This window comes from Natrix helvetica, assembly GCF_964273705.1.
Source record: "Natrix helvetica genome assembly, chromosome: 1".
Taxonomy (NCBI): domain Eukaryota; kingdom Metazoa; phylum Chordata; class Lepidosauria; order Squamata; family Natricidae; genus Natrix; species Natrix helvetica.
In genome coordinates, this window is record NC_138548.1 from 45,391,629 (window position 1) to 45,444,585 (window position 52,957).

At 38.6% G+C, this 52,957-nt stretch overlaps 2 protein-coding genes across 4 annotated transcripts; one reads left to right on the forward strand and one right to left on the reverse strand.

Moving 5' to 3' along the window:
- The first annotated feature begins 1,121 nt into the window (after positions 1–1,121).
- Positions 1,122–39,053, forward strand: ASB2 (ankyrin repeat and SOCS box containing 2). 3 transcript variants are annotated; one of them, XR_014174190.1, is made up of 13 exons: positions 1,128–1,211; positions 9,966–9,991; positions 10,450–10,675; positions 15,542–15,802; positions 22,520–22,612; positions 24,215–24,381; positions 25,433–25,588; positions 26,025–26,270; positions 27,756–27,927; positions 30,165–30,726; positions 35,190–35,343; positions 35,968–36,835; positions 37,009–39,053. XR_014174190.1 is itself a non-coding variant. In XM_081939456.1 (12 exons), exons 4-12 carry the CDS (start codon positions 15,585–15,587, stop codon positions 36,102–36,104), a joined length of 1,905 nt encoding a protein of 634 aa, XP_081795582.1. In that variant the 5' UTR covers positions 1,128–1,211; positions 9,966–9,991; positions 10,450–10,675; positions 15,542–15,584; the 3' UTR covers positions 36,105–39,053. The 3 variants fall into 3 exon arrangements, 2 of the variants coding, with proteins under 2 accessions (XP_081795583.1, XP_081795582.1); XM_081939456.1 differs by having other exon boundaries at positions 35,968–39,053; XM_081939457.1 differs by lacking the exon at positions 9,966–9,991 and having other exon boundaries at positions 1,122–1,211; positions 35,968–39,053.
- Positions 39,054–42,187: 3,134 nt separating this feature from the next.
- Positions 42,188–44,074, reverse strand: FAM181A (family with sequence similarity 181 member A). Its single transcript, XM_081939464.1, has one exon. The coding sequence runs from the start codon at positions 43,742–43,744 to the stop codon at positions 42,812–42,814; it is 933 nt and encodes a 310-aa protein (XP_081795590.1). The 5' UTR covers positions 43,745–44,074; the 3' UTR covers positions 42,188–42,811.
- Positions 44,075–52,957: the final 8,883 nt, after the last annotated feature.

Below are 52,957 nucleotides of genomic sequence, written 5' to 3' on the forward strand. Positions count from 1 at the left end.
CTAGACAAGCTTTCCAAATATTTCTTAAAATTCAGCAATAAAGCTTTAATTAAAAATTTCCTCTTAACCACATCTGAAAACAAATGATATTTATTAAGCAAAGAACAGCTAGACGACCATGTTTATTCACTAAGGGACTGTACATTTGTATACACTCCCCTTTATTTTAGTTTAAAATCCAGTTCTATTTATAACTCTATGTTCCACTTTAACTTTACTTCCATTCTGAAGCTGTGTGCCTGACCTTCTCTTGATATTTACACAGTGAATCTAAGATTGTAATAACAGTCAGTTCTTCTAAGGTTTGACTTATCAGCCTAAGACAGCAGACAGCTAAAATGGTATTGAGAGTCTCAGATAACTATACTGTTTCTGTATGCCAGTTTTCCCATATTGGTGCTTTTGAAGTTTATTCAAACATAAGACCCAATAGGCTGTGTGACATCAGATAGATATAGAAGGAGAAAGAAGGGGGGAGGGGGGAGGAAGGCCTGTTCACATCCTGCAAATGGGAGGGGGGGGGAGGTTTCAGCTACAGTAACCACAATACAGAACAATAAAACTCCATACATGGAAGCATGATATAATATCACAACTGTTATGTCTTTGCTATGAGACTGTCGTAGAACGTGTATATATCATTCAGAGTGACTGGCTGTCTGGTTAAGACAGATTAGGACCAATTCTAAGCCTATTTAATCACACTTTTTCTTAAACCCTAATTATGTACATTAATTCTTCATCAGGTCCTTAAATCTATGTATTTTCCATACAGATAGAACTAAGCTATTTCCAAAACCCAAAGCACAACTCTCTGAATGGTGGGATTCAATTTTTTTTACTACCGGTTCTGTGTGTGTGGCTTAGTGGGCGTAGCATGGCTTGGTGGGCGTGGCAGGAGAAGGATACTGTAAAATCTCCATTTAGGGGAAGGTTACTACAAAATCCCCATTCCCTCCCGATCAGCTAGGACTCAGGAGGCAGAGAATAGATGGGGGAGGGGCCAGTCAAAAGTGATATTTACTGGTTCTCCGAACTACTCAAAATTTCCACTACCAGTTCTCCAGAACTGGTCAGAACCTGCTGAATACCACCTCTGTCTCTGAGTCTTATGGAATGGTAGCTCTCCTGCTGTTGCAAACCACAGTCAAGATATGTTTTTCCAATGGTCCTTTGGATATAACTGCCGAAGAATTACTGTAGAAATTACAGTAAGTAATTTGGGGGCCATATAGGTTTGCTTGTAAGTGTGTGTGTGTGTTGACCAAGATGCTTTGTGTATGCTTTTGTTCATTGTAAGTTATTTAAACTTGTAGAATGAGATCACATATTTAAATATATATCAGATCTTAATGAATGTAATTGCTCAACTTATTCAGAGCAGGCTTCCATATTAGTGCAGAGTTGAAAAGAAGGTTAATTTTAGTTTTAGAAACCAACCGGGGCTTTCTCACGCCAGAAACAAAAACCTTTCCTGAAAACTGCACTTCTCACTTAATGTTAGATATTAGCATATATCGTAGGAAGTCTCCTCTCTGGTCCGCTGGCACAGCGGAAAACAGGTATCGTTCTGATTGGTCGAGGGGCGTACCCGATCCCTATAAAAGGGGAACCCTCCGACCACAGAGCAAGCTGGATCACTACTACTACTAATAAAGAGCTGTTAAGTCACTCCGTGTCCGCAGTCTGTTCTCTCGTTGCCCAGATCTAACATTGGCGACGAAGGTGGGATCGAGAGACAGATAGGACGAAGAAGCTACCTCCAGAATCTCCGGATTTGATCCAGCCTAGGAATTCGGCAGAAATTCCGGCAGCCATCTCAGGTCACCACAGCGCGGCAAATTCAAACGAGAGAAGATGGTGATGCACACTCCCCCCGCTCCATTCGGCCCAGCGAACGACAAATGGGAAGCCTTCATGATTCGTTTCGAGTGTTTTCTCGAAGCGAATGAATACACGGGGATCACCGACGCTCGGAAGAAAAACATCTTCCTCGGCTACTGCGGAAAAGAAGTCTTCAACACGGCCAGAGACCTCACCGCGCCTACTCCAATACAGGCAGTATCATGGACGGCGTTGCAACAGGCTCTACAGACTCATTACGCGCCAAAACCTTCCCGCCATGTTTGCCGCCAAGCATTCAACACGAGGAACCAGAAGGCGGGAGAATCTATCAACCAGTACGTTGCAGCTCTACGAAAAGCAGCCACACACTGTGCATTCAGAGACCTGGATGAGCAGATTATGGATCGACTCGTTAGCGGGCTGAGAGACATTTCCCTACAAAAACGGCTGTTAGCCAAAACCAATTTAAGCCTACAGATTGTACTTGATGAGGCAAGAGCTTCAGAAGCAGCAGACAGATCAGCGGAGACAATTCAACGCGGGGTCAACACAGGCCAGCCAGCGCCTAGACACGCCAGAGTCCACTACGAGGACACCCTTCCAGATTTCGAGGATCCCGAGCTCGAGGAAAGTCACCTGATGCAGAGCAGTCACGTGAGACCTGGGGGGAGACCCAGATCCCATTTGCCGCCCTGCGCAAGCTGCGGAGGGAATCACCCCCGGTCTACCTGTCGGTTCAGGAACGTTGTTTGTTCGCACTGCGACAAACTTGGGCACATCGCACGAGTGTGCCGGAGCAAAGTCCCTGCCTCACGGCAGCCACCCATGTACCGCCAACAGAAGCCCAACCCAGGGGCTTGGTGAAATCAAAAAGGGCGCCCAGAGAGAAATCCACAAGTGTTTACCCAGAGAGAAAATCCCCAAAGAGCTGAGCAAGCGTATTCCCAGAGAGATTACTTGCAAAGAGCTGAGAGAGCGTTCTACCAAGACGCTCAACGAGAGTATCTTCAGGATACAAATGCGGAGATAGAGTGGACCCAGAGAGAGGAGTTGCGAACGTATCTCACCACGATAAGTCAGGTCCGCCCCAAGCGGCCAAAAAGGCTGAAAGTCACAGTCCTCTTGGAGGGCTCACCTTGTGAGCTAGAAGTTGACACAGGATCGACCCTGACGATCATTTCATGGGCATCCATGAAACAGGCTATCCCTAGCCTCAAAAAGAGCCAACTACGCGTTCCAGATGTCCTGCTACGAGACTACCAGGGGAACCAAGTCCCCATCGTGGGCCAAGGCACATTCCAGATCCGTTTCAAGGACATCGTAGCCCAGCTGCCCGTGACCATCGCCAGCGCGCCATTACAGAACCTTCTGGGACTAGACTGGTTTGAAGCCTTGGGGTTAGAAGTCACCGGAATAAACGCAGTGGAGAACAGCAGCGCTGAGCAGATCTTTAAGGAGTTCGAGGATGTATTCAGCCCCGGTCTTGGTAAGTATGTGGGTAAACCAATATCATTTAATTTAGACCCCAAAGTGGCGCCAATCCGACTTAAACCGAGACGAGTGCCCTTTGCACTCCGCCCAAAAATAGATAAGGAAATAGATAAGCTAGTGGAGCAAGGAATCCTTGAGCCCGTGGATCACGCACTCTGGGAAACTCCCATTGTGACCCCAGTTAAGCCAGACGGGTCAGTCCGCATCTGTGCGGACTATAAATGCACAATTAATGTCACGCTACAACAAAGCGCATATCCGGTGCCAGTAGTTCAGCACTTATTGCACTCGTTGGGGCCAGGAAAGATATTTGCAAAGTTAGACATGGCACAAGCTTACCAGCAATTGCCCGTGGACAGCGCCACAGCGGAGGCCCAAACTATAGTGACGCATAGAGGGGCATTCAAATGCAACCGGCTGCAATTCGGTGTGAGCATTGCTCCAGGTTTGTTCCAGAGCGTCATGGAACGGCTTTTGCAAGGGATACCGGGAGTCGTCCCCTATTTCGACGACATCTTGGTGTCCGCTGCAAACGAGGAGCAATTAAATAAAAGAGTCAGAACTGTTTTGGCCAGAATCAGAGAGAAGGGTCTCCGCCTTAAAAAAGAAAAATGCCAAATTAACGTGCCTAGCGTAGAATTCCTGGGATATAGAATCGATGGTCAGGGAATACACCCCACTTCAAAGAAAATTAAGGCGATCCAGGACGCCCCCACACCACGTAACCAGACCGAGCTGCAGGCCTTCCTCGGACTACTTAACTTCTACAGCGTTTTTCTGAGACAGAAGGCGACCGTTGCTGAGCCCCTACATCGACTACTCCAGCGAAACGCACCATGGAGATGGGGACGATCCGAAGCAGTAGCTTTTGCTGGGGTAAAGCACCTGCTCACCACTGACTCGCTGTTAGTCCAATACAGCCAGACACTACCGCTAGTATTGACCTGCGACGCATCACCTTTTGGAGTCGGCGCAGTCCTTAGCCACAGGATGCCAGACGGAAAAGAAGCACCCATCGCTTTCTACTCTAGAACTCTTTCATCGGCCGAGAGGAACTACAGCCAGATGGACAGGGAAGCGTTAGCTGTGGTAGCTGGAGTAAAACGTTTCCATGAATACCTCTACGGCCGCGATTTTGAACTAATTACCGATCACAAACCGCTGTTGGGACTTTTGGCAGGAAACCGCCCCACCCCGGTCTCCCTCTCTCCACGCATGACCAGGTGGACTGTTTTCCTGGCTGCGTACTCCTACAAGTTAATTCATCGACCGGGCTCCACTCTAGGACACGCAGACGCACTCAGCCGTTGCCCACTACCGGACCTTTTGCCAGACCCCACTCCCGAAGTACCGGTGTTGCTCATTGACTGTTTGGACTCTGGACCGGTTTCTACCTGCGACGTTGCAAGGTTCTCCTCTAAAGACAATTTAATAAAGCAAGTTCAAACTTGGGTTTGGAGGGGGTGGCCGAAGGGAAACGTGGGCCCAGAATTCAAAGTGTTTTGGTCAAAACGGGACGAACTCTCAGTGTTACAAGGTTGCTTATTGTGGGGGGATCGAGTTATTATTCCTTATGCTTTACGTAAAAATGTGTTAGATGCATTACATGTTGGGCATCCGGGGATTGTTAGGATGAAGGCTTTAGCGAGAAGTTACGTTTGGTGGCCAAACATGGACAAAGAGATAGAGGAGTGGGTGGCCACTTGCGATCCATGCCAGGAATCGAGACCAGCACCCCCGGAAGCGCCCGCCACGGAATGGGAAAAGCCGAAAGCGCCCTGGTCGAGAATACACATCGATTTCGCAGGGCCAGTTCAAGGTCAGACTTTCCTTATAGTTGTGGATGCATATTCCAAATGGCTAGAAGTAGTCCTAATGACTTCAACCACGGCAGAGGCAGTCATTAAGGTCCTACGGCGACTTTTCGCCACTCATGGCTTGCCCAACCTCCTGGTCTCCGATAACGGGCCCCAATTCACGGCCATGCATTTCGAAACGTTTTTAGCAGGTCAGGGAATTTGGCATGCCCTCGTCGCGCCATTCCATCCGGCATCAAACGGACAGGCAGAGAGAATGGTGTGATCCACAAAAGAGGCCCTCGCTAGGATGGGTCCAGGTGATTGGCAAACGCGCATAGACCATTACCTCCTCATTCAGCACATTACCCCCAGTGCAACGACGGGAAGGAGCCCCGCTGAAATGCTCATGGGCCGCCGTCTACGGTCTCACCTGGACCGTCTTCACCCCAACTACTCTGCCACAGCACCCCCAGACTCCACAAGCAAAATTCGGAGTTTCAGCATAGGGGATTCGGTATACGCCCACAACTATGCAGGGGGAACATTGTGGATGCCGGCAACGGTCATTGGCATCATGGGTCCACGATCGTATCTGTTAGAACTGGAAGATGGGCGAAATTGGAAGAGGCACATCGATCAACTTCGGGGTCGCCTGGCGCATTCAGACCTACGGGCCGAGGACGAGAGCTACCTACCAATGCAAAGTCAGCCACTCGAGAGGCCCAACACAGAGAACTACGACACCTGCGAGCCCAGGACAGAGCAAGAGGTTGAGCACGAAACAGAACAACCCCCAAGCAACGTAAGCGAGCAGACCCCCGAACGCCCAAGCAACGAAAGTCTGGAAACACCAGAACTCGAAGCAAAGAAAGCAACGGATCCTGCAACTACTCCTGACCAACCCGAACTGCGACGCTCCACTCGAGTAAGGCAAACTCCAACATACCTTAAGGACTACATAACCAACCGCAATGTTCCGTCTAAGAGGGGAGGGGTGTTAGATATTAGCATATATCGTAGGAAGTCTCCTCTCTGGTCCGCTGCCACAGCGGGAAATAGGTATCGTTCTGATTGGTCGAGGGGCGTACCCGATCCCTATAAAAGGGGAACCCTCCGACCACAGAGCAAGCTGGATCACTACTACTACTAATAAAGAGCTGTTAAGTCACTCCGTGTCCGCAGTCTGTTCTCTCGTTGCCCAGATCTAACACTTAATTTTGCTGCTTTCAGTTCCCCTCTGTCTTCTGGGTTTTTTATTTTATTTTTTATTTTGCAAGCCTGTCTTCCTCTTGGCCATTCCTTTCCCTTGGCAGTTCTTTGTTTGATGATGTTATCACAGTTCTATTTAGAGCAGGGGTGGGCAGCTATGGCCTCTGAGCATGACTGGCTCAGGAATTCTGGGAGTTGAAATCCACAGGTCATAAAGGGGCCCTAGTTGCCCATCCCCGATTTAGAGAAACAATAAGTGCCACATTCTCCAAAAACAAAGGTTTAGAATTTAGTTCTGCAACTGACATATAATGAACTTTTACAAATACTGTGCAATTAAATATTAAATTATGAACATTAAATGGACATGCTGGAGGAATTTCTCCTGCAGGATCCACAATGCTAATGAAGATTAATCATTTTTATTTGGCGTTCTTAATCTGCTTAGGTAAAACTCTTGAGTTGCTTTCTGGAATCTATTCAATTCCACCAGGCAAAAGGCAAAGTTATTTCTACACAAGCTTTTGAATATGACTGTTTATCAGATATTATGGTTGTGCTGAACATGGGCGTTGGCTAAAGTAATTATACGGAGAAATTATTCTAGGTGTTAAGGAATGGTTGTTGGATATGCATGATTTATCTGTTTTTGAAATAGACAGTATAAAAGATAAAAGAATCCAATAATACGTGTTCATATGGCAGACATTTTGGGATATCTTATAATAATATCGTACTGTATTATAATTGAATTCATTAGTAAGTCAGTGACTGTTGAATATACAATAGGTTTTTCTTCTTTTTTTCTTAGTTTGTATTTTTCAATTTGTATTTTTTTTCTTTAAGATTGAAGATTGTCTTTAATCTTAACAAACTCACTAAATAAATAAATAAATAAATTCAAAATCTATTTCTACAAAATATAAATTGGAATATTTTAATATATGTGTATGTGTGTGTATTATATATGTACAAAATAACCAAACACCTCCCCCCCCCACATATATATGAAATAATGCTAAACTTCATGTTCTGAAATAAACATGCGGTCCTATAATTACTTACATGAGAGTGAGTGTCAAACATAATGAGACATTGTAAATAGATATAAATAGATTAACGTTGTGTGGTTTTCAATATAAGTCCTTGCACATTTACCTTAAATGTAAATTTGTCAACTGTTTGATGAATTTTAACTGATTAATAATGAAGTTTATAATTGATTTACTAATTCCTTATTTTTGCTTATTGTTGAAGTCCCAATGATTTTCAATGATTGAAAAAATTACTTCATTATTTAAAAAAACAAATGTTACCCAACTTCTGGAAAAAAAAGTCATATTTCATATTTTCCTTCTCATTACTTTGGTTTCTTGACTTGCATCTAGTCAAGTTATAAACTCAAGCACCAGAGACCAAGGAATGAAATATTTGAGATCAAGGGGGAAATCACCCCCACTCTGGAGTTATAAAATGGACAATATTTAAACTGTTTGGTCAAAGAAATAAATGGAACTCCATCTTCATGCTTGGTCTAGAAGTGTGTATAGGTACAAGCACGTACACTACCCTCACGGTGAGAAGGGACTCACCTCCTCAGTAGAATATGGTCACTGACCATTCATGAGCAGAAAAGCGTTTGTGTTTCTGCATCCCTAATTCTCATCCGTTTGAACTTTTGACTTGTTTCTGAATTCTGAATGCCACTTCCTGCTTTGCCTTTTGTTTTCAACTTCTGCTTTGCTTTTGGTTCACCTCAGATGGTTGTCTGTTGTGCAGCCTTAAGGTGCAGGAACTGAGGCCAGATTTTTCTATTGCTCAGTGGTCTGGTACAATTTTAAGAATGTCCTTTATCATTTTTGGAAGGTCTTGCCTTAGCACAAATAAATATTTCCCATAGTCTGAAGTTTCACCACTGATGGTCAGCTGGATTTGATATATCTAAGGAAAATAATGCCTCTGAGTTCCTTTATACAACCAATGATGTCTGTGCAGCCAGCAGAGTTCAAAGAATAGCACAAACAGATGCATTCCTTGATAGACGCATGCCTTGAATTGAGAAATGATGGCCTACATTTTGTTCTAGTAACAGTATGAAATATAACATCTAAGACATTGCATTGCACAAGGCTTTCAGAAAACAAACAGGAAGGGATATTAATTCAACGTCTATTTTTCATCATTAATGTACTCCAAATGTTATCGAATTCTGTTAACAAAAAAAGAATAACTTTGCAGAACTTTTTAGCAAACTGAATTTCAAGAAAATAGGAATAAACATAGATGATTAAGACAGAGAAGCTGCCTAATTAAAGGAAAGTCACACTGTTTGATTAAGCTTACTCTGAAAAATTAGTGACAAAATCTTGTGGCACAAGGAAAAGAACATATTACATATAACATTTCTCCCAGGCCTCTCATTTCATCATGATACTTGCCATCTTTTTTCTTTACTTTCTATTAATTTTATTGTATTTTTGGTTGCATGTTCTGAGACTTCCACAACAGTAGTATTAGTAATTTGGAATATAGTGGTGTCAGGTTTGTTACATCAAAACAGTATGATTATCCCCTTAAAGATTTATTTAATTTACTTATTAAAGTAAAGCCCTAGTTTCATTACAATAATCCTATAGAGCAGAGGTGTCAAACTTGCATCGCCACGGCGGAATCATGTGATGTATTGCGACTTTTTCTCCCCTTTGCTAAACTGGGCATGAGCATGGCCAGTGCATGACGCATCTTGCCCGCAAGCTGCAAGTTTGACACCCCTGCTATAGAGGATTGTTACAATTGAGTTCCTGGGAATTGCATAAAAGATAACAATCTTCACCTACACTCTCTTTCTATTTTCATTTTAAGTCTGATTTTTAAAGGTTGGTTTAAACATCAAACTAAGCTGTATTTTGTTTATTTTTGACTTGGGACATTGTGAATTTGTATTTATATTAGTTTGTCAAACATGTACAAGATAGCAGGTATAAATGTAAACACGGATATAAACAAAAGAAATGAATACAAATAGATGGGGACAGTAGGACAGGGATGTTAGGTATGTTGGTGCGCTTATGCACGCCCCCTTTACGGACCACTTAGGAATGGGGTAAGGTCCACAGTAGACAGTTTGAGGTTGAAGCTGTGAGCGTTAAAGGACCACTCTGTTGCTGAAGTCACATTTTCTGCAATCGAGTTTGGAGCGGTTTACCTTGAGTTTGTATCGATTGTTTGCCCATGTATTATTGAGGTTGAAGCTGAAGAAGTCGTTGACAGGTAAGACGTTCTAGCAGACAAATTTATGTACTGTGCTTAGATCATACTGCAAATTATATCATATCTTATATCTTATAGTATATCTTGGATCTGATATTATATATTAGATATAGTATATTGTATTGTATCTTAGATCATACCACAAATTATAGACCATGGTTGTGCCTTAGCCATGTATTAACTAATTGTAGATAACTAATATATCTTGCTTAGTCCAACATGCAAACTAAATCTTCAACCCTATCTAATTTTTATATCCAATTGCATTAAAAGTCTTATCTAAAAAGCAGACACTTAAATGTTTTTTTTTTAAAGTTAAAGAGTTTCAATGCAAAGTTTCTAATTTTCTAGGTACTTTGCCCCTATGATGAAAAATGGTGAGTAATACCTGTTGTTATAGAATTCACAGTTTGTTAATTCAGATGTAGAGATCTGTCCTACATCTTCTCCAATGAACTAAAACAACACTTTTCCACTCTTTAAAACCTTTTGGCCAATTTTTAATCCTCCCATTATCTGTGACCTCTTTGTTCTTATTGATGGAACTTGGAGTCTTAAAAATACCAGAAGAGAAACAATCTTAGAGAAAGCCAGAGCTATAAATGAAGTAGATGTGCTAAAGAGAATCACAGGCACTTTTTCCTCCTTTCACCATCAGCAGAATGGCCATATATGGTTTACTTGCCCAGGACAGCAAATAAATAGTGATATAATAAAAGGGCTGGCTTTGTGTCATTTAGTGAAAGGAAGTTGGGCAAAATGAAGTTCTACAAATTATAATGCTACAGAAAGAAGTCTAAAGAGAAGTAACAAGTCATTTTGTTTCAAACTTCAGACAGGAAATTTGATATGCAGAACAACTTACATTTTGGCTTGTAAATGTTGATCATGGGGTGATCCAGAAATAAACTCCAGACTTCAAAGCAGGAGAAAGTTCAAAGCTGCTCTGCATTTTATCAACACAGAGAGACAGGAGAGCAATGAATCCAAACGGGAATATTCTGATTTAATAGTCCATGAAATAATAATTCCGCAGTAAACGACTTTCTACAAATTACAAGGTAATCATGCATGGTTTAAGTGTATTATTTTGGTCCAGGATTAATATTGCATGCAGTATGTATATTTCTCTCTCTCTCCAAATGCTGAATTGTAATGAGTTGGCTACGAGAAAGAATTTACAGATGCCGTAGCAGGACAAACGTCATCCTTTTAAAATATATGTTAGTTTGAATTTAAATTACTTTTTACAAGGTACATATCTATATGCATTTCTCTAGGAACTACTTCTGAAATATACTATGGGCATATGAACATCTTCCAGTTACCAAATCCATTTTGCAGAGAAGAGGAAAAGTCATTTGAAGTTACAATTTATTTTATTCAGATAGTTTTAGCTCTTTATACCAGTGGTGTGGATGAATGGATGCAGTGATGAGCAGTAAAATAGGGCAAAATACTTGTTGCATCAAGTGATGTGCCAACTTTACTTCATAAGCAGCTGTTTAGGCAGCTGAAGATGGATGGGATTTATTTACTCAGAAATGTTTCATCATCAGGAGCTGCCCTGCTTTGTGCTGAACCAGCTTGTAAATATATTTGACAGTTCTCAAGCTACAAGTCATTCAGTTCATCTAAAGGCATTGGATTGAGAAATCTGCAAAGTAATGTCTGTGTTTGGAAATCAAATGCTTGGGAAATTATGGCTCGTGCAGTGGGTAGTCTTAGACAATAAACAACAGCTTGCACACTACCCTGGTTCATATAGTGCACTAAATCAAATTGTAGTTTATTGGGTTTGATTTAGTATATGTACACCCAAACATTGTGTTTTGAAACCTCTGTGGATGATGGGAATTTTTAGTTCAGTGACATCTAGGGGCTATGCCACTCCTCCAAAGTTTAGTTTTTATGACAAATTTAGCTTCGTCTCCAAGTCATATTGTTCGTATTGGAATACATTTAAAGCCACGATGCTGTTTAATGCACAACTTCTCCAGGGTATCCAGATAATTGTTTTATTGCTGTTACAAAACAGCAAGTGACATTGTACCTTCCAAAATGGAAGTTTTGCTTTGCAATGCTTTTCGCACAGTGACCTGCTGCAAGCTGTTTGTTTTGTTTTATGTGTCATATGAAATACTTGGCAAATGCCAGTTGCAACCTGACCCAAGCAGAATATTTTTAAAAATGACACAACCCTAGAAATGATGAGTGGGAAGGAAAGAAGGAAAGTTGATTTGTGATGACACTAATAAGAGGCCCCTTCTGATTCTGTAGAAAACATACAATCCTCTGAAAATATCAACTAGTGGGAATAATCTTTTAGATTTTTTTTAAAATTCTGCCAATTTTTAAATATTTATTTCTTCATCAAAGTGCATTTTCCTAGGTTTACAGTAGTTGTTTTTCCTTTCTATTGCTGTGCCTTGGGAAGAAAGCTTGTGTGATGACATCCTTCAAGAAGTTTCTTTTCAGATCCCCAGAACCTATTCAACATTTTAGAGAAACAGCCATCTAATTTACAAAGTTTATAATAAAATGTTTATGATGGTAAAATTGACCATATATGCCTTATCCCCTTCTCATAAAAAGCAGGGGGGATTACTATTTACTTAAAATGGAGTGAATGGTGAAAGAAAGTAGATCAATCCCTTCCCTGATTTATTTTTTGGATACTGAACAGGGATGGTAATGCAGAAAATAATGCAACGCATCAGAGACTAGTGCAAGGGAGAAGGAGATTATTTTTCCGAGTAATACACACAAACACTCTGAACAGGAAAACTGTCTCTATGTTGTATGTAACTGAGACAATGAGTGCATAAAATTCACATGGCTATCATGTTGCTTCTAATTGGGTACCTTTCCCTTTAACCCTAATGATTTATTTATTTAATAAATTTATCTTTGATAGATTCCCATCTATCAAAATACTATCCACCAGTCTAAGCAATTGCAGAAAACCATACCAGCATAATATTTGCTACTTCCATTGCCAATCTTTGTCTTGCTTCTGCAGCCACTACTGGCATCTTAGAGCCAAGGTGGTGCAGTGGTTAGAGTGCAGTACTGCAGGCAACTTCAGCTGACTGCTAGCTGCAGTTCGGCAGTTCAGCTCTCACCAAGCTCAAAGTTGACTCAGCCTTCCTCCGTCCAAGGTAGGTAAAATGAGGACCTAGATTGTTGGGGACAGTATGCTGACTTTATAAGCTTAGAGAGGGCTGTAAAACACTGTGAAGCGGAATATAAGTCTAAGTGCTATTGCTATCTTCAGAGAAATTTGAGGTAGATCCTACTGATTTTATTTCACTTCTCTTCTGTCAAATGCTACCAGATGAAAAACTTCCACCAATGACTTCCATAATATGAAATGAGAGGAGGGCTGGTTAGGAGAGAAGTTCTGATACTTAGCTAAACTAGCAAAATATATTCCCATCCTGACTAACAGCTGGCTGAAAACAGAATGGCTATGTAAAGAATTGGAATGATGAAGCAAGACAGCTAAACCCACATTCAAAAGAAACTCATCTAACAGTTGACTGGTGTAGTGCCAGTCACCTTGGCCTGACTACCCCTTCACTTGCCAATTTTCCCTGGGGAACAGCTGCCAGTGTTAGAAAGGAGGCAGTTGAAGAAAGGGAACCAGTTTCTACTGTCTGGGCTTCTAACCTATGGAAACCTGGGAGCTTTCAAGATCTGGCTTTCCTCTTCTTCCAGCATGAGAATCAGTTGCCTAAGTTGTGGGGGAAGGTAAGTTTATGGGGAGAATCAGTTTTTAATTCAGAGATCTGCTGACTCATGAGTTAGGTATTGGTTAAGAAGAGCCTGATTTGAAAACACCTGGATTTCCCTTTGCCCAAACCAGAAATGTCCTGAAGGACAATGTTGCGGTACCAGAAGTAGGAAGAATGGTATGAATGTATGATTATACCCACAATAAAATTGACATGGGAGGAAAACATTGTTTTAGCACTGGAACAGTTAAGGACAATTCAGAAATGTACCAGATATAGGCTGGGGATAAGATGAAGGTAATCTCCTGGGAAGTCATAGAGAAATGAGGTTTCCAGGACGTATTTGTCCTGGGTTTAAATGCAAATGGGGAATGCCCTCAATCAAGAATGAATTTGTTCTAAATCTCAAAAGTTAAGTTCTTCTTTATCAAGAACATATTGATCAGGTCCCCAAATCTAAGAAAGACATATAGAGATTCTTCCAAGCAGATTTCTTTATTATTCCATAGCCAGAATCTTACCAAATTAAAGTACTCTATTTACACAAGCCTATACTCTTAGAATAGGGAATAGGGACTCTAAGAATAGGGACTGAAAGGGACATGGTGGCTCAGTGGCTAAGACGCTGAGCTTGTCGATCAGAATGGTCAGCAGTTTGGCGGTTTGAGTGATCTCCCATTACTTGTCCCAGCTTCTGCCAACCTAACAGTTTGAAAGCATGTAAAAATGCAAGTAGAAAAATAGGGACCACCTTTGGTGGGAAGGAAACAGCATTCCATGCACCTTCAGCGTTTAATCATGCTGGCCACATGAGCATGGAGACATCTTCGGACAGCGCTGGCTCTTCAGCTTTGAAACAGAGATGAGCACTTTCCCCTAGAGTCAGTACCAGCTAGCACATATGTGCAAGAGGAACATTTACCTTTACCTTTATACTCTAAAACTGTCAAGGAAGGGATGTCTTCATCCTCTTTGTCTCACACATTGAGCTGTCTCTTACTCCTCTGGAAAGTACACTCTCCCTCCTGGGAATCCAGACCAATACAGTCAACCACAGGCACAGTCATTATGAATAGAAGGATAACCTATTTGATTTCAGACTGATTACCTACGCAGCATTCTGTTTTCAGTTGTTGCCAGCCAAAACATATGCCTGAAAGAAGAAGAAACTGTTCTGAAACATTGCTTCTTTTAAGGATACTTCCATATTCCCCCAAGACATACTGGGATACTTCTGTACTAGAACTGTAGAGTAGAATAGGCACTTACTATATGAGTCATCTATGCAACACTGTCATCTATTTGGTCTCACCCAATGATTTACCTCCATACTTGTTCTGTTTTTCCTCAACTTTAGTTCAGGCATTCAAAACACAAGAGCTTGGGAATGCAAAAAGATCTGCCAAAGAAAGATATCATTTGGGTGATGTCAGTGGGGTTAATGTTTTACCAGAACCATCACATGAACTGGATGCCTGAACAACAAGTTGGACAACAACAAACCTGACATATGAACACGCTGGGAGATTATATAATATATATATTGCATTGAGCTGGAAGAAAAGTGGATGTAAATCAAATGAATAAGAAAATTATCAACAGTAGTAACAATTGAAAAAACATGAAACAATCCGACTATCATTTTAACTACTTTATAAGTTGTACAAGTTTAATTTAAGAATTAGAAGAACAAATGAGAAAAACATATTTATTCCAAAGAAGGTAACTGTGAATTTAAGATGATTCATCAAGAGGATATGGAAAACTCCTGTGTCACTTGTTTTTTTAAACGATATGTCAAGAAACCATTTCCACAAGTAAGAATGTTTGGTCACAATAAAAGATGAGAAGAGGATGGAAATTAAATGCATTTAAATTACATTAAATTGTCTTTAAACCAAATAAATATAAGTACTATGATGAAATGAAGTTTTAAATCACGTAATAACTCCTCCCCTTCTTTATGTCAAAAGTTAGCATTCAGTGGTAATTGTCTTGGGGTGGGAGTGGAGGTCACAGCTGATGTTCTCCCCCAGATGGCCACAAGTTTTAGGTTCAAAATCAGCTGTGAAGTCAGCCTTTATCAGTTATATATATGCTTGGAAACTGTGAAGTATTGCTTGAGTGACAACAGAATCCATGTGATCTACCCATGATAAGGTATGTGATCTGTATTTATATGCATTCCAGGGTTATTTTTAACCATCCCTTCTGACTTACAAGAAAGTGGAAAATGACAACAGAAGTTACCGTAGCAAGAGCAGGTACAATTGGACACGAGGAATATAGCCTCTACAGCAGCATGACCGAGGAGGAACTTATTCAGCTGGCCATTGAGCAGAGTTTGACAGACGACCCTGCTGAGCAAATAGCTGCGCAGAAGACAGTTACTGCCGCACCACCTCCCCGTGAGCCCTACTGTCAGAACTTCTACCTTTATCCTTGGCAAAGGTAAGCATGCCAGGGAGAAAGCACAGGTGAGAGAGAACTCAGACCAGACTTCTGCACACGTCTACATTTCAGTGTTACATCTTTTTCTGATACTGTTTTCTTGAAGCTTTGTTGAAGTTCCCCAATAGATATTAAGCAGAATAAAGCAATTGCTCCAGGCACTAGAATTGGAGGGGGGGTGGCAGCAAGGGGTAGAGGAAAGACTCATGTACCATGCTCCTTCTAAAATGGCACTCTTTCTGGTACGGCGGAGGCCACTGGTGTTTTGCCAGCGTGACACTTGCTCATTCTGTTTTAAGGCATGTCTTCCTGGGCCACCTTTGATTTCAAATATAATATTTTCTCCAGCCAGTTCTATACAGATAGTCCTCCGCGTACAACAGTTCGTTTAGAGACCGTTCAAAGTTACAATGGCCCTGGAAAAAAATGACTTACTCTTTTCACACTTTATGACCCTTGCAGATCCGGTGAACAAAATACAGATGATTGGCAAGTGATTCATATTTATGATGGTTGCAATATCCCGGGGTCATGCCATCACCTTTTGCAACCTTCTCACAAGCAAAGTCAATGAGGAAGCCAGATTCACTTAGCTCAGGGGTGTCCAAACTTGGCAACTTTAAGACTTGTGGACTTCAACTCCCAGATTTCCCCAGCCGGCTGGGGAATTCCGGAAGTTGAAGTCCACAAGTCTTAAAGTTGCCAAGTTTGGACACCCCTGACTTAGCTAACTGTACAACTGCAGTGATTCACCTAACAACTATGGCAAGAAAGGTGGCAAAATGGGGCAAAACTCACTTAACAAATGTTTCACTTCACAGCAGACATTTTAGGCTTAATTGTGGTCCTACGTCAAGGACTACCTGTACATTTCCAGAGATGTTCCAAGGATGTTCGGTATAATGTGTAGCTTGGCCCTGAGTTAGGTTCCAGAAGACAGCTTAAAAGGCATGGCTCTTTCTCAGGCAAGTATTCTCCCCCACTCCCCTAATTAGAATCTGGGGATTCTTCCATAACCACTCTATCTGAATCTGGATTTCCTTTGTAGCAATAAAAATTAAATTATTCTTCTCCCTCAGGTATGAGGACTTACAACCTTCTAGACTCTGTTGACTTATAACATCCAATATACCCCGTACTGGTCATACTGACTGGGGCTGCTGATAGGTGTAAATCAGCAACATATCACACTTGGGATAGGTCACACTTTCCTTATCTCTAAAATCTTTATTTGCCAAGTTTGCATTCTTCATTAATCTTAAACCATCATTTTTCAGTACAATTCTTCCATATCGTGTCTTCCCCCCCCCAAACATCATACTATAGATTTCTAGAAATAAAAAAGTATGTTGTTGCATTCAAATACCACTAAAACACACCTTTAAAAAAAACCCAAATATCAGTTTAAATCTAATTCAGCAGCAAATGAGTAGCATTTGTCCTATTAGTTGATGGAGGAAGAGGTAAAATTAGTTTAATCTCCCTTGACAAACAGTTCTGAAGTTTAGAGAGCAGCAATTAAAAAGTCTTTCATATTCACAAGAAAGATGCTTCTCCCGCTGAGGGACAGAGAGAGAATCTGAATACCCAAAGATAATATAATTTTCCAAATTGCCTGTTCTGAGATATAGTCACATGTGGGCAAGATTCCAATGCTCCTCATAACTGTCCTGATGTATAATCTAATCCCTCAGCATTTGGGATCAGCTAAATTTTAAGGACCAATATCATTTAAAATGGTAAACACGTGTAGTCCTAATTTATGATCTTCTGTTGCTGCCAGAGAAGGACAGGATGGTTATCTCATCTCATCCAAGTTGGATTAGATTAGGGGTGTCAAACTCGTGGTGGCACGTTGTTATCACATGACGTATCACAACTCCCCCCCCCTTTGCTAAAGCGGTGGTGGGTGTGGCCAGCATGTTATGCATCCGGCCGATGGGCCGCAAGTTTGACACCCCTGGATTAGATGAATGCAGGACTATTGATTGTAAAATGTGATCCAGCACAACTGAAGCAGTAGGCTAGACTGAGCGCAAAGTATGTGGCTTAGAGAGTTCTGTCTTTAAATAAAGGGAACGACTGAGTTTCCCAAGGTGATCCAGAGGTAATATTGACTCCACTCACAAGTTGTTTACTCTGACAGAATTTATATTTGACTCAACTCTAGCAGCCTTTATCCAGCTGTCTTGGATCATCATAACAAACAGGTCAATACAGCACTATTCATCTTTACATTTACATTTTTCTTGTCTGCTTCTCAGTAAGAAAATTAGGTTTACGTATCCTGTACTATAGGATAGGGATATAAATTGTCCCTAATCCCTTGCCCAATATTTTTGCAGATAAGAAGATAAACATTCCACCACCTAAAGTAAAAACTCTGTATGGGTAAAATACAGAGACAAACCCCAGACAAAATCTCTATTTTAGTGGACCTGAAAGGCAAATTTTAGAAATTACAATTTGCCATAAGGATACCTGTATTTTTAACCTTATTTTAAAAATATTTACCGTATTTATTGGCGTATAACATGCACAGGCGTATAACACGCACCTTCATTTTAAGAGGGAAATTTCAGGAAAAAAATTTAAATTTCAAATAAAGAACTTTGAAGCAAAATAAGGGTAGCTCAGAACTTTTTTTTATTAACTTTTAGTCGGGAGTCCGGGGAGAGGAGAGACGGCTCATCCATTCTCTCCTCCTCTCACCCACACCCCGCTGTCTAAAGCGCTTCCTTTCGCCCGCCCGAGCTCTTCCGCGGGCGAAAGAAAGCGTTTTAGTCGGGTGTCGGGGAGAGGAGAGACAGCTCATCCATTCTCTCCTCCTCTCGCCCACACCCCGCTGAGTAAAGCGCTTCCTTTTGCCCGCATGAGCTCTTCCACGGGCGAAAGAAAGGGTTTTAGTCGGGTGTCCGGGGAAAGGAGAGAATATTCAGCCAGTCTCTCCTCCTCACGTCACTGCGGTACTTGTTAATACTGTAAAAACATCACTTCTTAACATTATATCGGCGTATAACACGCATACATCATTTGCCCCCTATTTTTCGGGGGGAAAAGTGTGTGTTATACGCCGATAAATACGGTATATCCTGTTTTTCTATTTGTCCAAGCAATGAAGGTAGTCAGCAGTAAGAAACCAGGAGACTGAATTCTATTCCTACCTTAGGCTGAAAGCTGACTGGGTGACTTTGGACTGGGAGACTCTCTCAGCTCAACTCATCCAATGGGTTTGTCATTAGGGAAAAATAGGAATAGGAAGGCGTATTAGATATGTTTTCTGCCTTCAATGATTTATAAAAATAATAAAAATAAAAAAGGCAGGATTTAGAAACATAGAAACATGGCAGAAGACCTAATGGTCCATCGAGTCTTCCCTTTGAATTTTTGATTTTCATTTTCATTTAATTATTATTTTTATTTTATTTTTTTAAATTTTTGTCAGATGCTGAACAAGTATTTATTCCAAGCAGTTAAATTCTTACATCGGCTCTGAAAAAAGTGACTTATGATTGTTTTTCACACTTTCATTATCCCCCTGGTCACCTAATCAAAATTCAGATGCTTGGCAACTGACTCATTGCAGTGCACTGCGGTTACAGTGTCCCAGGGTCATGTGATTCCCTTTTGAAAAACTTCTGACAAGCAAAGTCAATGGGGAAGCCCGACTCACTTAACAACTGAGTTACTAACAACTGCAGTGATTCACTTACCAACTGTGGCAATAAAGGTTGTAACATGGGGCAAAACTCACTTAACAATGGTCTTGCTTAGCAACAGAAATCTTGGGATCAATTGTGACCCTAAGCTGAGGACTACCTGTTCAGATGTCACAATGGAGAAAGCTTCTTTTCCCCTCCCCCACCTCACTTTTTTGCTGCAGGGTGACACTCAAAGGCCTAGATAAAAATGAAGTTCCATCCCCTTAATGTGCCGGTGAGCCAGACATCCTTGGTTTAGATCAGTGGTTCTCAAATAGTGGGGCGCGCCCCCCAGGGGGGGCGCGAGGCTCCGTAAAGGGGGGCGCGAAGGCTCCCTTTCCATCTGGGTGCAACGGCGAAGGCGAAGGCGGCAGCGGCGGCGAAGGCGGCGGACTGGAGTTTCCCGCCAAGGTTGCCTGTCCGACCAGCCCCCGCTGGCTCCTGGCTGAGGGAGGAGCTGCCGCTCTGCCTTCTCCGGTTTGCTCGGAGGGTGGTTTTAAGCGTTCCGAAGGCTTCAGGAACCGTCCGAGGCTTCCCTGATGCCTTCGGAGCACTTAAAACGACCGCGCCGCTGGAGCAACCCTGGCGCTTCGGGGACGAGCCCCGCCGAATTAGAGCCGGTGCAACAACGTTGTGCTCTCCTTTGCAGGGATCGGCAGGGCTGCGGCAGTACGGCTGAGCCAAGCGGGGGCCCAGGTGGTGGCGGTGAGCCGGACCCAGACAGATCTCGATAGCCTGCAAGAAGAGGTAGAGGCAGTGTGGCTCCTGCCTGCTCAGCCTCTGTGCCCAGTTTGGCTTCTGCCTGGCCCGACCCTCGCTTTTCCTCTGGCCGAAGGCACATCCTCTCTTCCAGGAGGGCCATGCCTGGGTGGTTGCCTCTCGCTCAGAGGAAGGCTTTGCTTCTGGGAAACAGAAATACGAGGCAGCTTTTCCACTGGGGTCTCTACATATTATAGGACTAGATCGGTTGTCAAAGGTTTTAGCCTGGGGGTCTCTTTGATTTTTAAAAAGTGATTGAGGACACCAAAAAGCTTTGATGTGTGTGGGTTATATCACTGATGTGTAGTATGTTAGAAATTAAAACCGAGAAATGTTAAAAATATTTATTTATAAAATACTCCGCCATCCCCCTGAAAGAGTACGGTAAACCATACTTTGAGAATCACCGCTCTAGATAAACCTTGAATTTCATTCTGTAGGGCCCTTGTTACCAATTTAAAAATAAGATATATTTTTTTACAGTCGCACGGGGGGGGGGGGGCGCAAAATGTTTTCTTCTTCCTAGGGGGGGCATGACAGAAAATAATTGAGAAGCACTGGTTTAGATCAATGGTTCTCATTCTTTTTTTGGCCATGCCCCACTCCATCTCTATAAAATCCTGATGTCCCCTCCCCCGTGACACTTAATTCTTACTTTACTCAAAAAGTGAACTTTACTCACACAGAGGAAGCCTAAAAGGCCATCAACTTGGTTTAAATAAGGTTCAAATTGCCCCTATTAAAAATCAAATTGCCCCCCCTGTGGGGCCTGGGCCCCATGTTGTGAACCACTGGTTTAGATGAATGAGTCTCCCTTCTCTGTCTTGCCTAAATTGATGGCCTTTCACAATTCAGTCGCATTACTCTTTTGGTTGCCTCTTTAAAAACGTTTTTAAGAGAAAATGGAAACCTTTGTGTCGTAGGGAAAGGGGAACAAAATCTCTTGTATCTGTATTGATTGCATTACCTTTCAATTTTTTTTAAAAAAAACAATCAATTAAAATACTTGCTAAGGCACGAACCTTCCATGTATGCTTTGGCCCATCCTTGCAAACCTCTGATGACTAGAAAAGTGCATCTGATATCATTCTATCTTCAAGGCAACTTGAAAATATATTGAAAGCTTATGAAATTTAGGCCCAACCTAGCAATCTCCTCCTGGCCCGGTTTAGTTAGTTGTGTAAAGCTCTCTGACACAGCATTCTTGTTCAAAGCAATCAAACAACCACATCTTTTCCAAAACCCACATAGCTACTTCCAAAGCTTCCCTAGATCTCTATCCATGTGCACCCACACTCCATTCTGTCCCTGGCACTGACACAAAATACTTCTGCTTACCAATGGTGGGTTCCGGATCCCATTGCAACTGGTGCGGTGCAATGGGGCCCAGCGACCACCACATGAATGTGCACAGAGCGTCCTTACCTCCTGCAATGCTCCGCGATATCTCCGTGATGCTGCAGCTGCTCGGCGGAGTGTTGCACAGGCAACCGTGCGCGGAAGCGACAAAGAGCTCAAATACATGTAAGGACAGCGGGTGTACCTGGGCATACCACCTGCAACCCACCACTGCTGCTTACGTTCAAGGACTGGACGCTGCATTGCTTTGGATTGTATGTGTGGAAGACAAACCTATACCTGTCAGACGATCTTGGGAAAAGCTGTATTGGGTTTATAGAATTGCAGGCCAATTTATGAGTCTTGGGCCCTGAAGCACTTTCTGTCTTCAGATCTGAAATCCTACATACACACATGCAGATAGCAGAAGAGTGGTTGCACAAGCATTTTCAAAGACGTGGCTGTTTCAAGCTTGAAGAGACAAGCTTTAAAGCAGTTCTTTCAGATGTTTTGCACAACCTTGTCATTCAGAACCAACCTTGGTGCTTTCTTCTTCTTCTTTTCATTTCTGGGCAACACTCTCAGGCCTTTCTTCCCCCTGAAGTGAAAATGCCTTTAAGTCCTTTCTCAGCCCGCTGTGTGGTAGTGGGATTAATCTCACTGCAGTCATATATGGTCATTTAAATCCCATGACACTTCCTCTGAGGGCCAAAAATAATCTAGGAGTGAAAGAGCAGCTGAGACCAAGGCCTAAAAGAGCCGAGGCCATCTGCTTTTGTTTAAGCCTCAGAAAGTCTACAGGTTCTCTTTGTCTCTCTTCTTCGGTCTCATTTTCTGACTTCTTTACAAGCCCAGTTATGATTTGCTTTTCTTATTCGGAGTATTTTTCGCTATTTTATTCATGCTGTCATCACTTCAGGCGTGCTGCACAGTCCGGAGGCCAGACTTCAGCATCCGGTTCAGGACTCGGACGGAGGTACGATGGCAGCTTCTTCATCTTACCCCAAGCTGAGTAAGTTCTTCCACTCCTTTTCCTGTTTAAAAAAAATGTTGTTTTTATGAGATAGGCTTGTTTGGGCAGCTGGAATGACATATTAAGCAGTTCATGAAGAATTTACAAAACTAACTGAAGGAAACGTTGCTCCCTTGGACTGTTTGCCCCCCCCTCCTCTGTTTCTACCCTTGCTTGAGCTTCTCTCTCTTGAAAGCCTAATAGTTAACTGCATTTGGTTTTGGTGTCACTTGTAGGATTTTTTGGTGCACTGAGCTGAGTCAGAAAAAGTAAGGATGAGTGGCTTCTCTAGTGATTAATTTTGGATGCCATATAGCCAGATTATTTTTCCTTAGTTGCATTGCATTTTACTCCCATATAGAATACTTAGCAGTAATCAATTTTTCATAGTCCTTGAAGGAAGTATAATGTATGTATTACTGCATGTTGCACAAGATATCAGCTCTCTGATGAGGGCCCTACTATGGCCATAATAAATACATGCAGTCTAGTAGTTAAATTAACTACAGTATGATTAGTATACAGGTAGTCCTTGACCTATGATTACAATTGATCCTAGAATTTATGTCGCTAAGTGGAACTTTGTTAAATGAGTTTTGTCCCATTTTACAACTTTTCTTGCCACATTTGTTAAATGAATCACTGCAGTTGTTAAGTTAGTAATATGGTTATTAAGTAAATCTGGCTTCTCCATGGATTTTGCTTATCAGGAAATTGCAAAACGGGATCACATGACCCCAGGGCATTGCAACCATCATAAATATGAACTAGTTGCCAAGCATCTAAATGTAAATCACATGACCATGGGGATGCTGCAATGGTCATAAGTGTAGAAAGCTATCATAGGTCACTTTTTTCAGGGCTGTTGTAACTTTGAATGGTCACTAAATGGACTGTTGTAAGTTGAAGACCATCTGTATTTACAAAACAGTTTTGACAGCTGCAGTTTTTTTCCTGGACAGTCTTGCCTAATCCAGATCTGGCCTAGTTATTGGGATGGGAGACCATCAGGAAATGTCAGAGATGCAGACTAGACTGGGGAGACAAAACAATCCCAAAAGAATATAATGGCAACCCAATTTTGAACTGTTGCCAATAAAACTATGAACTGAATTTGAGTTGAAGGTGACTTTACTTTTACAGATATAGCAATAGCACTTAATCTTATATACCGCTTCACAGTGCTTTACAGCCCTCTCTAAGCAGTTGACAGAGTCAGCATATTGCCCCCAACAATCTGGGTCCTCATTTTATCAACCCTGGAAGGATGGAAGGCTGAGTCAACCTTGAGCCTGGAGAGATTCGAACTGCCAAATTGCAGGCAGCCGGCAGTCAGAAGAAGTAGCCTGCAGTGCTGCATTCTAACCACTGAACCTCATATGTTTGGCACTAGTAATATTTCCTTTTATATTTTCATCTATACAACATTTTGTTTCAGTTGGCTTACTAAATCTTTTACATTTATTGTGCAACTTTGTTAAACCTTGTGGATTGTGGTGACATCAAATGGTACTTGATAAATAAATATGCAGACAGACATTGCAAATACTGTATCAGAAATAATTTCAGAGAAAGTGATCAGTTCTCCCTTTTGTTTTAAAGAGTGCTGGATCCTGTAGTGTCGGTGATCAAGGAAGGAGATGAAACAGCACTACACAACATGATACAGGCAGGAAAAAACCTTGCACAACCTAACAAAGATGGATGGTTGCCACTCCATGAAGCTGCTTATTATGGACAAGAGGGCTGCTTGAAACTGCTGCATAAATGCAAGTATCAGGAAAGGGGCTGATTGCACAGAGGATGAAAGATAAAGTCATTTTATTTTTTCATTTTATGATACAAAGGAACCTGCTAGGTTGTATTATAACATAGAAAAGGAGCTTGCACATGGAACCTGTTTCTACACATGTACATTTTATTTAAACGGTTTCCCCAAATTTGAACATAATGAGTTTGTTATCTGCAAATAACAATGAAAACAAGTTTTCAGTTTTATTATTTATTTATTTTACTTAGAAACTTATCTTCTACAATATAATCTGGATAGTTCACAATAATGTTAAATAAAACCAGAACAAATAAATGACTACCCCATGACTATTCTCTCTATCTCTCTCTCTCTGTATGTGTATCTCTTTAGAATAATTATAATTTCTTCCAAGTTTCAATGGCATTTATTGAAGGATTTGTGCGCAAGGACATTTGATTCAAACCCAGCTTAGTTCATAAATTAAAAAGACTGCAATACTTTTTCATCAGAAATCTGTGGATTTAGTATATGAAAATCTTGTCTGTTTATACTGTTATATTGATATAAGGCAGTGTGGTGGTGGTTGTGGTGGTTGTGGTGGTACACCGCCCCGAGTCCCTTCGGGGAGAGGGGGCGGTTTATAAATTTAATAAACTGAAACTGAAACTGTGGTGATGTTGTTGATGATAATAATAATAATCTCAGGCAGTGGGACTTTCCAAAGCTATTCTACAATGATCATATCTTCCTACAAAAGCAAATCAATACAACGCATACCAATTATGTCCCAAAGACATTAAACTATCAATATATGCTATCTACTAAAGTAGTTTACTATCTCATATAGGTTCTAATAGTAATTGCTATGGGCACGCTTTTAGCCTTGATCATTCAGGTGTATTAGATTACAACTTTATTTATCTACTTGGCTGTGCTGCCAAGAACAGACTTGTGTTTTGATACATGTAGGGTTCATCAGTTTGGAGCAGGCTAAATAATACTCCCCATTAATACTATCTAGATGCGCTGTATGCCTTGCTTAATGTGGTTCAATGTTTTCTCAATAGCTTTCCCTGGGACCATTGATCAACGTACACTTCAAGAAGAAACAGCACTCTATTTAGCAACAAACAGAGGGAATATTGATTGCATGCGTTCATTGCTCCAGGCTGGAGCAGAACCTGATATTGCAAACAAAGCCAGGGAGACTCCACTTTATAAAGGTATGTAACTTCATTCATATTGGGGTTTAAGCTAGAATGTACTGGTGCCTTTAGATTTGGAAATGCTTTCTGCCCTGGAACCTTCATACCTGTAATGAGTGTTGAATGTTCACAATTTGTCTTGAAAGCAGGATATGCCAGAGAAATAAAGAGGTTCCCATCCTTTTCCCTTCCAATATTCCCCCAACATGCCCCTGGAATTTCCATTTCTGGTTCTTATGTTTCTGGTTGTAAAATTATTTTGGGCCCAAGAAATACATTTGTTCCATTAAAAAAAAAAAGTTCATGGATTTCAAATTATCTTGTCCCACAAATCTCCCCCAGAGAAATAAAATAGAAGGTATGTTTGCATGCACGGCCCCTGCCGTAGCTAGTGTCATAATTAATGAAATAAATGCTCTCAACATGCAGGTTTTTTTTTCTTTTGACATGACAGCCTGTGAACGCAAAAATTCTGAAGCCGTGCAGATGTTATTGCAGTACAATGCCGATGTGAACCATCGCTGCAATCGTGGATGGACAGCCCTTCATGAAGCTGTTGCTCGAAATGATTTAGAAATAATAGAACTTTTAGTTCAAGGAGGTGCCAAAGTTGAATCTGCAAACTGTTATGGAATTAGCTCTTTATTTGTAGCAGCTGAAAGTGGCCACTTAGAAGCCTTGAGATACCTGGCGAAATGTGGTAAGTGCCAAATGCAGGAAGCCACAACCGAACCGTTGTTGGATCGTTTGTGGTCTGCGCATCATTCATTCATTTTTCATTTGTGCTTTTCTCTATTGAGCCTATGATTTGTTACTGGTTTTGTTTTGAGTACATTTAAATATTTATACTTACTATTATTTCATTTATAAATAAAACAGCAACAGCAATAGAAATATCAAGAAGAATCATTACACCTGTGTATTATTCCAAGCTTTAAAACCTCTCTGAGAATCCTAAAATAATTTTATTCCTCTTGTAAATGTGCAATATTTGCATAAATTGAATATTCATTTTTTTTAATTGAAAAGAAGTCTAGTGTTGTAATTGTGTTTCTAGTTACAGTTTTGTTAAGTCTGCCAAATATAACAAGAGTTTTCTGTTATTTGCAAGGGAAACAAATTCTGCTTGGCAGAGATTTGTGCAGCTGAATTTTAGGCATGTTTATTTAAATGAAATCATCACCTATTGAAAGAAGTTTGTTCTCAAAGTGTGTGTGTGTGTGTGTGTGTGTGTGTGTGTGTGTGTGTGTGGTGTGAAAGATTTCAGGGCATTGAGATCAAGCAGCAGACTGACATATCCATTTGTTTAGAGTATTTTGTTGTCACCTTTGCAAAAATTATTATGTTGGTACAGAAGCATTCAAAAATAATAATTTGTGAACTAAAACATCAAAATAGTGAAACCCATTAAAATATTATCCAAACTACTATATCACTTTAAAAAAATAGAGTTTAAAACATACCAATTGTTCATAAATATTCCAAGTCAAAGGGCATGTTTTTCAATAAAAATCTTATTACCATCTTTTTAGTCAGAAATAGTAATATCCTAATTTCAACGAAGAATTCATCATTTCTTTAACTGTGGGATTAGAAAGTTATGGGCTTAATTAAAAGGAGTAGCATTCACCCCCCAAAAGTTCCTTTCAATCTACTAGCTAAAATGAACCCAAACAGGATCATTTTCAGGACTACATTCTCTTTATCTAATCTAATCTTGACCAAATTAAGGCTCAACCAAGTAACTTTATCTGCAAAGAACAAAGGTGTCCCAGCCAATTTTTGTCTGCATTTTTTGTCTGCATCTCTATCTCCCCCCCTTGCTTGGTCCAGCCATTCCATTGACCTCATGGGAATGTTACTAGAAAAAGGACTTCTTGAAACCCTAATCAAAAGAGATCATTCGACCATATCATCTCTCTTGTCATAACTGACTTTTCTGCTAAGCTGAAAAAGGAAGATAAACAGCTAGAAAATACAAGGAGATTACATTTTACGGTGTAAATTAATTTATTCTGCATGCATTGAATCAAATTATTGCATGATTTCCAGCACTTCACAAGCATAAAGCAGTTGTTGGAAATCTTTATGTTTTCTTTGGACTACAAAGTTCTGGTAAAGAACTATGTGCTGTTATTAATTCCAGATCTTTTGAGATTTTGCTTTACATATCTTTCATTCCCAGGTGCTGATATCAATACACAAGCTAGTGACAAAGCTTCAGCTCTCTATGAAGCTTCTAAAAATGGACATGAGAAGATTGTGGAATTTCTCTTGTCTCAAGGTGCTGATGCTAACAAAACCAATAAGGATGGGTTCTTACCAATTCATGTGGCCTCCAAAAAAGGCTATTATGAGTAAGATGCTTCTTTAATTTTCATTATTTGGTCAGTTCAAACAAATAAAGAGTAACTGCATAAACTGTAGATTAATTTTTTAAAAAAAAATTATTTTCACCTCAGCAGTTGACATCAAAAATTCAGTTATCATGTAAATAAAAAAATAATCAGGATGTGATAGCTCATATACAATTTAGAATACCCAAAATAACAAGAGAGAGAAAATATTCAGGTTTATACTGTGGATATATGTGATATAACTTTCACAATCCCATATACACACTTTTGTGCATGAAATTGTGGCTACAGAGTTGTTATGGTTATTAATTGTGAATTATTAATATAAAGAAATAAAGGCAAGACAAACTTCTGTCTCCAAGATTCTTAAAAGCTAGTTTCTTTGTGAAGGTACAAAACAAGGAACAGAAAGAAGTAAGACTAACAAAAAATGAGCCAGTGCAATTGCTTTGAGGTTCTAATAGTTGGTTAGATTTGAATTATGGGAAAAATGGGTTCATTAGGCCACAAAGTTATAGTTTGGTAACAAGGTTATACAGGTGGTAATACAGTTGGGCCCCTTCCAAGTTAATGATTCAATTTTTTAAAAATCCTAATGATTATACTGCTTTAGTAGTATTTTTCAAATTCATACATAATGTGAAGTGATGATTTGAGACCCATTCTAGGTTATATTAGTGAGTCAGCATCTCTAACCAGAATGGTCTTGGACAGATCAGCATCATAGGGTCAATATTTTTAATTTCTTTTCAGTCATTCTTATTTTCAAGTAAGTTTCAAGTTACAAGTGAGAGTAATTGCACAGGAAAGTTTTAATTGCTCATAGCAATTGTTAGGGTTAGTTTGTTTTTGAAATTCTTAGTTTTTGTTAGGGTTAATATGGATTTATTTTCAGAAATAATTTAAGACTGAATTTTTTGGTGAACAAATCTGAATCTCAGTGTAACTCTTGTAACGTGTATGTCAGTAAGGTCTATATTTTGATATGTTTACTCAATTTTAGAACTCTAGCCCCAATTACTAATCTAAACAAGTAAACTAGAATGTTCTTCCTGTTGTGATAGACTTCCATTTACAGAATACTACTCTATAAAGGAGCAATTTACAAAATGAACTAAAGCTGACTTGTATCAAAATGATATGAGCTAAAGCTGACTTGTATCAAAACGATCCAAGTTTCAGGTAAAACCATTCATAATACCTTCCTATCTTCTCCATTAATGAGCTCTGTGTACCTGTAAATCAGATGTTCTCAAAGAAGATGTTCTCAGAGGTGGTATTCAGCAGGTTCTGATCAGTTCTGGAAAACCGTTAGCAGAAATTTTGAGTAGTTTGGAGAACTGGTAAATACCACCTCTGACTGGCCCCACCCCATCAATTCTGTACCTCCCGAGTCCCAGCTGATCAGGAGGAAAAGGGGATTTTGCAGTAACCTTCCTCTGGAATGTGGTGGGAATTAAGATTTTACAGTATCCTTCCTCTGCCATGCCCACCAAGCCACACCCCCTAAACCATGTCACGCCCACAGAACCGATAGTAAAAACTTTTGAATCCCACCACTGGTTCACATACTGAAAACACCTACTCATATACCTACTCTTCACCACAATCATATCCATGCAATCCAAGGACAATGAACAGGAAGAAATTATTAACTATTTTTTCCTTAATACCCTACATAACTGCGGAGAGGTACTTGCCCCTTTTACATAACAACAAACTACTTCTCCCATTATTCTAAAGTACTGACCATGATGCATAATGCTGACAGGAGTTCACATCTACAAGTAATGTACCCCTGTCAGAGGAGAACTGTTTAAAAATCCTGTTCTGTCTCTTTAAGAAAAGGAAGTGCAGGACATAGAGGTTTGGTAACTAAAGAGCAGGGAAATGAGGCTGGAACTGTGTTCTGTGCTTTTATTCAACAAAATGATGTTACTATTTACAGCTACTAAAGTATTGTGCAATTCTTTGCAGGTTACTATATAATTGTAAACACAGTGTGTGTGTGTGTGTGTGTGTGTGTGTGTGTGTGTGTGTGAGTGAAAGAGAGAGAGAGAGAGAGAGAGAGAGAGAGAGAGAGAGAGAGAGAGAGAGAGAGAGAGGGAGGGAGAGAGCGAGCCAAATCAGTCCACTGGAGTATGAGGGTCTCTTACTTGAAGCTTATCTACCATTTATAATTTATTTATAATCAATAACTTTGATTATATTTGTCTTTTTAATTTCATTTTTGCCAGGATTGTGAAAATGCTACTCCCAGTAACAAGTCGTACTCGCATCAAGCGTAGTGGCATCAGCCCTCTGCATTTGGCAGCTGAGCGCAACCATGATGATGTCTTGGAAGAGCTGATTGATGCCGGCTTTGATGTAAATGCCACCCTTTCTTTTGAGCGTTCCCGACTCTATGAGGATAGGCGCACCACTATCCTCTATTTTGCAGTCATCAACAACAACATATATGCCACTGAGCTTCTGCTTGAGGCTGGTGCTAATCCCAATGTTGACCTTATCAATCCATTGCTCATCTCCATCCGCCATGGCTGTTTGAAGACAATGAAACTGCTTCTTGATTACGGAGCTAACATTAATGCCTATGTTGCCTCTCACCCTACAACTTTCCCTGCTACCGTAATGTTTTCAATGAAGTATCTTGTTCTGCTGAAATATTTGATGGACATGGGCTGTGATGCCAACTCTTGCTTTATATGTTGTTATGGGTGTGGCCCACATCCTCCTATTGATATTAGGAGGGACAGATATAATGATCCTGCAGTGAATAACGATAACAAAATTGTACAGGTAATTTTTTTTTATTATCTCATCTTTTCTATGACATTTATAGGAATACATGGGAAAAATAGCTCAGAGGTAAGCAACATAGCAGAAGTGGTATTCAGCCAGATCTGACAGCTTCTGAAGAACTGGTAGTGGAAATTTTGAGTAGTTTGGAGAACCGGCAAATAGGCTGGCCCCACCCCTGCTGCCTCCCAGCCTCCCTGAGCCTAACCCTCCCAGCTGATCTTTTTTAAAATATTTTTTTTAATTTTTAATTTTCAAAACAAACACAACACAAAGAATCTTCCTTCTTTACATACTGTAGAAAGTGTATCAGTTGGTTACAAAAGACTTTCATCATCTCTTCCACAGTCATCAACCATAATTCAGATTAACTCAAGTATTTTAACTCAGATATTTGTACTTGTGACCATCATCATACCTCCATTTTCATTTGACTACAATTGTTTAAACGTCCTTCAACATAAAATACCCCAAGATTTAAAACATAACCACATACTGGCATGTCATTTACTATTTCTGAAATCCTCCAATAACACTGAATCCTTATATCCTATTCTAGCTAAACATCCATAATATTTAGTAACAAAATTTTCTAATCCTTCTTTCCAAATCACTGTTTACAATTTACATCCAGTTTCCTTATGTTGTACATATATATATGCATGTGAGCTCCCTCCCATATTTGGGCATACAAGGGGTTGTAACACAAATACATACCTATTTCCCTGGCTTAGCTGATAATAGGAGGAGAGCCTGTGGTGTAGTGGCTAACAAATCTGCCTAATATGTAACACATCCCAGGTTCAAATCCCAGTAAGGGTATGGCTAGCTGATGAGAGCTAAATAGCTTGAAATGGATCCATACTAGTCTCCCTTTATTTTATTTATTTGTGCTGATATTTATTTATCAGCACAAACACAACATACACACACACACACACACACACACACACGTTGTTATCATTATCCCTCCTTTATTTGACTGTATCCTGTATCATAACATTTCCCCCCCTAATAATCAAGACTTAACTGAATCTAACTTAGTTCTTTTTTATTAACCTTTATATATAATCCAAAAGGATTTCTAATCTTCCTTTCATGGGTACCATTCAATTTTCATATCCAATTATTACTTATCATAACACTACACATTGTATACATTATTATCATTATCAATTATTTATTTAATTATATCTATTGTCACTAAATTTCACTAAGTTTAACTAGTTTTAAATTATACACTTCCATCAACCTCTATCTTTCCAATAGCAAAACAGTCTCATGTCTTCTGCCATTTGTGGTGTCAGTCCTCTAATCATCTCCTTAATCAAATTTGTTTGGACTCCTCTTAGCAACTCCTTGCTTATAAAATCTCTCATGTAATTTCGATGCCCTTCTTCCGATTCCTTAATCAGCTTATCTTTAATTGTCAGTAGTGTTATCAATGATATTGCTGATAAGATTTCTCTCTTTAAATCCATAAATTCTTTTGTTTTCTCTTCTTCTGTATCTTGCCATCTGGGGTAGATTACCCCTCCATTTAATTCCTCTTTCAGTATTCCACTCTTTCCATTTCCAGAAACAAACCAATCATCATAAATATCAGCAGATTTAATTTCTTTATGGTCATTTTCCTCTTCGGTTTTTAGGATTCTAACCTCCACTTTTTCTACTTGATAAACATCTCCAACTTCTTCATCACATTTTACTGTTAGATGCTGTAAGTCTTCCAACTTCTTCTCCATCCTCTCAAATGTGTTTGATAATTTCTGAATTTCTAAGAATATCTTTTGCAGGCTTAAAGTTTCTTTCTGCTGTTGAAGTTGTGCCATTATCTCCAGCTAACAAACACTGCTGCTCTAGCTTGGAATGTTTTTATAAGATTAAGCATAGATTCACAATAACGTTTTATTTTCACTTTTCTCTGGTTAAAGATATACTTCAAAGGGACATATGCATGCTTTTCTTCTTATCACTCTGTATAAACAAGCAGTGAGACCTTGGAGTGCCAAGCCAAGATAATCAATAAGAAAAGTAAAAGTGTTTTGTTTCCAATACACAAACCTCCAGCCTCCGACTAGCAGTGTTATTGTTGCAATTTTCTTTGTTTCTTTTTGTATCTTTTTTGTATTCCAAGTTTAAAAAAGGACTGATTCTTGAATGAGTTAGAAAAACACCCATAGTAATGAAAGAGGAGAATTTTAGTCCATAGGTTACAAAGAATAATAAAAGAAAAAAATAGAAGAAAAATTAATCCATTCATTTTAATCAGCTGGTGTTCTTTTGTTGCCCTGAACAGGAGAATGGAGCTGAAAAGCAGGTTAATGGGATGGGGAGGGAATGGGGATTTTGCAGTATCCTTCCCCTGTCACGCCCACAAAGCCACACCACACCTACAAAGCCATACCCACAGAATCAGTAGTAAAAAAATTTGAATCCCACCACTGCAACATAGTTTTTTTCTTATAACAGCTACAAGTTTAAATTCTGGTTTCTCCAGTTTAAACAACAATCATCTATCTTATTATCTAGCCCATAGAAATTCAAGCTACTTTGCGTTTGGCAATATCATCCAGCCTCCAGAAATCAAATTTCTTATTAGCTCCTGGACAGCTGAATTAATCACAAAATTAATATTAAGAGTTACTTTTGTGAGATGGGCAGCGATAGACAGACAGACATATAGAATGAGGACAGCAGGAAGGATAGCATTGCATAGTGAAGGTTTGAGGTCTTCTGTATTTTGTGTTTCCAAGCTTCTCTTTATACAAAACCAACTTCCTACAAACAAGGTTTGTTTAGCAGAGAAAATAGCAGTTGCTACCATCCCAGATATTGTGGTCCAGAATATTGATTTTTTTTAAAAAAAAAATAGTGAATAGGATGTGACTTTTACTGATATTTTATTTGCCACTAGAGGGCATTTAAATTATTTTATGGAAAGTAACATTTTTTCTTGCTTTATTATTCTCCTTTAAAAGAGTAATATTTGACACAGCTACAAAATATTTATTTTCCTTTCAGTACAAACTGGTTGGATGAAGTTTTTGTTAATATGGAAACAAAAATGTCTTTCTCTGGGTGATGTTGGCATGTTGGAAAGCAAATCATATTGGCATAGGAACAATCATACTGAATAAAAATTGATCCTTTATAGTCTTGCATTAGGTGCTGTTATGCACACATATAACATATAGCTAAAATAATATACAATTCAGTAAAAAAAATACTGCTTACTATTATTTTAGGGTGAGTAGAGAAAGAACTGCAACCACATGCAAGAGCTCAATAAAGACTATGTTTTAATTATGATCTATAGTGCTCCAGAACAAGATAGCATGATTCTGGACTGGGACAACTCATTTTGCCAACTTACCATGGGACACTTTGCCCTGGGACAATTTGCCGAAGGACAATTCCATGCAGGATAACACAATGCAATAAATAGTATCTGCCACTGTTTCTTCGATATTATATCCATTGACAAAAATGGAAATAACGTAGAAGAAACAGTGATGGGTAACATTTATCACACTACATTATCCCATGTGGATTGTCCCACAGCAAGTTGGCCATGGTAACTTGGCTGCGGCAAGATGCCATAGAAAATTGCCCTAGACCCACTGAATTCTGTACTGAATAGTTTCCAGACTGCAGGCAGGGTCTTATTTTTGAGTGCCGAGTATAAACTTTTCATTCCATATACTGTATAATAAACAATAGATGGATTTTATGCAGAAAAGAATCCAAAACACAACTTCCCAATCCTAAATGGTAACATTAAATATTCTGTTCTCTCCATTTCCTTTTGTGTATCTACCTTGGTGTCCCTATGTTGATTTATATAGGAATCAGTAGATTTTAGCTTTTCCTGCAGAATGGTCATCTATGTTGTAGAATTTCCTCTTCTGAGTTTTTTGAAAATCTCCCACGTTTCTGCTGTGATGAAATAAATCAGTGATTAATGCTATTTTTTCCAAAGTAATGATAAAAAAACGACCTTCAAGGATAATAAACAGGCTATAAATATGAATTCAGACACGTATCATACTTAATAAAGATAAATACTCCTTTGATTTACCTCAATTTAGTTACAAGTATATTTCATTCCAGTATTTTCTAAACAAAAAAGATATAAATATATTAAGGAATACAATAGTCTGAAATTCTTTCGTTTGGAATGTCAATCCAAAAAACATGTCACTGGATGCATTCAATTAAACCATTTTGAACATTTTGGAGAAAAATAAAAATGTGTATCTAGATTTAGACAGAATTAATGCACATGTGTGTGTGTGTGTGTGTGTGTGTGTGTGTGTGAGAGAGAGAGAGAGAGAGAGAGAGAGAATTGCAAATAATTATACTTGAAAGTGTTCTATGCTGTTATGTCTTGTATTTTATTTTGCCTTTTGATCACTTACAACATTGATTATATATAATTTATTCTTCCCCATCCACCCCAGTTTTGTGAAATGGTTTCAACCCCAGAGATGAGTCGTTGGGCAGGCCCTATTATAGATGTTCTTTTGGATTATGTGGGCAATGTGCAACTTTGTTCCCGGTTGAAGGAACACATTGACAGTTATGAAGATTGGTCCAACATTAAAGTCAAAGCAGGTTAGTTACAATATGGCTTGCATTTCTATTATTCAAGTAATAATAATAGAAATAATACTTAGTAATGCAACTATTACAGCTAAGTGCAGTGGCATTCCTAATAATGGCCAACTTATAAAAGTTACTATATAGCAAAAAAATATTCAAGCCTCTAAGATATGTTGAATGTTAGCTTAATGTTTCACAAGACTACTATTACATAATATATAGTCTGATTGTCAGGAGATACTACCTAATGATTATTTGTTCCTAAATTAGTTTATCAAAATATGGCTATGGCTATTTTATCACTGGAGGGTTTAAAGAGATTAGATAATCATTTGTCTAAAATGCTAGAGTCTCCTGCTTGAGTTGTTCTGTTAAGATCTGAATATTATCTTACTAAGCTGAGATATGCATACATTTTAACCATTCATATTTAGTTATTTTATTTTAAAAGTCCCCAGTTTTTTAAAATGTGTTTGTGATACAGTACCTTTGAAATATATATTAAAGTTTTTATGAAAAAAATATTAGTTCGTAGATAACTATTTTAGGCCAAAAGTAATATAAACATAATCATAACATGCTACTTGCTTGCTTGCTTGTTTACTTATGTATTTGACAATATTGTTTCATTTCCAGAGCCACCAAGGCCACTTGCACACCTTTGTCGAATCAAAATTAGAATTGTGATTGGAAAAAACCGTCTTTCACTTATTGATACTTTACCTTTGCCAAGAAGACTAATTCGCTATTTACAATATGATTATACCCAGTGATCTATAGTGAACCTGACAGTCAGCCATTATATGGAGTGATAATCATATGTATTATAGAGCGAGCTGCCATGATGGAAACAGACTGATATGATGGAACAGAAAACGTGTTTTGGTATATAAGAAGAAAAAAATAAGGATTCCTGCAAGTTAAATCTCAGAACAAATGCTGTTGCATTTAGAGTATAGGAAAGAGCTGAAAAAATGAGAATAAAGCACTCGGCAAATAGTGAAAGGGATATTATGCTATCTTGCATGGAAAAACACTCTCAGTAGCTCAACATTTAGTACAAAATGCAGGCAGAGTAAAATGTAGATTGAAATCTACCAATAAATCTCCAGGTGATCTGCATGTCACAAAGAACTTCCAATTCTCCCTGGTTTAACAATGGTGACAGAAAACCTTTTTCTTCCTTAATCAAACTGCTAAAATAAATGTTTAAAAGCTTGGAAGAAAATAGGAGGTTTTTATGATGTGAAAGAACATAAGCACAAACTCCAGTTCTACTACCAAAAAAGAAATTCCTGATCTGGGCATGTGTCCAGTAGTTCTAAATCTGCCTTCTTAAGTTGTTATTTTGTACTTGATTCTTGGTTGACGGACCTCACAACAGTGAAAAATAAACATGCATAATGGAAGCCTAAATTATTCATAACCAGATATAAGGAAGAGGTAGCAAAAGTTGTATCTCTCCATATAGATAAATGCAATGAATTATGCAGATGATCACACTGTAATCATTCATAATGACATCAATCAATTCTTTTTGAGTTGCAGCAATTATAAATATTTCTGCCAATTGTATAATATGCTGGATTTTGTGTCTGTTGACATAATTGATCATTGGGTTAGCAGACATTAGCAGGTTTACTCATTATATAGATAACAAATGTATTTTGTCAATAGTCACATAACAAAACCATCTTGATAACAATGCAAAAATTAAAAGAAGTCCAATAATGGTTAAATTAATATAACATTTCAGTTTTCGGATTGTATTTTATTTTACTTCAGTTTGCTGAATTTACCAATGTTTGGCGATTCTAGTCTACGTCACCATAGTTTCATGTCTTCCTATCTAATTTAACATATTCACCTTTTATTCTTATTTATAAAAATATTTAACATTATTTTCTTTTTTTCTCTCACTTTCTCAGGAAATAAGAACACAACATTTAACTCAGATGTATAGATCTGTATCATATTATAAACCTATACATACATTAGTTGAGGATTAATGTAATTGAAACCAAAGGCATTTAACATTATTTTAGCAGCATTGAAGGGGAGAGTAGATTCAAATCCTGTGTTGTTTCAGAAAGACTTCAGGAGAAAATTCTTGATCTGCTATTGATGAAAATCAATAATAGTGAGTTGCATCATTAGGCCACTAGTGGCCACTAAACCACTAGGTTAATTTCAGAATAAATTATTTAGTTTAACAAGATTATGAATTGAGAATCTTATTGCTTTATTAATCTAATAAATGTTATGTCTAACAATTTAGGATTTCATTAGAATAGTCTTAATGACCAGTGATCTATATGTAAGCAATGACTTAGCAGCACTATAGTTTTTAAATAAAACTCTGGTTTGGTGGCATTGTATACTTTTAGAGAAATAATTTAGTGGCTTTAAGTTATTAGAAGAAAAATTTATCCTCATGGATGTTGGATTGTAGATACCTTAAATTGACATCCTCTTAACAATACTTCCACGAGAAAGTATTCATCTTTCTAATTCAGATACTCTTTATGGGTCTCTGACGTACATTTAAAATGTGCTTCAATTGATATAATTCATGTTTGCTTTATAAGTGTGATAACAAAGAAGCTTAATGATACTGCATCTAAGTTAATTCAAACCGATGTAAGCAGAGTTCATTATATGCATTTCAAGAGTGATTTGCAGAAATATCTGAAATAAACTGTAGAACGCCTTGGAGATCTTGTATATATAACTGGCTTAATATTCACAATATTGCAGTTCCATTAGCAACTTTTCTTTCAAAAATATAAACTTTGAATGGTTTTAATATGACATAGTTGAGGATAGCACCAATTCAAAAAATATATACAATTTCATATTTTCTACAAGCTGAGAAATCTAGTTGATTCATTCTTTTTAGGGAAACGTTCACATATCCAGTATATTGGAGAAAAAGAAGCATTAAAAAGACTTTCTAGTTTTTCTCATTAGACATACACAGATAAATTGTCAATTTGAATGCCTCACTCACATAATCAGGATTAACTTCAATGGATACCATAGAACGAGGAGGAAATTATCCACTAAATGTCCCTTTGAGAACTGACCTTTCACTTCATAATTTCTTGCCATAAAAAATACTTTACATTTATTTGCATATTCTGCATGCTACCTCTCTTAATCATTTCATCTAATCCAGCAATAAATATTTGTACAGAAAGTTTGTCAAGAAATATGCTTGGCTTACATAGGTCTATTAGCTGAGTAATGCTTTTACATATGTTAATGGTTTAATATATGTAAAATAATAAGAATTATCCACTCAGTTTTCTATATGCTCGCCTGCTCCAGGGAAATTACAAGTATAATGGTGGATATGTAGCTTTCTATTGTTCCAGTGATTTTATGATTTTTAAAAAAATTCACCAGTTTTATCAACTCTGTACAAATTCTGTTGTTTTATATAAGTACAAAATATTACTGTAAATCTTAAAGTTAAGAATATTTAGGTCTCAAAAATAAGCTTAATAAAAGCACTATCGTGCTTTACCTGATAGTGTTGAAGACAGAAATAACCTGTTATTATGCTCTATATCATATTCAAAGAACATTTTAAGATTTTTGCAAACTGTTCTATTAACATTATCTGTTTGACCTATTATTTTATAAATTGTGTGCCTAAACAAGATTGCAATGTATTTTTGAGATTTTTGTTATATTAACAATAAAGCAATGCATTTTTAGGTGGCGTTTTTTGCATTAAACTCGAGTAAAATTAATTGCACTGCGTTTTTACTTTTAAGACATTTCTGAAAGGAGTACACACACTACATATATGTTAAATGAAATACATGTAGGAGAGGGAGGATCTAGATAAATTTGGCCTGTAAAAGTTTAATGCAATATAATTTATCAGACCCCTGCAATGGAAACTGCTTTCCATTTGGCTACCATGTTTCTCTAACTCTAATTTATAAACATAAGTTCAATTATTTATCTGATATTGTGTAAATGTTATGCATTCATAGAGTGCTAAATGGGTTGCCTTCTCTAGTGATTTTATAAAACATTGTGCTTGCCAATTCTTCTACTATTACTGTTGAGTAGGAACGTTCCTAGAGTAAATAGGGATGTTGAAAGAAAAACAGGTTTATGTGTACACTGACATTCCTCTGTTTGATGTATCAAATAATATTTCAGATGATGTAGTAAATTTAAGCAGACATCAGATACCAGAATCCCAATCAATGACATACTATGGAATATATCTCCTAAGATATCTGTTCTATTTCCCACACCCAACACAGAACATGATACTGAAATGTAAGCCCTGATAAATTTACCAGCATATAGGCCCACGTAGAAAGCCTGAAAGATAGTGATCTTTTCGCCCAGTCAATTAAAATGTCACTGTCTAGTCCCATAGTGTTATTTTCACTTATCACAAGTGACCAAGAGAGTCTCTTTAAACCATACACTTATTTGCATAAAAAGGGTACAAAGGAAAATTTAAGAGTTTAGTATCTTTACAATTGTTTTCATTTAAATTTTTTTTGAAGGCATATTATTTGATACATGTGCAGTCATACAGGGAGAACACTGAAGGTATAATTCTTTTCAAATAGGTCAGTACAAACCATATAGGGGATAATTTCTTGCAAACAGAACATCTAATGATGTTGTTAAAACCGCATCATAGCTGTTCTTAGTCTATATAGTAAACACAGTATATGGAGTGCTTGTTAATTTCTTTATACTTATGTTTGAGCTCATGAAATACAGGTGCACACTACAGCACTCCTCATTTAGTGACTGCCTCACCACAGTGATAAAAAGTAATTTTGTGATCAATCCCCATGTTTATGAGCTTTCTACATCTATAAAGCAAAGGAAGTTAAAGTAAGATATTGATAGTCACAATTTCAATTAGCAATCTCTTTGCATACAGCCACATTTCTAGTCCCTATTGTACTTGCTAAACAAGGACTAGTGGTAGCAGCGCAGAGTTTAGAATGCAGTACTAAGGCTAATTCTGCTGAGTGCCAACTGTCAGCAGGTTCACCAGTTTGATTCTCACCAGCTCAAGCCGACTCATCCTTCCATCCTTCTGAGGTCAGTAAAATGAGGGCTCAAATTGTTGGGGGCAATATGCTGACTCTGTGAACCACTTAGAGAAGGGCTCCAAACCTTTTGGCCACCAAAGACTGGTTCTGGACTGGAAGGGGTGTGGTTTCATGTGCTGCCTGCATCCTGTGAATGGGGCTTCACTAATTTGCATGGCCCAGTTTCTGGCATGCCCTGGACCGATGCCAGTCCACAGATGGTGGTCATGGGGGGGGGGGGGATCGCTGACTTAGAGAGGGCTGTAAAACAATGTGAAGCAATATATAAGTCTAAGGGCTATTGCTACCTGTATATGTTCTAATTTATATTTGGTTTGCCACAATCTCCAAAAGGTAATAAAGTAAAGTGTAGTTATTCTTAAATAGTTCCTTGAAAGAGTAAGAAAAAATTCTTACAGATAAATCTAAACTTTTCAATTGCAACATCATATGCCATTGTTCCAATTGGAAAACTCTGGAGTGTGGAGAATATACACAACAAACATTAAAGAAATTAATCCTGACATAATCAAGTTGCTAAAAAAAAGAGAAATTTGAAAGGTATTATAATAATCAGAAACGTTGGAAATTTATGCTGAAAAAAGAATATGAAAAATAGGGATAGTATATAAATGGTAGCCATTTCCCCTAAATGTTATTCCATATTAATGAAATGAACAACTCAGTGGGAAATAAACAGAATACAGGCCAAATTATTCGACACCTGTGATTCTTGTGCAATAGGGCTATTAAAATTACAAAAAAAGTGCTAGATCAAATCATAGGAGATGTCCTTTTTATACTGAAGTGGGAACCTCTGGGAAGACCACAAGACATTGTGCTAATGCCTATCAAAACTTAGTATGCAAATGCATCTTTTCTTTAAACAAAGTTATATAGATTCCTTTTAAAAATACCTTTTGAAAAAAACAAAACCTCACTTTTGTAAGATACCTGTATTTCATCTATTTTCAATATTTCCAAGTCCAGTACACTTTTGGTTAAGATCTGTTTCATATCATTGGATTTTCAGCTCAAACAAAGCTGTAACATTATACCGTAGTTGGAAATTCATTTATTAGTAGTTTAGTTTATTGGTCTCTTGCCAGTTCATGCAAGTGCTATTTTCAAAAGAAAGAGAACTGTAATAGCAGCTGAATCAGAAGTGAAATATCTGAAGTGTAAAATAGCATTTATTCTGCTATTATTCTGCTTCCCTACTTCTCAAAGGTTAATTGTATGGCAGTTTTATTGGTTCATCTAAAACTGCTTACTGTAACTGGTTTAGTTCAGTCAGTACATTTCTAATACCTGCTACCTAGAGCATTTTGATTTAGAAATTAAGGAAATGAACCTGGTTTTTTTTTTACATACAAATCTTTTTCATATTGACAGGAATATCCTTGTCATAGAAAAAAAAATCCCATATTATTTACTCTGTACCACTAAAATATATAAATAATAAAGTCATTATTTTCAGCCTGACTATAAATGATTGCTTCTCATAGATGGGATGAGAGTAGTACAAAGCTTCTTGCTTTTAAATGACCAAATTTCATAGAATCATTCAGCTAAAAACAACCAAGGAGATTTTTGCTAACAGAGCTACCGTACCTATCCAGAATTAACAAGACATGGGCTATAGATTAAAAACAATTGATGCATTTGCACAAGAGTAAAACAATTCTCTTCTTTCTTCCTAAAAAGATAACACTCTTCCACCTAAAGACATTTTAACAGTGGAGACTCAAAGGAAAAACTGTATGGGATTTATTTTTGTTTGTTACAACAGTCTTGGTATTTACATGTCAAGAAAAAAAAACAGCATCCTTATTTACAGAAGTGTGTATTACATTTTCTTACATGACCTTTTTTTTTAGCAGTGCAGACAAGACAAGCCCCTGCCCCTTGAATAATCTCATTATTCACAATTTGTTATTAATTCTTTCTTGCTACCTCAGGCAGGGACAGTCTACCACCAAATTAAAGTGTGGTTTATTTTTAATTTTATTAATTAGTCTACCACTTTTTTTATCCTGCCCTTTTTTCGAACAACTCAAGGGGTATATATTTTAAATTCCACACATGCATACTTTGCCTTCACAACATCTTTGCCAGGTAGATCACGTTCGGAGATAATTGGCCCAAGGTCACCAAGAGAACATATCTTAGCAGGAGACCTGATACATCAACACTAGATTGATTTCAACACCCTTCCACACTTTCCTGGCTTTTTGTATTCCCTGATGAACCTCCAGAGCAGGGGGACCTGAGATTAAAGAGCAGATCAGCTGGTTCTTTTTTCAAGCTCTGGAAGTAGCCTAAGGCACTGTTTCAAAATCAGCAGTGTGAGCAACCTGATGGCTGAGGTCCTTGCAAGCTGAGGGGAGCTGCTACAGCTAAAGATAACTGAAGACGCTAAAGATGAGGGGCGGGGCGGCAGGCTTGGTGGGGATGGGCTTCCATACTACAGGCCGATACACTTTCTGCCCTGGCTGGCAGAAGGCCTCGCCCTCCGTCGGGGAAGGTGCATCTTTCCGCCACAAACCCAAAGACGAGAAGGGAGCCAAAGGGGGCAGGGCGGGCGGCAGCGGGGGCGGGTAGGCACTGGGGGAGGCCTGTGGCCCGTGGTACTGAAATGGACAGCAGCCCCAGGTCCTCAGTCCCTTGAGGGCGGCCTCGGCCTCTGGCCTGCGCGGGGGGCTCTCAAGAACCGCGCCAGTGCTGTCGTCGCCGCCGCCGCCGCCGAGGCCTATTTTATTTTTCTTTCCCTCGTAAGGAGGCAGGTCTTTGGAGGATGGCGAGGAAGAAGAGGGCGACGAGCAAGCTCCCATTGGAAAGATCACGCCACTGACAACACCGGGGGAGCCCGGAGCAGGCCGGGGTTCTTCCCAAAAAGAAGCGGGCAGTTGCCTTTTCCTCATGGGTACTTGGTCGGCCCTGGGGCCTGCCTCCGAAGTCCCTGCCTGCTGCTGCTGCTGCTCCTCACCGCCAAGGCGCTCTGGGGCCTTGGAGGCCTTGTCCCCCTTGGACGCCACGGAGGCCGCGTGGCCTCGGCCTAGCGAACTCTCGGGGCTGAGACCTCGTGCCCTCCCTTCAGGCGGTCTCCGCTCCCGAGCGTGAGGCAACTGCGGCTGCAGGTGGTGGTGGTGGTGACAGCGGGGCAAGCGGGAATATTTCTGGGAAAAGCGCTTAAGCTGCTTCTGCAGGTATTTCCTGTGGTCTACGGAGCGGCGGCAGGGGGCCGATTTGTCCAGGGCGGCCTTGATGTCGCTGGAGGCCAAGTTGACGAAGTTGAGGAGGGTTTTCACCTCGCTGTCTGCCGAAGCCATCGCTCAGCCCGGCCACGGATACGAAGAGGCGAGGAAGGAGGGCCCGTCCATGAAAGGGTTGGCTCCCTCAGAGCCGTCACGCGCCTGGGAACAGCCTAACCCGAGGCTACGGTCGGTTCGCTTAGGCTAAATGGGATGACGGGGAATGTTTATCCTTGACAGAAACATCTGGCCGCTTTTGCCAGATGGAAGATGGGTAACTCAGGTAGCCAGCCACCCGCGGGCATTTCTCTCCAGATTGTGCTTTCACGTCATACCGGAGGCTTCCAAAAAGACCGCTCCAAGCGTTAATTGATCAAAATGCGCTGCGCCTTCTCCTGGTTTCTTGATTTTTCCCCCCCTCTGGTAACGAAAAAAAAAAGACACAGAGAAAAAATCACTGGGAAGATACAGATTAAAAACAGGCATGGGTGGACCTCTCGTGGAACTCAAGGATGAGGCAGAGTGAATGCCTGATTAAAAACTTCCTCTAGAAGTATCTATTGTTAGGGATGCAAATGCATTTATGAATGCTTTCAGTGATGTGTCCCACAATACTGGTGACTAATTATATATTTCATCTTATAAAAGTTATATTGTATATTTTAAAGTCCTCAAAAAAGTTTTTTTCATTGTTTACCCATTTGTATTCAGTTTTAACATAATATTAAAAAGCACGCTCTACCTTCTGTCCTCTCATTGACATTCCACATGTCTGCACAAATAGGGTAACAAAGACTAAAATGCCTTTTTACTTTCGCACGTGACAATTCCTGAAGAAATAACTCGCATTCCTTTTCACATGTAATGATCATATTCATATACACTCAGCTCTGCACAAAACCCCCAGTTTTAACACTATTAATTACAGCTTCGCATATACCCCAAAACTCTTTTAGCTTAATAATGCAATTCTATAAACTGTTAATGTATACAGTGGATCCAGATAAACATGTTTAGGATTTCAGTCTTTAAATGCCTGAATGTTCTTTCTCTATTACTCTCTCATTCTCTCCCCCACATAATATATAGATAGATACGCAAACACTAAAATATGCTGGGCACAAAGGCAGACCTGCAGAAGTGAGACAGACATTTGTTTCAAATAATTAATCCATTCCATATATACATTGCTTCAAATGCTTTTCTCTCCTGCAGGATCATGAACGCCACAAAGGTCTTGCAGTATTGTATACATATTTGTTTAGAATTATCCTACAAATTTACAGCTTAATAATACAATTATATCATATGTACAATCATTGCTATATACCTCAATATATTCTGTTTCCCTCATTCCAGTCTTATACTTGCTGTGACTGTGACCCTACTAGTTAATCTTACTCGACAGGTAGCATTTAACCTTTGAGTAGATATCTATGCACCATTTTCATGGCCTTCCAAGTTAAATTACACCCTTCCCAGCAAGATTTTCTCTTAAACATTGAGTGTTACTGTAACTCTGTGGTAGAGAAGAAGCAGCTCACCAGCTAATCTTGTTACATAGGTTAGATACTACCAACCTTTAGAGAAGCAGCCGGACCCTGTGAGTGTTTTGCAGCACTTGAGTAAGCTGAATGAATATCAAGCCCTTCTAGTTAGGAGGCTTTCTCAGGCCAATCAGAAGCCACTTTGCCAAATACAAAGCATCCCAATCAGGCATTAGGCTCCCTGTTCTCACATTCTTTGCCATCACAAATAGTCACCATGGGGACAGCCACAGAAAGACAGCTAATAAATACGATCATTTCCCTGTGATTCCTACCATTCTTTCTGTTCCAACCCCCTCCTCCCCCTTTTTTAAACACAACCAAACATGATATGCTGAGGATGAGTAAAGAAAGCTTGTTGAGGTTCTTTTCTCTAAACTACTCCAAAGCTGTCTGAAGACTGGCAGTAACCATGCTTGAGTAACACTGGACAATGCTAGTTTGGAAGACCTGGCTAGCCTACTTTTTAAACTCTTCTTGATCAGGCCTTTTTCCCCACTTAAAGGGAGGGTGATGTCAGAAAAAGGTAAGAAAAGAACAAATCTCTAAAGAGATGTGCAGATATCCATGGAAAAGAAGCTTGAGCGCTCAAGAATCTTGTCTTTATGTTTGCCCCCTCAATTGAGCCACACAAAAGCTGAATTACCCATTCAAACTACCAGGACAAAAGGATGGAGTTGGATAGTACTCTTGCATCTGTAGTCAAACAGTTAGAGACTTAAATCGAGTCGTCATGATGGAGAAAGAGTTAGACAAAGCCCATAGAATTGCCATCAGCAAACATTTTCCTGTGTCATATTAGTGGGTCTCCATGACTCCCCCTGGCCTGGGGACAATAGCACAAGTTTGCACACTCGACTACTGTCACCCTGCCAACGCTGGCAATGAGCAGAAACAGGACAATCCTTTAAGGGGAAAGCATGCCCACTGCAGGGAAGGTAAGAAGAGAGGGAAGAAAAGCATGTGAAATGCTAATTGAGCTGCTTCCTTTATTGATTCAGAGTTATGTGAGTCCTCATCCTCCTTGCAGAGTTGTCCTTAGGGGTGGCAATAACTTAATAGCATGCTAAAGCATTGAGTCCCCACACTGTGGGTTATCCCTACAGAGGTCTTTAAGAATAGGAAAGGAGAAAGAGAGAGTTGCCCTGAGTGAATTTCAGAAATGCTAGACATTCAGGAATAAAGCCAACTAGCAATGCAGCATATCCACAACCAATGCTGGAGCAGACACAAATCCAACTGTTGCCAATTTTAGCACAAACACAGCATAAATATAGTTAAATTCTAGTACTTGAAAGGATTTTAGGCAATCACTTGTCAATTCATATTTCTATAGGAGAAAAACCAAACTACTGAATAATGAAAAGATACTTTAGAAGAACACTGGTACAACCGCAACAATAATAGCAGTAAGATCCTATCCTTATTTGCTGATAAGTGAATATCACTGATGTATGTGGGATTAATTTCTAAAGAATCAGACACTGAATTGCAAAGTTAGATTTTGTAAACGACTACGAAAATAAAGCAACTCTTAGGTAAGTATAATTTTTGATATTTAAAACATGTTGAAATGCCAGGAAATTGTGTGCTAACAGGCTGATCCAAGATTGGCATCAAAATACATTTTATTTTTCTGCTTACCAAGAGGACAACCTGAATAATTTCAAACAACTTCAGCTCTTATTTGAATACTTTAAATTTTATGTCAGATTCCTTTATGTAAAAACATACAAGAAATAATAAAAAGTTACATAAAATTTTTGCAAATGCTGCTTCTATCAGTTGTTTTATAAGAAAAAAAAATCAAAGTCCTTAAATTTATTTCTAGTCTCCTTTGCAGATAATTGAAATAATACTAGTGATATTGATGATCATATAAGATTTAGTGATTACTGGGTATAAATTCTTTGCAGTAGAATCTCTGTAATAATAAAACTCTCTGTTTTCTATGAAAATTACACAAAAATAACAGGTAATTTCTTTAGTGTTGATTCAAAGTTGTTTAAAAGCTATGTGACGAACATGTTTGCAATCAGGCAGCTGCCTACGTAGCAGCTGGTGGGATAAAATTTGGAAGTTATGGTAACTTGAGTGAATACAGTTTGCACTAAACTCTGTTGGAAATAAGTTGCCAGTAGTTTCATTCATTGCATTGCAAGAACTTCTCTACTTGTTTCTGCAAATTAAGCCAGACATTGGTGATGGTGGTGGTGGTTAATCTAAATGTGGTAGAAGAAGACTAATAGGTTTTAAAGGACTTTAATTAAGAAAAGATCCATTCTTCAAATCAAATTTTTTGCAATCTTTTCATCATTTTCCCACCACCAGTGGCTGCCAGAGAGAAGATGTAGTTCAAACAGATGTTGATTATTGCAGACTTGCTTCAAAACAGTTTTTTGCCTAGAAGTTCATCTAGCTGCTGCAAAAATGTAAGCAATGGATTTATTGTCCTCTCTCTCCCAGTGAGAACATCAATAGACATGTCTCGGGTACTCACTTTTCCCTTGGCAGGTGCAGGAAACCTTTTAATACGGGAGAGTCTCTTTTACTGTTTATATTGCAAACAAAAACAACAAGCCCTTTAGAAAAAGTGACTGAAGTACAAAACCATGTGTACATGTGTGTAGAAACAATAAATCACTAGGAACTTTGTTAATTTCTTTGAGGCTGGTTTTAGTCTCAGATCTTTAGTTTTCCACCCTTAGATTGTATAAGCTTTCCCTCCTATATGTTACTCATTAAACTTTGTTATATTACATTATTTACTATTTACAAATATAAGAAACCTATAAAAATGAGTTTCTAAGTATTATACATATAGAAGTAAATAATTATGCAATAGAAAATACAGCAATAAGTAAAATATACCCAGAACAAAGAAAACGGAAACATAAACATAAAACATAAAACATAGTAAAATGAATATCTAAAAAGGATATAGAAATTTTTGTTTGCTTGGTTGTTTATTTTTTTTTACTTCAATTTCTATATTATTTCAATCTGACCCTCAGTGTTTTTTTTTTAAAAAAATAGCTTGAAAAAGTACAAAATGTTTATACAAATTCAGAAACACGGGAAAGCAGAAAAAAAAAACCTCATGGAACATGGAAGACAGATAATAGTCAGCTGATTGAAATACTCATGACCAATAAAATAAATATTTAAATCAACCTTCATTATTGCCATTATAGCTTCCTTTGGAAAACCTGCAACTTGGAAACCATGAAGGAGCATAGTAATATTCAGCATTGCTGTGTCCAACATCTCTTGGCTATGCTTTTGTATTCTCATTATTTCAGAGTTTAATTTGCATTTTAAGATCTTGTCTCTCTATTTCTGAACTGAATTCATTTGGATGTACTTGGCTTATACACAGTAATTCATATTTCCTGAGGGATATTATAGAAATTAAAAAAATGCAAACTTGCAAATCTGAAGAGGAGAAATTGTCTGGAAAGAATAACTCAGTTACTAAATGTATGGTTAAAAAAACCAATAGTAATCAAGGCTATGGTTTTTTTTTTAAAAAAACACCATTGATGCAATACATTTATTAGACCAATTTAAGTTTTAGAGTAATTGCAAATGTTATGAATTTCCAAGTTATCTTAATTAGAAAGTTGATAACTAAATATCTCAATTTTAATATATATCAAGGGTCATGTACAATATGAGTGCATGAGAAATGAGTAAACTAAATATCAACTAGGTATGGACTTGTTATATTCCAAATATTGTTGAACTATGTCTCTTAGCATTGCTAGGTAACATGCTGTTGTGAGGATTATAACAATTCTGACTTACAAGTCAACTCCAAATTCAACTCCTCCACAAGTTTCAACTAAATAAAACAATTAGTAATTATATAAGGGGGAATACAAAGCAGTAAGAAAATATATAAGGATAATTCCTAGTGCCATTTTATGGTTGACACTTGGGCTGATAGAAGACATAATATCATGACTTTGGAATGCATGTTTCTTATTTATTTCTAATTCATGACTGCTCTACTTTTACATTCAGTGGAGGCTTAGCTGGTCATTTCAAATGAGAAAAAATACCAAAATTGGCTTTAGTAGCAAAATTATTTCCCAATATTCTGTAATAAATAAAAGGGAGAACAATTCATTTTGTTAAATTGTCTTGCTGCCATTTAGCTACTAGTATAGTATAGTCTTTATTGTCATTGTACAAAATAAATGCAACGAATTGGTTTTAGCCTCACTGGTGCAAAATTATAGTGGAAACGAAAAAAGAAAGAAAAGAAAACTAGTAATACGTTTTCGCGTGTGCATGGAATGATTGTGGTTGTATTTAAAAGTCTGAGAGTCCAAGGATAGAAACTATTTTTAAATCTATTTGTTCGTCTGGCTATGCTTTGATGTCTTCTGCTTGATGGTAGAAGTGCAAAGAGACACTGACCAGGGTGTGAATCATCTCTGAGTGTCTTCCTTACTCTGCTAAAGCAGCGAGACCTGGCGATGTCATCCAGTGGTGTTAGAGGGCAACCAATGGTTTCTTGTGCCAAATCGATCACACTCTGTAGTGCCTTCCTGTCTCCAGCTATTAAACCAGCATACCATACTATAATGCAATATGTGAGGATACTTTCTATGGTGGACCGATAGAAAGAGGTAATCAGCCGTTGTTCCACCTGATTGTTTCACAGGACTCTAAGGAGATGAAGTCTCCGTTGAGCCTTTCTAATCACCAGGGATGTGTTGTTTTTCCAGGTGAGATCTTGACTAAAAAGCACTCCCAAGAATTTAAAAGAGGAAATCCTCTCCACACAGTCCCTCTCGATATACAATGGGGCAGGTTCCTCTCTGTGCTTCCGAAAATCTAGGACCATCTCCTTTGTCTTACTAGTATTTAAATGTAAGTTGTTTCTTGACCACCATGCGGATACCTTCTGGACTTCTTCCCTGTATGCTGATTCGTCTCCTCCAGTTATGAGATCCAGCAGTTGGTATTACAAATGATTTTTCTGTATTAAGTTTTTGAGCTAGCATTAGCAGAACCAAGCATATTCTAATCCTAATGGTTTTTTTAAATCTAGGACTTAATTTACTTATAATTATAAGGTCCCCTCCCAGCCTAGTCCATTAAAGTATGCCATAGTGCTGCAGAGACCCATTTTGGGTCTTTCCTCTCAACATTTCTTCTTTTAGAGTTCCAGTTGCCCTGTAGCTGATTGATAATAAGGCACTGAAGTCAAGAGCACTATATTCTGAATAAAGGAAACTCTTTCAAGGTCAGACTCAGGTTGAGCTGCATGGGGTCTTCCCAAAGAGGCCATTGGAACTTCTTTGTTCCTCTCTGCTTTGGCCATGTTCATCTCAATGTACATCTGAAAGAAACAATTAACAATAGGGCACTCCACTTGGAATGTCTGGTGCACTTTGAAGCATCCACTGAGGAAAGCCATAAGAATGATACATCATTTTAACTGTGAGACTGTCAAAGTCATACAGCAGTTGAAAAAATGTCTCCACATGCCTTCCCAGCATGCAGACAGGGACCAGCTGTAGAGTCATTTCATATCTGACATGTCATTCCTCTAAAAACTGGCCTCCTGGGTATTTTGGTATGCAAAGATAGGAATACACGAATACACACACACACACACACACACACACACACACACTTACATACATACATACAGTACACATACACACACAGACAGACACACGCACACAGACACAGACACACACACACACACACACACACACACAGACACACATATATATATTACAGGACAAACCCATTTAATATTTTTTAAAGTGTGGCAAACATTTTTCATTTCTTTCAATCATTCATTCACAAGGAAGAGGGTCTGAACTTTAATCTTAAAGAATAACTTTTAAAATAATTAAATTATTCATCACGTTTAGCAATCTCTGCAAGAAATAGATTCATATATTTACCTTATATTAAAAATCATAGTTTTGTGTGTAGATATGTGTGTGTGCATAATATCTACATTTATTGACAATCTGTCAATATTAATTACTATTTAGAATGTCATTATTTTCATCTGAAGTTAAATATAACATTAAAAAACTATTATAACTTATATCACAATATTGATTGTTTAATCATAGTTTTAATCTAACCCCTTAATAATAAAATTTGTTACTTTATTTACTTCCCACCTTTATTATTTTTACAAAAAATTCAAGGCAGTGAATATCCCTAATATTCCTTCTTCCTCCTATTATCCCCACAACAATAACCCTGTGAAATGATATGGAGTGGCAGAGTGTGACTGGCTCAAAGCACGGAGCTAATTTTTCAGGCCTAAAGTAGGACTAGAACGCATAATCTCCTGATTTCTTACCTGGTGGCTTAACCACTAGGCCAAACTGGCTCAGCATATACATATACACATACACAGTAGACCAAGCAAATTTAACAATATATCTAAAAAGTAAAAAAGAAAAAAGAAAGGAAAATAATAAGGACTTGGTTTCCAGTCACATACTGTCCGCCCTCTTCTTTAACTCATCTTATTTTTAACAAAATGTGATTAGAATAGGGTTTTTTAAATGAGATATTTAATTTCAAGGCAACCATAATGTAGGAAGGAATTACATTAAGTCTACTTTTAAAATGCAATGAGAACATTTCGAAAATACAATTTTGCAAGTAAGTGGTTCTTACTTTAAAAATAAATTGTTAGTAAGTTATGGTAGCATCTTTCAGTATAATGCACAGTAACTTCTGAGCATTATACAGAATGAGATAATAGAATACTGGAATGGGCTGCGCAATCACTTTTTAAAATACATAAGTTACATATATTGATCTATAACAAGAACTGCGAAATCTACAGATAATCCCTTTAGCGTTAGTAAGCATTATGAACAATCTTTCTCAGTACCCAAAATTCAGGAGGGGTGGAAATGGAGGGGGAAGGGCTGATAAAGTAGTAATTAAATTATCATAGGCATCCTTAAAATGGAATATAAGAAGAGGCACAAACAATGTTAGGCTTTATGTAGTATAACCATAACTGCCTTTCAGGTTAGAGAGGATTGTTGAGACAAAAAATTAGATTATGCTGCTTTCAGATTTTGGGGTATAATGGATTCAGTTCTGTCACAGATCTCTTGCCATTTTGAGAGTCACATAGCTAATTTTTATAAAAAGTAAAATGAAGATTAGTTGTAGGTGATGCACTACATTTTTTTTAAAAAGCCAATAGAAATCAAATTGGAAAGAATTATCTAGCAGCAGAAGGCACAAGAGCAAGATCTTGTCTTTCTTCAAATGATAGGTATTCATCATCCTCCATTTATGGAATCTGGCAAAGCCCAAGTCTGTGAATTTTATCACAGCATTTAACCCGTTGTGAAAATTCTTTATCTAACCTCTTTTATTTGAATACTTTCCTCAAGGCTATTTACTTCTTTCAATTTTTAATTTTTAAAAAAAATTTTTTTTTTGTTAGAGTCAGAGACCACCCCTCAACCAAGAAACAGAGATGAGCACTGAGCCCTAGAGTCAGACATGACTGACAGGGAGACATTTTACCTTTTTACCTTTAGCCAGAGACTAAGGAAAGATCTATTTAAGAATCTTGATTTTAAATTCCTGTTGCAAAAGTTGGAAAATTGACTTTTCTCCAAGTATCCCTGATCAATCAGAAAATAAAGTACTTAATGTTCTTTTCCAGTTATTCTGAAATACTGTGGTTTAACAGTCATTTACTACTATTGTTGTTTTTCAGTTATTACTA

What these genes read in the sequence shown, in the direction of transcription:
- ASB2 (XM_081939457.1), top strand. Translation starts at nt 15,585, where the DNA reads ATGACAACAGAAGTTACCGTAGCAAGAGCAGGTACAATTGGACACGAG. An exon ending in TTCATCTTACCCCAAGCTGA is followed by an intron (nt 22,613 to 24,214) that starts GTAAGTTCTTCC and finishes TTTGTTTTAAAG; the next exon opens with AGTGCTGGATCCTGTAGTGT. An exon ending in GAGATACCTGGCGAAATGTG is followed by an intron (nt 26,271 to 27,755) that starts GTAAGTGCCAAA and finishes TTTCATTCCCAG; the next exon opens with GTGCTGATATCAATACACAA.
- FAM181A (XM_081939464.1), bottom strand. Translation starts at nt 43,744, where the DNA reads ATGGCTTCGGCAGACAGCGAGGTGAAAACCCTCCTCAACTTCGTCAAC.